Source organism: Ictidomys tridecemlineatus, chromosome 15 (genome assembly GCF_052094955.1).
Source record: "Ictidomys tridecemlineatus isolate mIctTri1 chromosome 15, mIctTri1.hap1, whole genome shotgun sequence".
Lineage (NCBI taxonomy): Eukaryota > Metazoa > Chordata > Mammalia > Rodentia > Sciuridae > Ictidomys > Ictidomys tridecemlineatus.
Window position 1 is genome coordinate 1,352,558 of NC_135491.1, and position 69,629 is coordinate 1,422,186.

Sequence of the window (69,629 nt, forward strand, 5' to 3'; positions counted from 1 at the left end):
AGAGGAACCTGATCTCACTGGGTGGGGCTGTCCCCTCTCACAGCTATAGGATTGTGATGCTGGAGAACTACAGAAACCTGGTGTCACTGGGTGAGGCTCTCCTCTCCCACAGCTACAGGACTGTGATGCTGGAGAACTTCAAGAATTTGGTGTCACTGGGAGAGAATGTTCCCTCTCATAGCTACAAAAGTGTGATGGTGAAAAATAAGAAGAAACTGGTGTCACAGGGTGAGGCTTTTTACTCCCACAGCTACTGGAGTGTGATGCTGGAGAACTATAGGATCCTGGAATCATTGGTTGATTGTGTCCCTTTCCACAGCTGCAGGAGTGTGGTGCTGGAGAACTACAGGAACCTAATGTCACTGGGTGAGGCTTTCCCCTACCACAGGTACAAAAGTGTGATGCCTGAGAACTATAGGAGCCTGATGTCACTGAGTGAGGCTGTCCCCTCCCTCAGATATAGGAATATGATGATAAAGAACTAGAAGAAACAGATGTCACTGAGTGAGGTTGTCCTCTTCCACAGGTAAGGAGGTGTAATGGTGAACAACTATATAAACCTGGTGTCAGTGGGTGATGCTGTTTCCTCCCACAGCTACAGGAGTGTGATGGTGGACACCATAGTAACCTGGTGTCTCTGGGTGAGGCTGTCCCCTCCCACAGGTAAGGAGTGTGATGCTAGAGAACTATAGAAACCTGGTGTCACTGGGTGAGGCTGTCTGCTCTCACAGCTACAGGAGTGTAATAGTGGAAAACCATAGGAACCTGGTGTCACTTGGTGTGCTTTCCCCTCTGACAGCTACAGGGGTGTGATGCTGGAGAACTAGAGCAACCTGGTTTCATTGGTTGAGGCTATCCCCCTCACAGGTACAGAAGAGTGATGGTCGAGAATCATAGGAACCTGGTATCACTGAGTGAGGCTGTCCCCTTCCACAGATATAGGAGTGTGATTCTGGAGAACTACAGGAACCTGATGTCACTGGGTAAGGCTGTCCTGTCCCCCAGGAACAAAAGTGTGATGCTGGAGAACTATAGGAACCTGAAGTCATGTTGTGAGGCTGTACCCTCCATCAACTACAGGAATGTGATGCTAAAGAACTACAGAAACCTGGTGTCACTGGGTGAGGTTGTCCCTTCTCACAGGTACAGGAGCATGACACTGGAGAACTTTAGAAATATGGCGTCACTGGGTGAGGCTTCCCCTCCCACAGCTACAGGAGTGTGATGGTGGAGAATTTCAGGAGTCTGGTGTCACTTGGTGAGGCTCTTTCCTCCCACAACTACAGAAGTCTGATGTGCTGGACAACTACAGGAAACTGGTGACATTGGGAGAGGCTCTTTTCTCCCACAGCTACAGGAGTGTGATACAGAGAACTTTAGAAACCTGGAGACACTGGGTGAGGTTGACCCTCCCTCAGTTACAGAAGTGTGATGGAGAACTACACGAATGTGGTGTCACTGGGTGAGTCTGTTTTGTCCCACAGCTACAGGAGTGTTATGGTGGAGAACTAAAGGAACCTGATGTCATTGGGTGAGGCTGTTCACTCCCACAGCTACCAGAGTGTAATGGCGAAGGACTATAGGAACCTGGTGTCACTGGGTGAGGCTTTCCCCTCATAGAGCTACTGGAGTATGATGGTGGAGACCATAGGAACCTGGTCTCACTTGGTGAGGCTGTTCGCTCCCAAGGGCACAGGAGTATGATGCTGGAGAACTTTAGGTACCTGGTGTCAATAAATGAGGCTGTCCCCTCCCACATTACAAAAGCATGATGCTGAAAAACTATAGGAACCTGATGTCACTGGGTGAGGCTGTTTCTTTTCAGAGCTACAGGAGTGTGATGTTGGAAAACTATATTAACCTGGTTTCATTGTTGAGATTTCCCCCTCCCACAGCTACAGGAGTTTTATAGTTGAAACTATAGAAACCTAGTGTCATTGGGTGAGGCTGTCAACTCCCACAGCTACAGGAGTGTGATGCTGGAGAACTACAAAAACCTGGTGTTACTGGGTGAGGCTGTCCCCTCCACAGCTACAGATGTGTGATGCTGGAGAACTACAGGAATCTGTGTCACTGGGTGAGGCTCTTTTTTGAAGAGCTACAGGAGTATGATGCTGGGGAACTACAGGACCTGATGTCACTGGGTGAGGCTGTACCCTCCACAGCTACAGGTGTGTGATGCTGGAGAACTACAGGAATCTGTGTCACTATGTGAGGCTCTTTCCTTTCAGAGCTACAGGAGTATAATGCTGGAGAACTACAGGACCTGATGTCACTGGGTGAGGCTGTACTCTCCCACAACTACAGGAGTGTGATGCTGTAGAACTATAGGAACCTGTTGTCACTAGGTGAGGCTGTCACCTTTCACAGCTAGAATAGTGTGATGCTGGAGAACTAGAGAAACCTGGTGTCACTGGTTGAGTCTGTCCACCCCCACAGCTACAGGAGTGTGATGTTGGGGAACCACAAAAACCTGGTGTTACTGGGTGAGGCTGTCACCTTTCACCGATATACACGGGTGTGATGCTGAAGATCTAGAGAAACCTGGTGTCACTGGGTGAGGCTATCCACTCCCACAGGTATGGGAGTGTGATGCTGGAGAACTACAGGAACCTGGTGTCATGGATGAGGCTGTCCACTCCCAGAGATATAGGGGTTTGATGGTGGAAAACAATATGAACCTGGTGTCACTGGATGAGGCTGTCCCCTCCACAGCTACAGGTGTGTGATGCTGGAGAACTACAGGAATCTGGTGTCACTGGGTGAGGCTCTTCCCTTCCAGAGCTACAGGAGTATGATGCTGAAGAACTACAGGACCTGATGTCACTGCGTGAGGCTATGCCCTCGCACACCTAACAGAAATGTGATTGTGAAGAACTAGGAACTTGGTGTCACTGGGTGAGGCTGTACCCTCCCACAATTACAGGGGTGTGATGCTGTAGAACTATAGGAACCTGGTGTCACTGGGTGAGTCTGTCCACTCCCACAGCTACAGGAGTGTGATGCTGGGAAACTACAGAAACCTGGTGTCACTTGGTGAGGCTATCTCCTCCCACAGCTACAGTGTGTGATGGTGCAGAAAATTAGGAACCTGATGTCACTGGGTGAGGCTGTTCCCTCCCACAGCTATAGTAGTATGATGCTGTGAATTACAGGAACCTGGTGTCACTGGGTGAGTCTGTCTCCTCCCACAGGTACAGGAATTTATACATGAGAACTATAGAAGCCTGGTGTCACTGTGTGAGGCTTTCTTCTCCCACAGCTACAGGAGTATGATGGTGGAGAACTAGAGGAACCTGGTGTCACTCTGTGAGGATGTTTCCTCCCACAGCTACAGGAGTGGGATTCTAGAGAACTAGAGGAACCTGGTATCACTGGGTGAGGCTGACCACTCCCACAGCTACGGAGTGTGATGGTGGAGAACTATAGGAATCTGGTGTCAATGGGTGAGGCTGTCCTCTCCCATAGGTACCAGAGTGTGATGGTGTAGAACTACAGGAACCTGGTGTCGCTGGGTGAGGCTTTTTCCTCCCACAACTACAGGAGTATAATTCTGGAGAACTAGAGGATCCTGGCTTCTCTGAGTCAGGCTGTCCTCTCCCACCATGATGGGAGTGAGAGGGTGGAGAACCATAGGAACCTGGTGTCAGTCGATGAGGCTGTCCCCTCTTACAGCTACAGGGGTGTGATGGTGGAAAACTACAGGATCCTGGTGTCACATGGTGAGTATGTTTCACTGCAGCTACAGGTGTGTGATGCTGGAGAACTACAGAAACCTGGTATCAGTGGGTGAGGTTGTCCCCACCTACAGCTAACAGAGTGTAATTGTGGAGAACTACAGGAACCTGGTATCACTTGGTTAGGCTGTCCTTTTCCACATCTACAGGCAAGTTATGCTGGAGAACCATAAGAACCTGGTGCCACTTGTTGAGGGTGTCCCCTCTGGTAGCTACATGAGTGTGATGCTGGAGAACTATAGAAGCCTGGTTTCACTGGGTGAGTCTGTCTCCTCCCACAACTACAGGAGTGTGATGGTGGTGAACTGTAGGAACCTGATGTCACTGGGTGAGGCTGTCCCCTCTCAGAGAAACAAGAGTGTGATGCTGATAACTATAGGAACTTGGTGTCACTGGGTGAGGCTCTTTACTTCCACAGCAACAGGCGTGTGATGCTGGAGAAGTACAGAAACCTGGTGTCACTGGGTGAGGCTTTTCTTTCCCACAAGTAACAGGAGTGTGATGCTGGATAACTAGAGGAACCTGGTGTCACTGGGTGAGGCTGTCTCTTCCCATACTGAAGGAGCCTGATGCTGGAGAACTATAGTAACCTGATATCACTGGGTGGGGCTGTTCTGTTCTACGACTAGAGGAGTGTGAAGATGGAGAACTACAGGAATATGTTGTCACTGGGTGAAGCTCTTCCCTCCCAGAGCTACTGGATTGTGATTCTGGAGAACTACAGGAACCTAATGTCACTGGGTGAGACTGTCCCCACTCATAGCTACGGGAGTGTGATTCTGGAGAACTAGAGAAACCTGGTGTCACTGTGTGAGGCTGTCCACCTTCACAGGTATAGGAGTTTGATGGTGGAGAACCATAGGAACCTGGTGTCATTGTTGAGGCTGTCCCCTCCAAATGCTACAGGAATGTGATTGTGGAGAAGTACAAGAAGCTGGTGTCCCTTGGTGAGGCTGTCCCCTCCCACAGGTACAGGAGTGTGATCCTGGAAAATTAGAGATACCTGAAATCACTAGGTGAGTCTTTCTTCTCCCTCAGCAACAGGAGTGTCATTCTGAAAAACTACAGGAACCAGATGTCACTGGGTAAGACTGTCCCCTCCCACAGCAACAGGAGTGTGATGCTGGAAAACTACAGGAACCAGGTGGTACTGGGTGAGGCAATACCCTCCCACAGCTAACAGGACTGTGATGGTGTAGAAGTACAGGAACCTGGTAGCACTGGGTGAGGCTGTCTTCTCCAGCAGCTACAGGAGTGTGATGTTGAATAACTACAGGAACCTGGTGTCACTGGGTGAGGCTATCCACTCCCACAGCTACAGGAGTGTAATGCTAAGGAACTACAGGAACCAAGTGTCACTGGGTGATACTGTCACCTCACACAGGTACAGGAATGTGATTCTGGAGAACTATAGGAACATGGTATCACTTGGTTAGGCTGCCCCTTCCCACTATAGGAGTGTGATGGTGGAGAACGATAGGAACCTAGTGTCATGGGTGAGGCTGTTTCTTCCCACAGCCTCAAGAGTGTGATGCTAAGAACTAGAGGAACCTGGTGACACTGGATTATAATGTTCCCTCTTATAGGTACAGGTTTGTGATGTAGAAAAAGTATAGGAACCTAGTGTCACTGGGTGAGACTCTCCCCTCCCATAGATACAGGAGTGTGATGGTGGAGAACAATAGGAACCTGATATCACCTGATATCATTCCACAGCCAGAGGGTGTGTTTGTGGAGAACTACAGAAACCTCGTGTTATTGGGTGAGGCTGTTCCCTCCCACAGGTACAGGAATGTGATGCTGAAGAACTAGAAGAACATGATGTCACTTGGTGAGGCTGTCCCCTCTTACAGCTACAGGGGTGTGATGCTGGAGAACTAGAGGAACCTGGTGTCACTGGGTGAGGCCGTTCCCTCCCTCAGCTACAGGAGTGTGATGGTGGAGAGCTATAGGAACCAGATGTCACTGGGTTGGGCTGTCCATTCCTACAGCCACAGGAGTGTGATGCTACAGAATGATAGGAACCTGGTATCACTAGGTGAGGCTGTTCACTTTCACAGCTCCTGGAGTGTGATGCTGGAGTACTAGAGTAATGTGGTGTCACTGCGTGAGGCTGTCTTCCCACAGCTACAGGAGTCTAATGCTGGAGATCTATAGGAACCTGGTGTCACTTGGTGAGGCTGTCTCCTCCCAAATCTGCAGGTGTGTGATGCTGGAGAAAACAGGAACCTCATGTTACTGGGTGAGGCTGTCCCCTTCCACAGCTACAGAAGTGTGATGCTGGAGAACCAAATGAACCTAGTGTCCCTGGGTGAGGCTGTCCTCTCACACAATGCAGGACAGTGATGCTAAAGAACTAGAGGCACCTGGTGGTACTCGGTGAGACTGTCCCCTCCCACAGGTACAGGAGTTTGATGCTGAAGAACTACAGGACCCTGGTGTCACTTGGTGAGGCTGTCCACTCCCATGTCTATAGCAGTGTGATGGTGGAGAACTACAGGAAACGGTGTCATGGGTGAAGCTGTCCTCTCTCACTTATACAAGAGTGTGATGCTGGAGAAGTGTATGAACCTGATGTCACTGGGTGAGGCTGTCCTCTCCCACAGCTACAGGAGTGTGATGGTGGAGAAGTATAGGAACTTGATATCAATGGGTGAGGCTGTCCCCTCCCACATTCACAGGAGTGTGATGCTGAAGAACTACAAGAACCTGGTGTCAATGGGTGTGGCTATCTCCTCCCAAAGCCACAGGAGTGTGATGGTGCACAACAACAGAAATGTGATGTCACTAGGTGAGGCTGTCCCCCACAACAGCTACAGGAGTGTGAGGCTGGAGAACTAGAGGAACTGGTGTCACCTGGTAAGTCAGTCCCCTCCCACAACTGCAGGAGTGTGATACTGGAGAAATACAGGAACCTGGTATCACTGAGTGAAGCTGTTTCCTCCCCCGGCAACAGGAGTGTGATGCTGGAGACACATAGAATCCTGGTGTCACTGAGTGAGGCTGTCCTCTCCCACAGCTAAAGGAGTGAGACGCTGGAGAACTAGAGGAACCTGGTGTCACTGGATGAGGCTCTCCACTCCCACAGGCACAGGATTGTGATGCTGGAGAACTATAGTAACCGGGTGTCAGTGGGTGAGCCTGTCCCCTCCCACAGCCACAGGAGTGTGACGGTGGAGAAGTACAAGATTCTCATGTCACTGGGTGTGGCTTTTTCTTCCCACAGCTACAGGAGTGTGATGTTGGAGAAACAGAGGAAACTGGTGTCAAGAGTGAAGGTGTCCCCTCCTACAGCTACAGATTATAATGGTGCAGAACTAGCGTAACATGGTGTCACTGGTAAGGCTGTATCCATTTATAGCTACAGGAGTGTGATGTAGGAGAACTATATTAACCTGGTGTCACTGGGTGAGGCTGTCCCTCCCACAGCTACAGGAGTGTGATGCTGGAGAACTAGAGGAACCTTATGTCATGGGTGAGGCTGTCCACTCCCAGAGCTACAAGAGTGTGATGGTGGAGAACTATTGGAACCTGGTGTCAATGGGTGATGCTATTCTCTCCCACAGCTAAAGAAAAATGATTCTGGAGAACTAGAGTCACCTGATGTCATTGGGTGAGGCTGTCCCCTCCTACAGCTATAGGAGTGTGATGCAGGAGAACTAAAAGTACCTAGTGTCATGAGTGAGACTGCCAACTCCCAGATTACAGGAGTGTGATGGTGGAGAAATATAGAAAAATGGTGTCACTGGGTGAGGCTGTCCTTTCCCACAGCTACAGGAATGTGATGGTAGAGAACTATAGGATCTTGATATCAATGGATGAGGCTGTCCCCTCCCACATTCACAGGAGTGTGATGCTGAAGAACTACAAGAACCTGGTGTCACTGGGTGTGGCTATCTCCTCCCAAAGCCACAGGAGTGTGATGGTGCACAACAACAGAAATGTGATGTCACTGGGTGAGGCTGTCCCCACAACAGCTACAGGAGTGTGATTCTGGAGAACTAGAGAAACTTGAAGTCACTGGGTGAGGCTGTCCCCTCCCATAGCTACAAGAATATGATGCTGGAGAACTACAGGAACCTAGTGTCATGAGTGAGTCTCTCCACTTCTAGAGCTACAGGAGTGATGGTGGAGAACTACAGGAACCTGATGTCACTTAGTGAGGCTGTCCCCTCCCACAGCTATATGGGTGTGATGTTGGAGAATTAGAGGAACCTGTGTCACTGGGGGAGGCTGCCCCTCCCACAGCTACAGGAGTGTGATTCAGGAGAACTAAAAGTACCTAGTGTCATGAGTGAGACTGCCAACTCCAAAGTTACAGGAGTTTAATGCTGGAAAACCATAGGAAACTGGTGTCACTGGATGAGGCTGTCTCCTCCCACAGGTACAGGAGTGTGATGTTGAAGATCTATAGGAACCTGGTGTCACTGTGTGAGGCTGTACCTTCCACAGCTACTGGAGTGTATTTCTGGAGATCTACAGGAACTTTGTGTCACTGGGTGAGGGTCTTTTCTCTCACAGCTACAGGAGTATGATGGTGGAGAAGCATAGGAACCTGGTGTCACTGTGTGACGCTGTCCCCTCCCACAGCTAAAGGAGTGTGATGCTGGAGAACTAGAGGAACCTGGTGTCACTGGATGAGGCTCTCCACTCCCACAGGCACAGGATTGTGATGCTGGAGAACTATAGTAACCGGGTGTCAGTGGGTGAGCCTGTCCCCTCCCACAGCCACAGGAGTGTGACGGTGGAGAAGTACAAGATTCTCATGTCACTGGGTGTGACTTTTTCTTCCCACAGCTACAGGAGTGTGATGTTGGAGAAACAGAGGAAACTGGTGTCAAGAGTGAAGCTGTCCCCTCCCACAGGTACAGAGTGTAATGGTGGAGAACTAGAGTAACATGGTGTCACTCGGTGAGGCTGTTTCTGTTTATAGCTACAGGAGTGTGATGTAGGAGAACTATATTAACCTGGTGTCACTGGTTGAGGCTGTCCTCTCCCACAGCTACAGAAGTGTGATGCTGGAGAACTACAGGACCCTGGTGTCTGTAGGTGAGGCTGATTCCTCCCACAACTACGGGAGTGTGAAGCTTAGAACTATAGGAACCTGGTGTCACTTGTTGAGGCTGTCCCCTCTTATAGCTACAGGGCTGTAATGGTGTAGAACTACAGGAACTAGGTGTCACTGGGTTAGGCTGTACTATCCCCCAGATACAGGAGTATGATGGTGGCGAACTACAGGAACCTGGTGTTTCTGGGTGAGGCTGTTCCTTCACAGCTTCAGAGTGTGATAGTAAAGAACTACAGAAACCTGGTGTTATGGGTGAGGCTGTCCATTCCTACAGATATATGAGTGTCTTGGTGGAGAACTACAGCATCCTGGTGTCCCTTGGTGAGGCTGTCCCCTCCCACAGATACAGGAGTGTGATGGAGAACTACAGCAACCTGGTGTCACTGGTGAGGCTGTTTCCTCCCATGGCTACAGGGGTGTGATGGTAGAAAACTACAGGTACCTGGTGTCACTGGGTGAGGCTGTCTCATCCCACAGCTACAACGGTGTGATGCTGGAGAACTAGAGGAACTTTGACTCCCTATGTTGCTGAGGCTGGCCTCGAACTTGATCCTCCTGTCTCAGCCTCCTGAATCTCTGGGATTATAGGCAGGTGCTATGTGCCCAGCTCCCCAGCCCTTTAGATTTTTTTGTTTTGTTTTTTTTTGAGACAGGATTTTGCTAAGTTACTGAAAGTGGTCTCAAACTTGACATCCTCCTCCTGCCTCAGCCTGTGGGGAAATGGGGTTATAGTTGTGTATCACCATGCCTGGCCTCCATTTGTATTTCCAAATCTAGAATTTCCATTTGGCGCTTTTTTTTTTTTAATTTCTGTTCTCTGCTGAGATTTCCTGTTTGGCATTATCATTACAGTCATGTTTTCCTTTACATTCCTTTTTTTTTTCCACATGGAAGTTTTCTTTTTTTTAATCCTCTTGTGAAAACTTCATGTAAGTCACTGCAAATAAACTTATTGTAGAATCTTCACACCCTTTGCTCTTCAGCTCACTTCCTTTACATTATTGAGCACACAGAGATGCAACTGCTCTTTTAAAATTCTGTCTACTTGTTGGCAATGTGGCTCAGTGGTGAAGCATTTGTCTAGCATGCATGAGGTTCTGGATTCTATCCCCAGTACTGCAAAAACCAAACTCTTTTTGGCTAAGTCCCACATCTGTGTTATTACAGGATTGATCTGCATTGATTACATTTTATTCTTTGTATGATTCTTTTTCCTCTTTCCTTTGTTTAATAATTTGGGTTTATATTATAGACACTATAAATAAAACATTGTAGAGAATGAATTCTGTTCTATTCTTCTGAAGGGTATTGATTGTTTTGTTAAACAAGCAATTAACTGGAGTACACTCCAAATTCTGTCTCTAGGGATCCTTTATAAAAGCACAACATTTTCTAGTGTCTGTATGGTCCATAGTGTCTGATGGTCCATAGTGTCTGATGGTCCATAGTGTCTGATGGTCCATAGGTTCTGGGCTAGATTTCTGCTCCCCAACCCCCAGAGTTTTATTTTTCTAAATCTACTGTTGGCAGTCCTACGGGACTGTTCCAATGTTATGTGGTCTATCTTGTGAATGTGCTTTATCTCTGTATCTAGCCACTCCTGTAATGGCATTGTATCAAAATAAGGAACTGGATTATAGTTGTGGAATAACCCAGAACATGACAGATTTTCATGTGTTCTTGTGTATTCAGGACTTTGCATTTCTAAGCCATATGTAATTTCTGTATTGGAGCTAGGGAAACGGCCTTGGGAGGTGAAGATCAAGATGACGAGAAGCCCCTTCCCAGGTGAGTGTGGGAGCACCAGGTAGGGAAATCCCTTCAGAAAGTGGCTCAGCCATCTGCAGAGGTGGGATCTCCTCACTGGGACTTCTCAGAATTGCTTCTCACACCCCACATGTCTGGGGGAGAGGGAAGCCTGCTGCTGTCAGGTACCCCCAACACAGCCGCTTGCACTTCATTTTCTTCTTATAACTCATTTTGCACAAAACAAAAATAATAAAACCCGTTAAGAACTGGCCTGAGAAGTGGCACACCTAGGTTACTGAAGTAAGAAAACAACTGGAAAAATCCATCATCTGGTTAGGAGAAGATGGCCACAGGATCACCTCTACGTCCCAGAGAAGGTCATAGAGCACCATGTGTGTGGTTGTGAAGGATCTCCACAGATTTTTTTTTAAATGATGTTTTTAGTTGTTGATGGACCTTTATTTTATTTGTTTACTTATATGTGGTGCTGAGAATCGAACCCAGTGCCTCACACATGCCAGGCAGGTGCTACCCTACCAAGCCCCAGCCCCAGCCCCTCTCTAGAGACTCTTGAGCAGCAGTAGTAATAAGACAATATTGATATTTCAACAGAGAAACCTAGTGCATATATGAAAATCAATTGCAAGTGGAAGAGAGTGAGCTTTCTGTAGTCCCCTGGGTCAATGTAGGCATAGAGTGTCATCAGGGCCACTGCAGACTCCTCCTCCAGGATTTCAGGTCTCAAGTCTTAGTCATTTTTTTCCGTATCCTTTTATTTACTCTTGTTCTCTGGAACCTCCTTGCATATTTTCCACTTGAGATGCTGGTATTTAATAGATTTGGGGGCGGGGGTGTTCATGAAATAATTTTGAATTACCTTTCTCGCTGTGTTTCCGTTGCTAATAGCCCGTGATAAAGGAAACCTTTGTTTTGCCCATCTTTCAGAGGTGGAATGTGAGACATAGTGACTGTCTCTGACACAGTCTTTGTGTGATGATGTGTTAGTGGAGAGAACTTCACACTCTGCACTTTGAAAAGGTTGGAAGTGTGAAGACCTTGTTGAGAGGCAGACTCAAGAGACATTTAGCAGGAAAGGATCAGCTCCTCATAAAGAAGCCCACACTGCAGAACCAGGCTACAGATTCACCAGATCTGGGGATCGTGGCCACCTGCCCAATGGAGAAGAAAGCATTTATAATCATAAGTCTGATACAGAAAGCTCCTCCAAACATTCCATGGTATGAAAATACAAGAATGTTCATGCAGAAATGAAAATTTTTAAATGTAATCATGTGAGAAAACTTTCACTCATAGTTCATCTGTGACTGTTCATCAGAGAATTCACACTGGTGGAAAACCCTGTGAATGTGCAGAATGTGGAAAGCCTTCAAGCAGAGTCCCCACCTTGCTCAGCATCACAGAACACACACCCAGGGGAAACTGTTTGAATGTAAGGAATGTAGGAAGGCCTTCAGCCAGAACGCTCACCTTATTATACATCAAAGGATTCACACTGGAGAAAACCTGTACAAGGCTAAGGAATGTAGGAAGGCCTCCAGGCAGCCGTCACACCTGGCTCAGCACCGCAGGATCCACACTGGAGAGAAGCTCTACGCATGTAAGGAATATGGAAAAGCCTTCACAGATAGCTCCTCTTTTGCTCAACATCAGAGATGTCACACTGGCAAACAACCCTACAACTGTATGGAGTGTGGGAAAACCTTCAGGTAAGCATTTCCCTTACTCCGCACTTTAGGCGTTACCATACTGGAGAGAAGCCTTTTGATTGCATGGACTGTGGGAAAGCCTTCAGTGTTCACCTAGGACTTACTCTGCACAGGAGAATCCATACTGGAGAGAAACCCTACAAATGTAATGTGTGTGGGAAACCCTTTTGCAGTGGTTCATCACTGACTGTATATCAGAGAATTCACACAGGAGAGAAGCCTTGTGCATGTGATGTTTGTGGGAAAGCCTTCAGCCATCGCATGGCACTCACTGGACATCAGAGAGTTCATTGTGGAGAGAAACCTCATGAATATAAGAAATGTGGACTTGGACTATAGCTCAAGTGGTAGAGCGCTCGCTTGGCATGCGTGAGGCAATGGGTTCGATCCTCAGCACCATGTTAAAAAAAATAAAATAAAGATATTGTGTCCACCTAAGACTAAAAAATATTTTTTTAAAAAAAGAAATGTGGGAAAGCCTTTAGGCAGAGCATACATCTCGCTGTTCATTTGAGAATTCATGCTGGAGAAAAGCCCTATGAATATCAGGAATGTGGCAAAGCCTCAGCTGCACTGCCCACCTGATCAGGCATAAGGGGGTTCACACTGGAGAGAAGCCCTGTAGATGCACTGAGTGTGGAAAGGCCTTTGGTGATGGCCCAGCCTGTACCAAGCACCAGAGGTACACTGGCCTCACACCGCCAAGGCCCTACAAGGTCTGTGTTCAATGTGGGAAGGCGTTCAGAACAAAGCCATCCGATGACCGTCACCAGATGTCATGTTGGAAAGAAACGTTGAAGGTGTGCCTGTGGCAAAGCCCTCAGCTGTTCTTCAGAGAATTCAGCCTGGAGGGAAAGCAGTGCAGGAAGCGAGGAGCACCTTCAGCCAGACTGGACACCTCCATCTGCGAGGAGGAATCCACCCTGGGGCACTGGTGAACCTAAGGAGTGGGAGCCGTCTCCGACGGAGCGGTGCTGTGCTGTCCTCTGGGGCATGCAGCTCCTCCATGTTCCCCATAGTGTCGAGGCCGCAGACCCATCTGCTGAGCATCTGGGATCATCCACGTCTGGTTCCATTGGCCTGGCCTAGGTGAAGTCCAGTGACTTCGCCTGGACAGATCTGCAGCTGCTGTTGTCCCCTCGGGCCATTCTCCAGGCTGTAGGTAAATGTAAACGTCACCATGTTGCTCTCTTTAAAACCCATTGCTATGGCATTCTAAGTTGTGGTACATGAAGTGCTTGGCATCAGGACTGGCTTTTAATTTAGAATCTTTAAGATGGAGAACACCCTCCAGTGATTAGGAGACGTATTTGAACACAGCACACGTGCAGGCCACAGCCCTGGGGTCACAGAACTTGAGGAGACAGGGACCCATGGGCCAGTGCCCCTGCTGGGCCCAGGGTTATCCCCACAGGGATCCTGTGGGAGTCGTGGTTGTGAGGGTTAAAGCAGGCAGGCATGAGTTCCTAGGTCCAGTTGTGTGAGTGGTCAGGCCTGCACAGTCATCCCAGAGGGGAGCTTCACATTTTCCGGCAGATGCTTGGATGGTCCAGTTGAAGGAAGTGTCTGCCGGACAGAACTGCTCTGAAGTTCCTGCTGGGGCATCAGCTTGAGCCGTTTGAGTGTGTTGCAGAAGCAGGCTGTGCTGGAGGTGACAGACAGTCACCTTTATTGACAATGCCAAGGTGACAAAGTTACAGGTATGCACCACGCTGCTCGTGCTGACCAGCGTTCTTCAGGAAAATCATTTTCGAACAGGAAACTCTGGAAAGCAATGTCAGCACTAGGTGACCATGACAATTTTGAAACTCGAGAGGTCAAAAGAGATCAGGTGCGTTGGCTGGTCTGAGGGTAGGCACGATTTTGAAAGTCTAGATGTCTCCAGATGATGATGATTGGCATGTGTATCAGCTCTGCCATTCACCATGACAACACGGGCTTCGTGGCTCCTCTCAGGCCGCGTTCCCTTACTGATGGACGAGTGCCAGCGCACACAGAACTCGTGTTAGTAAGTGGCTAGAGCTCTGGGTAGGCTGGAACAAGAGAATCAGCATTCTGGGGGAGGAACTTACGCATGAGTATACGTAGTCAGGGCAAAAATTAAACATCACTAATGTTTGGAGAAACACAGAACCTGAGTAGTCCAGCCCTATTTTGAGACCCGAGTTCAACATTCTAACTTCTAGGGAACCACTAAGCTGTTTAGAATATAGAAAAAAGATTGAAAGGTTCCACTTCTTTCATGAGGCTAAGCCAAATCCCGTTACCAAACCAAGGGAAAAAATGAAATATCAGATGAATTTCATGGTAACTTTTTGTCACTGTGGCCAGAACACCTGATACTAACAACTGGAGGACTCAGTCCACGGTCCTCGGGCTCCAAGGCAGAAACCCCAGGGTGGGCAGCTGGGAGGCAGAGAGGGAGGGGCTGGAGGGAGGGGCGAGCTGTCCAGGGCACAGTCCAGCCAGGTCCCACCTCGAGGTATGCATTCAGCTCTGGGTCAACTGTGCCATCAGATCAGTGTCCGGGTCCTCATGGTCTAGTCAGTGCGTGAAAGGCCCGCCTCTGAGCCTTCCTGCTTTGCATCATGGGACGTGTGTAACAGGCATACGCGACACAGACACATATGTACACACACAGCTTAACAGCCCGGAAACAGCCAAGGCGAGCTGCCCAAACACCCACTCGGGTGACCACCTGGTGTTCCACTCCCTGGGGCTGCATTCGCATTAGAGACTAGAAATCCTTTTCCCAAAGTGATGCCTGTCCCCAGCATTCCCAGTGCTCTGTGCTTTGTGAAGGTGCTGGTGTTCCCCACCTCCAAGGTTCACAGAAAGGGGCCTGGCTGTGGGCTCTGGGCGAGGCCACAGAGCGAGAGGAACCCTGGCAGAAAGGAGCAAGGTCAGCATGCCAAGCTCTCCGGGCCCTTCCTGAGTACAGGAAGGTCAAGCGCTGGACTTCACTTAGGATAGGCTGGGCCTCCACAGAGGGACATTCATCTGCACCAATAAGCAGATCACATGTGCACCTCCTGAGGTGCACACTTGTAAATAAGTCCAGCCCAGTTAAAAGCTGTTCCAACCTATGAGGTCAAGTGCTGTTGAACCTACTTGGAGCTGGGAGCCAGGCGCCAAGGCACACGAATGTAATCCTGTGGCTCCAGAGGCTGAGACAGGAGGATTTTTAGTTCAAAGCCAGTCTCAGCCACAGTGAAGCACTGAGCAACTCAGTGAGACCCTGTCTCTAAATAAAATATAAAATAGGGCTAGGGATGTGGTCAGTGGTTGAGTGCCCCTGGGTTCAATCCCCGGTACCCCGCCCCAAAAATAAAAAATCTTTTTGGAGACTATGTCCTGCATTCTGATGTAAGTGTTGCCAGACCTTTGGAGTCTTATCCCTTCCTTCCTGTTTTGTTTTAGTACTAAACAGAGACTGGCCCCAGGAACGCTGTACCACAGAACCACTGAGCTCTGATCTTCCCTAGCCAGCACCCCCCCAGCCCTTTGCTACTGGAGATTCAACCCAGGAGTACTCTACCTCTGAGCACTTAGCTACCCCTTTTAGTTTTATTTCGACAGTCTTGCAGAGGTGGCCAAGCTGGCCTCAAACCTGCAATTCTGTGTCAGCCTCCGAGTCGCTGGGAGTGCAGGCCTGTTCCATGGTGCCGGCTCCTTCCCTAAGGTTTTGTATCAGCCTATTAGAGGACGGGTCCAAGGAGGCAATGGGACCTCAACTTAGCCCTGGGTATGTTTGTGACTTATGCCACTGAAAAAATTGCAGGAAGTGTTGGAAATAAGACATAAGCAAAGATTTAAGGACAGCAAAGCTGTACCCACCGCAGAGGAAGAGCTGCGGGTGCTGGTGATACACCTAAGACAGGCATGCACAGCCTTCCCCTTGGGGAGCCGCCGGAAACCTTCACTGGCTTGTCTGGACTGCTAGTAGGAGAGGTGACTTGCTGTGATTACTAATAACTGTCTGTCAAGGAAGTCAGTAGCTGCTGCTGATATTTCACCTTGTTTAAAAGCACATCAGGTAGGAGGCCTCAGACCAGGTACCTCTGATGGCTCCAGACTGCCTGTCACCCTGCTCTCAGACCTGGGTGTGGGACCAGCACCTGGTACCCCTGAAGAATACCTTCCTTAACACCACTGACCTTTCTAACCAGATCCCCCAAAGAATTGCAGCCAAGTTAAGTGCATACTGAAGGAAGGGAACGGGGTGTAGACTTCTGATGCAGCAACCCAAGGTTGTGTGCACTTTCAGCCCAAGTCTAGAACGTGTGGGCTGCTGTTGGGAAGGTGGAACTGGGCTGTTTCAGTTTCGTGTTGTCCTTGCTTATTTCCTGCCTACTGGAAGGAATTTCATTAAACCTGAATTTTGGGGGGGGGGCGGAAATATTTGTCAGTATGTTGAATCTGACAATTTACAAAGTATTTCCATCTACTTGACTTGTCAGCATTTTAGTCCTCAGCATACACGTTTTGTTTGATTTACACTTAGGTGATACCGGTGTCTATTTTTTGCTTTCAATTGGACCTGGTATTGTATTTTTTATTTTGGTTTCTAAATGTTCATTCCTTGAGGCACTTCCATTTCCCAGTCTTTTTTCATGTGGTTCAGATTGGATAATTTCAACTGATCTCTCTTTAAATTCCCAAAATCGTTTTAAAAAATATTTATGTACTTGTAGATAAAAACACAGTAGCTTTATTTTTGTGTGGTGCTGAGGCTCGAACCCAGTGCCTCACACGTGCAAGGCAAGCGCTTTACCACTGAGCTCCAGCCCCAGCTCCCCCCAGAATCTCCTTTTATGTCCATCCTGCTTTTAGGCCATGTGAATTCACACACACACACACACACACACACGCACTCGCACTGAGGATTGAACCCAAGGGTGCTTAACCGCTGAGCCACAACCCCCAGTCCTTTTTAATTTGAGGCAGGACCTTGTACCTGTGATACTCCTGCCTCAGCTTCCAGAGTCAGTGGGATCAGAGGTGTGCCCCGGCGTGTGGGCAAGCCCAGCGAAATTCTAACATGCTGTATATTCCAGTTTAAACACATTCTTTTGATGAAGTACAATTTGTCACTGTATTGCCTTTCAGGAAAGCTCATAAACGTGTGACCAAAGTGAGACTGATGGGCTGAAGCCTTTTGCCATTCTCCAATTATAGATAGTAGGTGCCGTGTATATCTTTGTTTTTTTCGTATGTGTTTATCTTTGTTTTATTTATTTTATGTGGTGCTGAGGCTCGAACCCAGTTCCTCACCCATGCAAGGCAAGTGCTCAACCACTGAGCTACAACCCCAGCCCCAAAATGCTTTTTCTAGTAGAAGACACAGTCTGTGTTCTGCTGCCCACCTGCAGAAGTGCCCGCGGCGCTGTAATCCCAGTCTGACTTTCCCCTGGCACTCCCTCAGTACATTCTCCTGGTTGTCCGCCTGGTCTCCACTCACCCCTTTGTCTTTCCTAGCAAAGCTCACCTTGTACTGGGGATCTCTTTACCCCCAGATTCACGGGACAGGAGACTGTCATGGGCTTAGTCTTATTCTGAACACTGGTACCGGCCCAGGTGGGGTTGTGCCGTGTTGGCAGAGTGGGCCAAGGAAGGGTTGACATCTCCTGATGAAGTTAAAGTCCACATAAAACGAAATCCCTGCAGAAAGAAGACCCCAACCTGGGAAGTTGTACAAAATCCATATTTTCCTTAGGTTGACTTGAGCGAAATTCATTGGACTAAAAATCACATCCCAAATGAGGGGCACGGCCGCGCCGGGCCTGGGGATTGTCGCAGGCCGCTCAGTGGAAAGGCCCCTGGGTTCCGCTGGGCCGGCGCTGGCCTGGCGGGGAGGTAGGGCACAGCACGCTTGCGGGGGGACACTGGAGCGCGGGGTCGGCGCTGTCCGGGAGGCCCTAGGGCGTGGAGGGGCGCCGACCCTGTCTTCCCGAGCACGCGGACAGACCCCCTCCCGCCCCACCAGGTTGAGATGTTAGTCGCTCTGAGTCCATCCCTGAGGCCACAGGCTGAGGAAACTGGGACCGGCGTCAATTAAAACGAACTTAAAGTCAGCACGAAGGTGCAGGCGAAGCTTCAAGCTGGAGGACCAGCGGGAGGACGGCTCCGCCTCCCGGTGAGGGACAGCTCTGGAGGCTCGGAACTGCCCGCGGGAAGGCGGGAAGGCGGGAAGGCGAGCCCAGCCGGCTGCTCGGCTGCCGCGGTCTTTGAGTTGGGTCCTGGGGAAGGCGCCTGTCTCTGCGCAGGCCCGACACCGTCCACGGTGAGCAGGGCTGGCAGGGGCACACTGCCCTCGCGGGAATGGGAGTAGGAAAGCCGCTGGCACCAGGCTGGGACAAGGCCCCAGGGGCTGTGGCCACTCTGTCCGCTACTGGTTCCCGTGTCCAACCGGGTCGGGCCTGGGGCGGACGGGCGAGCGCAGCCCCACTAGGGACGGGAGCTGCAGGTCCGCGGCTGCACGTGCGAAGGGCGTCCACCTCCGCCCGCGCTGGGCGGACTGCCGGGCTGTCTCCACGCACCTCCATCGGGCCAGGGCCCCGAAGGGATCCAGGACGCGGGCAGCCTCGGGCGGCACGTGGAAGACCAGGAGGAGCCCGAAGGGCGGCCGGGAGCACTATCCCCACGCCGCCGCGCCCGCATCTTTCGGTGGTCAAGGACAGCGCGGGTCCCATCTGTACGTCTAGGGCAGCTCGAGGGTGGAGGGGGCCTGGGAGGCCACGCCCCTCCTGGAGGCTCCGCCCCGAGGAAGCCCCGCCCCCGCGACGTCTGCGCGCTCCCCGCCCGGCGTGGGCCTTCCCTGGGCGAGTCCCGCGAAGGCCGGCCCCAGCGGAACGATGTGCGAAGTAGGCCCGGGGGAACCCGAGCCCGGAGGCCTGAGCTGGGACTACGTCTCCCAGCGGGCGCTGCGTGGCCACGCCCACTTCCGGCTGAGTGCGCGCGAGGGTCGGGCTGCGGGGCAGGGCCGGGGCGGGAGCGCGGGTGTGGCCGGGGGCGTGTCGCGGAGCCGCCCGAGGGCGCGGGTGCGCGCGTCCGGTGACATGCGTGGGGCCGCCGGCGCCCGCGCCCTCCCGAGGCGAGGCGGTCCGCGCACCAAGCCCCGGGCGGGCCGGGGCGGGACGGCGGCGGCGCCAGCGGCCCCGGCCTGCGCCGCGCGGAAAAGGCCGCGATCGCGGGGCCGCCTCGTCCCCGAGGCCCGGCGAGGAGCGGTGTCCTGGGCGCCCGTGCGGGGAGGTGAGCGCGGCGGCGGGCGCACGGTGACAGCGCGTCCTCGGGGGCGAGGGTAGGGTAGGGTGGGGCCGGCGGCGCTGGGGTTTGGGGCGGAGGTCGCCGGCCCGCGCTCCCCGTCCGTGCCCTGCGGGTCGCGGCCCGGTTCGGTGCCCCGCGGTAGCAGGGTCCCCCTGCGCCTTCCAGAGCGCCTCCCCGCTTCTGCGGAAGGGGCACCCCGGGTGGTGGGGAGCGTGCTGCAGGCGCGTCTCTTCTCTTTCTCCTCTGCAGCTCTGCTCTCCGGGGACACCGCGCCGCTCCGGGAGAGGAACCGCAAGCGGGAGGTGGCGGGGCGCGGAGCTGGACAGAGAGCCATGGCGCAGGTGAGTTGGCGGTCCTCTGCCTCCTACTCCCTGAGGTTTCTTTTCCGTGAAGTTCCTGGTTGGGAGATCTGTCCTGGGTGCTGCTGACCGCTGCCCAGCGCCTCCCGCCTGCTTCCTCTGCACCCCGGCCAGTGTTCAGTCTTGGTCAATGAGGGGCTCCGACCCCTCTCCCCTGTGCCGTTTTCTGTACAGGTGGTCTCCAGGAGTGGAAGTGTGCTCCTTGGGGAAACAGGTGGCCCCTTGTGCTGTGCCTGGTTTGTTTGTGCCCATTCAATGCCAGTCCCCTAAATGCCATTTCTTTTTTCTTTCTTTGATTTTTCTGGAGGCGTGAACTCAGGCGATTTGCCACTGAGCAATATCCTCAGCCCCCCCCCCCCATTTTTTTTTTTAATTTTGAGACAGGGTTTCACCCAGGACCTGGTTAAATTGGGGCTGGCCTCGAACTTGGCACACCTCCTGCCTCAGCCTCCCAAGTCACTGGAATTACAGGCCTGTGCCACCTTGTCCAGCTGGCTAAGCCCCATTCCTTCCTCTCAAGGGGCTCACAGCCTGTTGACAGGACGTCAGGGAGGCGAGCAAGGGTCTGGACACCAGGTTCTAACCCCGGCTTTCAGGTTTTTTCTTGGCCCCTATGACCTTCTGTTTCTGCTCATGTTCCCACAGCCCCTCCCCAATGCAGCAGCTGGTAGCCCTTCTCAAACATAGCTCTTGTCATTCTTTGCTTGAAATCCTCCAATGGTTTCCCTGAAGAAGGGCCAAAATCCCTACTATGACTGACAGGCCCCCAACTGGCTTCTTGTTATCCTTGATACCTGCTGCTTTGCCTCATTACCACTCTTTCTGAAAAATCACCTTCTTGTTTTCAGGATCATACCTTCTAACATCTAAGAGCCTCCCACCACAATTCTTCAAATTCCTCTTCCTTGCTTTATTTATTTATTTTAAAATTCAGCACTTTCAACACACTATTTTACTTAATATCTTATTTTCTCCTACCTCATTGCCATACTTCATAAGCAGAGATGCAGAGCAGTTTTGCCCTAGTGCCTGATACAGAAAATACTTGTTAGATAGATGTGTAAATATATTCAGTTCTCTAGAGACCAATGTTTTTCTATTTAGTATAGTGTTTAGAGGCTGACCTTGAGCTTGCAATCCACCTGCTTCAGCCTCCCAAGTTGCTGAGATTACAGGCGTGTGCCACCTTACCTGGCTAGAATAATTATTCTTACACTTGATAATTGTGTCATCTCTTATTATTTTATTAGGAACATTCCTAGAAGTTTTCCTTTCTCTATGGACTAAGGTTTCCCAAACTTAGGTGAAAACATGGTACTTTGAAAATTTTATGTGGAGACAACAGCAGTAGAATGTCAAAAACTAGAATTGATGCTCCAAAAAAGTAACCACCCAGAAAAATAATCACCAAATATTTGTTTCTACATGCTTTTAAAATTTAACTGCATTTAATTGAGCAAAACAATAACACTTTTTGATACTTTTTTCCTATAACATTTTTAATTCACTTTTCTCTGTAAAATTTCAACAGAAAGCATTTTTTCTGTAAGGATAGAGTTGCTGTTTGGGGGGCTAAATTCATGTTTTCACATGTGTACTAAGGAAGAGTTAAATAACTGAATTTGAGTCTGCACCAGGTTCAACTAACATGTCCTCGGTGGTGTGGTGTGGATCGTGAAGCCTGTTTGGATGGAGGTCTGCCTGTGTGTGCTGCAGCACAGGAATAGAACAGGACTTGGACCATTCAGCAGGTGTTTGTACCTGGAATTAAGCAGGTTAATCTAGCTGTCAGAGAAAGTCTGTCTTCCTCTGTGGGAGGACGTGCTGCCTTCTAGTGCGTCTTGTTTCCTGGTCAGGAGAGGAGGAGTGTGTGTTCACTATTTCTGTTGCTGTCAGAGTTGAGGTGTTTTTGTTGTTGTTGTACCAGGGATTGAACCCAGGGCCATTTAATCACTGAGCCACCACATCTCCAGCCCTTTTTATTTTTATATTTTGAGACAGGGTCTCGTTAAGTTGCTAGAGCCTTGCTAAATTGCTGAGGCTGGCTTTGAACTCACGATCCTCCTGCCTCAGCCTCCCAAGTTGCTGGGACTACAGGTGTGCGCCACAGCGCCTGCCAGAGTTAAGCATTTTAATGGAGGCAGAGAAGCATGGCGCTTAAGGCGTGGATTATGGAGCCAGGCTGCCTGGGTCGAGCGTCAGGGCTGACATTCAATCACTGGGTCCCATTTTCTTCCTCTGTCCGTGAGGAAGATGAAAGGCTGCTTCCGTGGTTCTCGTAAGGACTGCCTCTGTTGCCTCATAGTGCCGAGCACATAGGACGAACTTGCTGGTGTCAGCTGGCAGCAGCCTCGTGACATCATGGCAGTTTTAGAAGTTTGCAGGTAAGCCTTGTAGGTGGCATGCTTTTTAAAAGTGAACACAATGTACAAAGAATGTTGGGAACTATGGCCTCTGGCTAGATCTGGCCCGTCACCTCTTTTTATATGGCTCATGAGCTGCAAATAGTTTTTACATATTTCAATTATTGAAAGAAATGAAAGGGAGAACAGTATTTGAGGACATATGGAGGTCACATGCAGTTGGATTTGGTGTCCCTGCGCAAGGTGTCCTGAAGCAGGGCATGCCTGTTCACATCCTGCTGCCTGGGCCACCTGTGCTGCCGAGGCGGAGCCGAATGGTCATGGCAGAGGCCCGGTGGCTCAGAAAGCCTAATTTTGTTTTCTCCGGGTCTTTGCAGAGAAACTCTGCTGGCCTCTGATGTCCAGCATGGGTGATGGCATCAGACTGCCGAGCTGCATCCCAGCTCTCCAGCCAACAGACACGGATCCAGGGCGAGTTTCAGCTCCTTATTTTCTCTTGTGTGAGGAAAGCAGTTGTGGGATAAAATAAGCTAATATATGAGGGTGCAGAATTGTTTCTGGAATGTTAGGAGGGTCCTCAGCTGCTATTGACAGCCACAGGCATTTGCTAACAAAAGTCCTTGACTGAGAAAATGTCTTAGAAGGATGTGCACATGACTAATGTGGGTCCCTCAGAACACAGGTCAGAGAGATGGAGAAGGGGACTTTTTCTTTTCTTCTTCTTTTTTTTTTTTTTGGTTGTTGTTTTGTTCCAGAAATTGAACCCAGGGGGCGCTTAACCACTGAGCTACATCCCCAGCCCTTTTTTTATTTTTTATTTTGAGATAGGGCCCCCCTAAGTTTCTGAGGCTGGCCTCAAACTTGGGATCCTCCTGCTCAGCCTCCCAAGTTGCTGGGCTTATAGGAGTGTACCACTTTCCCTGGCAGGAGACATTTCTTGTTAAGAAACATATCAAAACCAAAAAGATTGTTCCCAGTTTAAGAAAGTACTTGAACTTGTTTACTACTCTTTAGGAGTCACTAGATTCCGGGTTTCTTGACAGTGACAAGGTAGTTAAAAATGATAGAAGAGTGGGCAACATTTTACTTTGGTATTAACAAATTTATAAAAATGTAAAGATTTTTAAAAGATATCATAAAAATAACTTGCTCTACATACAGAGGTGTACTTAAAAATATTTTCATATTTGAAAATATGAAGACAGTCTGTGTGAGACAGAGCAGGCAGGAGTGTACAGCTGGAGTCTTGGGCTGGATCGTGGGAGCCCGTCTCCCTGCCCAGGCGCAGCACTGTTTGAGCGCCTAATTGTGTCTGTCCTGGAACACAGCTCCAGTGCCCCATGTGCACTGGGACGTCTGGGATGCTGAGGTGCTTCAGCATGCCTGTGGGTTCCCACTGCCTGAGTGGCGGCATGTGACATCTGCTGGTGCAAAGTGCAGGTGGTGATAGAGGACACGGTCAACAGGAAACCAGCTGTGCTTCTTCCCATCCAGATGAACCTCTTGCCAGGTGCAGCGTGCATGTCTGTGATCCCTGCAGCTTGGGAGGCTGAGGAAGGAGTTCCAAGCCAGCCTCCTCAAGGGCGAGGCACTGAGCAACTCAGGGAGACCTGTCTCTAAATAAAATACAAAATAGGGTTGGGATTGAGGCTCAGTGGTGAAGTACCTCTGACTTCAATCCCTGGTACCTGCTCCCCCCACAAAAAAATCCATCCTCCCAAAAATCAGTTGGTGTGCTTTCGTGCCCAGATCCTGCAGCCGGCACAGTTGTTGCTGAGGGCCGAGCAGCATGTGTGTAGCTTCGACGGCTCAGGCAGGCGTGTTAGTGTATCCTTGGCCCTCTCTAGGTGTTGCCGGGCACTCCGCCCTAGGTAGGACCCTGGGAGATTTCCCCACAGGGTCCTCCACTCACCTCTGCACTCTTCAGTAAAGTGCCCCCGCGGCTTGGTGGCAGGCTCTGAAGTCATGGTTGGGTCTTGTTCATCCGATGCCAAGCCTCTAAGGACTGTGGTTCCTGGTAGCACTGTGTGACCTTTAGGTTCAGGTGTTCAGTGTTGGATCTCTGTGTGCTTAGGTGTGGTCCGAGCTGGGCAAGTGTGCACAGTGAGGGACCCCAAAACGGGGGTTACTCAGGTCGAGGGTAGCGCCAACAGGGAGCGGGGTAGACAGCACCCAGCACACATGCTCAGCCAGCAGGGGGGAGAGGCAGGCAGGGCCTGTGGGCGCAGCCCCCTCTGGGGTCCAGGTGTAACCTGGGTGGGCTTCCCAGCCGGGGTGGTTTGGCTCATCTGAGAGGAGGGCAAAGCTGGATGGGGACTGGGGTCAGACAGCTTGGAGTGTGGGGCTTATTGACCTAGAGCACCGCAGGAGCCAGTGGGGACTGCCCTGGGAATGCAGGTGACAGGCTGGGGACATCATGGGGTACGAGGCAGCAGCAGGCAGTGAGCCGCGCTCACTGGCACTCACCTGGCCTCTGCCTGGCCTCTGCCTGGCCTCTCAAGTCCAGCACACTGAGGGGCTGGCGGGGCTGGGCGAAGGCAGCCCAGGGCGTCTGTGCAGGTGAGGCGCGGCCGCCTGCCCTTCGAGTCACACAATGCTCGCCAGACTCCAGGGGTCAGAGTTTGAGGGCACACGTTAGAATCTGGTGGCGTGTGTGCCAGCTGTAGGTGAATCCAGGAGGGTGTGGGTCAGAGCAGGCTTTACCTTTATTTATTTATTTTGCGGTCCTGGGGACTGAACCCGGGCCTCACACAGGTTTAGGTGAGTGCTCTACCACTGAGCCACACCCAGGCCCAGAGGTTTTCATCCTTATATGCTCATTTTTAGTTTAGAAAAAAATAGTGTTAAATTTTGTCTTAACGAACATCTAGTAACAAAGTACAGTAGAAATCCTCAGAGCTCCGTTTGGGCCGTAGCCATGCTGATCTCCCGAGGTCTGTCTCCAGGTTTCTCTCCCTGTTCTTTTTTTTCCTGTCAGTGGACTCTTTCCTCACGCTTGTGCTACCCCAGGCCACGTGCATGTCCCCAGTGTGAGAAATGCTCTCCTATCTGTTGTATATGGAACAAGTTAGCCCTATTATGTACTGTTTGGAACTGATGGCAAATATGGGTGCGCCTCCTGCCACCCCACAAAGCTGCAGACTCCAAGGCAGGGGCGTCTCCATGTTTCTTTTTGTCTGTGGAGGCTGAGGTGGGAAGCCGGCTGTCCAGGCCGGGATGTGGCTCTGCGAGGGAGCACATGCTTCCGTGTGCTCCAGGCTTCCCACCCCTGCACCAGGAGAGAAAGCAAGCAAGGAGGCCGCTGTCCAGCAACCACCAGCCCTCAGATCACCAAGCATCGATCTTTTATTTAAAAAAAAAAAAAAGGCTCCACACTACTGTGTAGGTGGAGGACAGACTTCAGTCCTTCCTTGAAGCATCCAGTCTTTCTAGGTGATTAGAAGACGGCACAAAGTGTGTTGAAAGGAGAGGCAGCTGGGCTGGGGCTGCCTCAGTGCTGGGGCCTCCCTGGCATGTGCCAGGCACTGGGCTCGGTTCTCAGCACCACATATAAATAAATGAATGAAGTCAAGGTCCACCAGCAGCTACAACAAGGACAGGCGGACGGCCTGGACACACGGGGCGGTGGGGGAGCGTAAATCCCAGAAGTCTCCTTCCTCACTCTGCAGGCTCAGGCTGTGGGCGCTGGTGCCGGCACTGGCTATCAGACGGTGCCTTCCCGAGCCCTCGCTCCGTCTGTCCCTCTCCCCGTGCTGTCCCTGTGTCTTTTCCTCGTTTTCTGAGGGGCTCCTGGAGCAGGCCTCCACCCCAGGCCTCCGTGACTTCCTCCCTAACAGTCGTGTCTGCACACAGCTGCTCTCCCGCTGCACAGAGCCCGGGACACATCTGGGAACCACCTGGTGAGCACGACTGGGGTTGTGTCCTTTCAGGGCTTGGTGACCTTTGGGGACGTGGCTGTAGCTTTTTCCCCAGAGGAGTGGGAGTGGCTGAGCCCCACGCAGAGGAGCCTGTACAGGAGGGTGATGCTGGAGAACTACCGGAGCCTGGCGTCGCTGGGTAAGGGGTTGTCCGCCTGCCTCCTGCCCCCCTCCCCCTATGTCCTCCCTCCATCCTCCCTCCCCCTCCATCCTCCCTCCCTCTCCGACCTCCCTCCCACTCCGCCCCGCCCACTGTTGCCACTGAGGAGCGCCCAGTCCTGGCCTCGGAGCCCGGGAGCTGCGCCCCTCATCTGGACAGGCCCACGGTGGTGTGACAGGCGTGTTCCTACCCCTCCAGGACTCTGTGCTTCTAAGCCCGACGTGATCTCCTCCCTGGAACAAGGAAGAGGCCCCTGGACGATGAGGAGAAGGGGGACGCGAGGCCCGTGCCCAGGTGAGTGTGGGGCGGGGGACACGAGGCCCGTGCCCAGGTGAGTGTAGGGCGGGAGGGCTGCGGCCTGGCTCGCTGCCTGCACACTGTCCCTCGGGCAGCCCTCGCCCCCACGCGTGGGTCCCGCCTCCCTTCTCCATCAGACAGCCACCCGCTCCAGGGCCGCCTCTCCTATGTCTTCCAGACATGTGGAATCACCTGTGGTTTTGAGAAAAATCTTTTGCTGATCCCTTTTAAAACCCCTTTTGTAGTTACAGGTGGACAGCATGGCTTGATTGTGTTTATTTTTGTGTGCTGCTGAGGACTGGGCCAGGGCCTCACGTGCCAGGCTGATGCTGGCGTGGTCTGTTGTTGGACTTGGTGTTGGTTAGGGTTCGGTCAGCTGGTGCTCTCAGATGCTGGGTGGCACGAGGAGGGCAGACGTGGAAGAGTGACCGGCTCCCGGGGGAGGTGCCTCTGTACACCCCTGAAGGGAGCAGCAGCTGGGGTCCACAGGTGGCAAGGACGGCAGGACTAGGGAGTAAGAGAGCCCCAGGGCTGAGCCGGGGCGGCTTGAGTGACACTGGAGCTCGACAGAGCGTCGGGCAGAGAGAGGGTCGTGGGGATGGGCCTGGGGTCCAGGGGGCTTCTCAGTGCAGATGGGCAGTGCCAGCTAGGTAGCTGGCTCTCAGAAGACACCTGAGTGGCTGGACGGACGTCCCACTGTTGTGGTGACATCAGGCTGTTGGGATTAGGAGGGCCACCGCCGCGTCCTTCCTGCAGCAGCAGTTGGTCAAGTGGACACAGCTTGGGACGTAGATTTCTTTTGGAGGCTCTTCTATAATAGGAAATGGCAATAGTTTTGAATGCAGTGAGACTCTCGTAGATCTCTGCTCAAATCTGACTTCTAAGGCGGAGTTGTGTTGAAGGAAGGCACAGGTCGCTGGCCCTGTACCCGGCGAGGCCCCAGCGGGCCGCCGCCCCCGAGAGCCAGAGGGACATGCCTGTGAGTTCTCCGTCCTGCAGCGTCTCACCAAGTCCCCTGCGTGGACTGTGCAGGAGACAGCTGGTCTTCCTGGCAGGCACCTCTCCTAGTGGAGACCCGCTGGTCCTGAGGCTGGAGCTGCTCTCTTAGGAACCAGCCTTGGGACCAAAGGGAGGCGCAGAGAGTTAGAGGTGGGCTTCCATCAGACTGGAGGAAGCCGCACGGTAGTCTCCTTTCATGGCGTCTGCCTCCTGGTTGTCTGGTTGAGCCACATTCAGACTGGAACCTCCTCTCTCAGTTGTGCCACTGGGTGGAACCGGCCTCAGGCTTGTTGGGCCAGTGCCCTGCTGAGCCATGCCCTGCCGAGGACTCGCAGCTCTCCATTCTCAGCTCCGTTTCCAGTCTTCTATGAAAGACGCAGCGAGCACTATGTCTTCAGCCTGTGGGTGGGAAGGCTCATATTGCACCCTTTTGTACTGTGACGTCACAAAGTTAAGCACATTAAATAATAGTCATTTTTAAAAGTTTCCAAAATGACATGCCTTTTTTTTGTGTGTGGTGCTGGGGATTGAACTCAGGGCCTTGTGCATGCAGGGCAAGCACTCCACCAACTGAGCCACATCCCCAGCCCAACATGCTTTTTAAAAAATGTTTTCAGTCATAGATGGACACAATGTCCTTATTGTTTATTTTTATGTGGTGCTGAGGATCGACCCAGTGCCTCACACGTGCAAGGCCAGCGCTGTGCCACTGAGCCCAGCCCAGCCCATCTCAGGCTCTTTGAGGATCTTAATTCAGCTGTTGGGCTTGGACGCTTTCTTCATGCTAACTTGTAACGGTGGAGAGATTGGTTTTCCATCTTTCAGAAGCGGAGGCTGTGCAGAAGACCCAGGAGTCCCTTCCCGATCGCCCACGTGAGGAAGGACGAGCCCCGGCGGCAGCAGCGGGGCCCACGGGCTGTTGCCTGGAGGACTCTGTTTTAGGGGAGAACTGGGGTTCTGATGCTCTACTTGAGACACAGCCGGTAAGTCAGGAGGTAAACTTCAGGAGCCTTTTATGAGCCGCGCTGGGAGAGGCTTCCATCTGAGGGCAGTATTCCTGTGGACACGCTGTCCCCTCGCTGCACTTCAGAAAAGGGGGTGGCTGGGACGAGGTGAAGCCAGCAGGCTGGGGGTGGCTGGAGAGGACGCGAGACTCTGGGAGCAGCCCTCGGCCTCTCCTGCTCTCACCCAGCACCTCAGCTTAACAAGGCCGTCACGGTGCGACTGAGACGACTCAGCCTCACGCTGAGTGACCAAGGTCACGCTTCTTGGTACAGACCATGGCCACCCCACTGGGGCCACGCAAGCTTGCAGGCGTGTCCTGATCAGGAGCGTGTTCACACCTTTCCAGGGCTTGGTGACCGTCACCAGCATGGCCGTGGACTTCTCCCGGCAGCCAGACCCAGCTCAGAGGACCTTCTGTAAGGACGTGCTGTGGGAGGAGCCGAGTGACCAGGAGTCTGTAGGTAAGGACCTCCCTCTCCAGACCAGGTCTGTCTGCAGAGCCCCACTGCACACACAGGGGAGGGTCTTCTGAGGTGCCGCCCGGGTCTGGCCCTGGCTGCGCCGTGCACCTCTGGCCTCTGTGCAGGGGAAGGTCGGCACGGTCCTTGTGCTCCAGGGGTTGTCTTGATGGCGCCTCCTCCTGACCACTCCCATCCTCACCAGGGAACGAGAGCCTGAGTTTAGAGGGCCACAGTGTGACCACCCCATCTCTTGCCCCTCATGCAGGATGGGGCGTTTCTAAGCCAGACGTGGCCTCTTTCCTGGAGCAAGAGGAGGAGCCCTGGATGGTGCCCAGAGAGCTGGCTGCAGGCCTGTTCTCAGGTGAGTGTGGACATTGGTGTGGGGAAGTCCCTGCAGGTGAGAATGAGCTGTCACCACAGAGCACGGGTCCTCAGCAGGAGCCTGTAGAAGCTTTACCAAGCTCTCCAGATCCGGGAGGGAGTCAGTCCTGGACCAGAAGGATGGCCGCCGCCTTTGCTCCTCCTAACAGCTCATCTCCCACAGTGCCCTCTTCCTCTCGGCCAGTGGCACCTGTGTCGGCCTCTCAGCTTTGAGTGACTTTTCCTGACCTGTACGTGCTCTTGAGCGTCTTTCAGGTTCACTCCTCTATGGCCGAAGGGCCCATTTGTCCATCACACACCCCTTCCTGTGAGAAGCACCATCTGGGGTGTGCCAGTGGGCCCCTCTGCCCAGCGCTGGCAGGCGACTGGAGGGAGGCAGGTGGACGCTCAGGCTGAGGCCTGTGTGAGTGTGTAGGCTGAGGGAAGGGTCACTTCAGCAGGACGACACCGCAGCCCTGGAGAACCGCAGGAGCAGAGCCGGCAGAGCCTGCCTGGGCCTGAGAGGCCCCTGTGTCTCAGGACGGCTGGCAGAAGTCGTGTGCCAGAAGGCAGGGGCAGCAGGTGAAGCGCAAGAAATCCCTGTCAAGCTGACGGTTTATAGAACACGTGACCATGTTGCCTACTGGAGAAGGAGTGGCACCCGTGACCCTAGACCTCTCACATGGTGGTTGCGCTCCTTTTCACACAGTGGTGGGTACCCTAGGTTCACCGTGGACGTGGACGCCCACTGCTCGCGTTAGGTTTCTCAGTTATTAAAGGGATGCTACAACGGTTTCTTTGTGCACAGCCGGCGATTGCTGTACCCCTGGACAGGACTGCCTGCTAGGCGCTCAGTGTTTTGTTTTGGTGAAGTTGGCAGGGACTGGGAGTGTGGATTTAATTGCATCCTGAAGCCAGATGTGGTAATCTTGCACACGCCTGTCATCCCAGCAATTCGAGGCTGGGGCAGGAGGGTCACAAGTTCAAGGCCAGTCTCAAAATAAAAAATAAAAAAGTCTGTAATGTAGCTCAGTGGTAGAGCTCCCCTGGGCTTAGTCCCCAGTTCAGGAAAAAAAGAAGCATCCTCAAAATCTTGGCTATTTATTTGCCAACTGTTGCTTATTATTTGGTGAAAGATTATATAGCTTAAAATTATCTTATCATGAAAGATTTGGTGCTGCCCCTAAGTTTTGTTTCCCTCTTCCTCTGTTTTCTTTTCCATGTTTACCCACACTTTGCTGTTTGCCTGAGATGTTTTCTTCACAGTCCTGGTATTTTTTATGTATAAACATGCAAATTCATGGTCATATTGTCTCAAACTATTTTTGACAAATGGTAATAAGAATTTTAATTTTGGGCTGAGGCTGTAGTTCAGTGGCAGAGCGTTTGCCTAGCACCTAGGAAGCACTGGGTTCTATCCTTAGCACCACATAAAAATGAAATTAACAAAATAAATACATGCTGTCCATCTACAACTGCAAAATTTTTTTTAAAAAAAGTCTTAATTTTAATAAATCTTTTTCAGTTAGAACATATAAAATATTTGAATTTTCATGTGCATTTTTTTAATTTAAATTTTTTTTTAGCTGTAGATGGACACAATACCTTTATTTATTTATTTATTTATTTAATGTGGTGCTGAGGATCAAACCAGTGTCTCACACATGCTAAGCAAGTGCTCTACCACTGATCCCCAACCATAGCCCTGAATTTTTATGTTTTCTATTATGATTTCTCTGTTTCTGTCTTTATAAACTTATACACATAGTTGTGCTTCATTTTTCAATGGTTGTTTAGAAAAAAAAAAAATAAGGTTAAAAAACAAACAACCTTTGGGCCGAGATGGAACTCATCAGCAAAGCCCTTGCCTTGCTTCAGTTCCAAAGAGAAAAGACAACAAAAAAGAACCCCATCAAAGATAAGAAGTAAGACAAAGGCTAGGCTGGCTCAGTGTAGAGCCCTTGCCTGGCCTGTGCGAGGCCTGGGTCCAGTTCTCAGCACCACATATAAATCAGTAAAATAAGGGCCCGTTGACAGCTAAATGTATATACATATATATATGAGCTAATGGTTGTCCAGTAGTACAGCCCATGGACATCCACTACCCTTGCACTTACTGTGGAAGACGTCTGACCGTTTAGGTCTGTTCCACTTTCTACCTGCAGTGAAGAGGCTCAGTTTGCACATTCTCTTTGCTTATATGTCAGAATACCTCTTTAAGGTCCACGGGCCTCACAGACACTGCTGGACACAGAAGAGTGCCCCTTTCTGGAGATCATCACAGGCAGGGTCTGTCTGTTGCAGGCTGTTTCTTTTTGCGTCTCCTGCCCTTAGAGCTCTTCTCTGTACGCAGTGCAGGGACGTCCTGTGCTCAGGAGCAGGCAGCTCTGGCAGGCAGGCTGTGTGGCCTGTCCCCACCGTCAGGCTTCCCTGCTGGGACGCCTGCCCACCCTCTGCTTCCTGCCCCTCCTTCTCCCTGCCCACCATTCTTTGTCCTCTCTTTTGCCGTGTGGGCTGCTGTTCTGTTTTATTTACCTGTTTTTATCACGGAAAGTACACAAGACTATGTAGCTATCCTAGCGCACACAATGGGTGGCCTTATGTACATTCACAGTATTTTACAACAAAACCAGTGTCTAATTCCAGAGGTTTTAGAGAATTTTTTTTTAATATTTATTTTTTAGTTATCGGCGGACACTGTATGTGGTGCTGGGGATCGAACCCAGGCCGCACGCACGCATGCCAGGCGAGCTCGCTACCGCTTGAGCCACATCCCCAGCCCTAATTCCAGAGGTTTTAAAGATTGCTCTAGAAGAAAACCTCCTGTTCACTAGGTGGTCATTACCATTCCTCCTTCCCCAGTCCGTGGTGACCACTGTCTGTCTGTCCAGGGGTTCTCTGTTCTGAGTACTTCACATGCAGGAACCTGTACCATGCAGCCTCTGTCGGGGGGCTTTCCTGGGGTGCAGCATGTGCCAAGCAGCATTCGTTTACGGCTGAACAACACTGTACCTTGTGGCTCTGCCACATCTGTCGGTCAGCTCACTGCTGGGCACTGGGGCTATGTCTACCTTTTGGCTGCTATGACTAGTGGTGATTTGGACATTTGGACATTATGTTTGTATTTAAGCACCTGCTTTCAATTCTTTTTTGTTTTAAATGTTGGTTATTTAACCCATGATGCTCTATTACTGAGCTATGGCCCCAGCCTTTTTTTTTTTTTTTTTTTTTTTTTTAACAATTTAGGATTGAATGCAGGGACACTTGATCACACTTGATCACTGAGCCACATCCCCACCTTTTTTTTTTTTTTGTAATTTATTTGGAGACAGGGTCTCCATGAGTTGCTTAGGGCCTCACTAAGTTGCTGAGGCAGGCTTTGAACTTGTGCTCCTCCTGCCTCAGCCTCCTGAGCTGCTGGGATTACAGGTGTGTGCCTTGGTCCTTGCAACCCGATCCCTTTTCATTTTTTGTTTTAAGACAGGGTCTTTCTAAATCATTTAAAGTCTCACTACATTACTAAGGCTGGCCTTGAACTTGCAATCCTCCTGCCTCAGCCTCCTGAATCTCTGGGATTATAGGCATGTAATACCATGCCCAACTAGACCTTTATGATACCTATGAGTTAAAAATATTTTTTCCTATTTTGTGGAATATTTTTTGTACTTCTTTTCTCTCTCTTGGTACTGGAGATTGAACCCAGAGGTGCTTAACCACTGAGCCACATTCCTAGCCCTTTTTGTGTTTTGAGACGGGTCTTGCTAAGTGGCTTAGGGTGACTTTGAACTTGTGATCCTCCTGCCTCAGCCTCCTGAGCTGCTGGGATTATAGGCATGCACCATTATATATGGCTCTCTTTCACTCTTGATAGTGTTGTTGTTGTTGTTAATAGAGATTGAACTCAGAGGTGCTCTACCAGTGAGCTACATCCCGGCCACCCCCCCCCCCTCACATTTCAAATTTTTATTTTGAGACAGAGTTTCACTTTAGTTGCTGAGACTAGATTTGAACTTGTAGTCCTCCTTTCTCAGCCTCCCAGTGTGCAGGAATTATAGGTATGTGCCACTGCACTAGCATCTTATAGTTTGTTTGTTTGTTTGTTTGTTTGTTTGTGTGTGTGTGCGGGCGCTGGTGGCTGGGGATTGAGCCCGGGGCCTCGTTCATGCCAGGCAGACACTCACCACCGAGCCACATCCCCAGCCCTTGGTACTATGTTTGATGTATAGAAGTTTCTAATATTGTTAAGGTCCAGTTTACTCATTCTTTTGTTGCTTATTTTGATGCTACATAAGAAACCATCGCCAGTCATGGGTCCTAGAGATCTTGTACGATCTGTGTGGTTTGACCATTAGAGTAGGATTTGGCCCGTGTTGCGTCAGTATTTGTATTTGGTGTGAGGTAAAGATCTTTGGTCCTGTTCCCACTCCTCTTCTCCATTTCCCTCCCTCCCTTTCTTCCATGCTGGAGCCTGAACTCCGGGCAAGTGCTGTACCGCCGAGCCACAGCCCAGCCCTCAACTCGTTCTTCCCCAGTGGTGGGTCTCAGGACCCTTGAAAATCAGTTGACTCCAGAGAAAGCGTGAAGTGTACGGCAAGTACATGAAAAGTGCTCACAGTCCCTCAGGGAGACGCTGACCAGGACCAGGCCGTATCAAGACACGGATGTTGGGCTGTTAGGTAAAGAGATGGTGGGACCCTGAACGCTCTGGTGGGGCTGCAGGATGGTGTAGTGGGGAACTGTGTGGAGATTCCTCGTGATATCAAAAACAGGAGTACGTCGGACTCAGCCAGCTGACTTCTGGGTGTCAGTCCAAAAGGACTGAAGTCAGGATCTCAAAGAGACAGTAGTCCTCTTACATGCGTTCACACTGCAGCACCATTCATATACCAACATGTGGAAAACACGCACGTGTCCATCCGGAGAGGAACAAGGAAATGTGGTGAATGCTCACAATGAGACACACTCTGTTTCCACAGAAAGGAAACCCTGCAGTAGTGACAACACGGCTGGGAGTGCTTGCTCAGAGGCATGGCATTTAAATTGTCCAGTGAACAAAATCCGACAGTAGAATGGAAATTGGAGGTGGCTGGGGGCAGGCAGAAATGAGGAGTTAGAATGAATGGGCGTCAGGATTCAATTGGAGCATAAAGAAGCAAGATGAATATAGGTACTAGAGATCTGCTTCATACAGCATTTCACTTACAGTGACCACGAGTATCCTGCACACTTGAAATTTTTCTCAGAAGGTCAATTTTAAGTGTTCTTTCCATGATAAAATGGAATAAAGAAAAATAGTTAGAATAATAATCATAATTTTATTAGGAAACCAGTTGGCTTGGTTGTATGGGTGTACTTCTGAGGTCTCAGTTCTGTTCCGTGGATCTGTGTCTGTCGTTGGTTTCCAGTACCTCACTGGCTTGGATACCTCGCTCTGCATCAGGTGCTGGTGGTGGTGGTTGTCAAGGCTGTAAGCGGACTCAGTACCTTTACGTATTTACATGGTGCGAAGGGTTGAACCCAGTGCCCCACGCATGCAAGGAACGCTCTGTACCACTGAGTCACAGCCCACCCTGTGGTAGGCTCTGAGGTCAGGAATTGTACTCCTTCACTCTGTTCTCTTCCAAGGTTGATTTTGGCTATTAAGGGCCCTTGCAACTCTACTTGAATTTTAGGGTTAGCTTTCCCACATGTGTACAAAGAGGACTGGCATTTTGCTAGGGATTGCACTGGATCTTTCGATTACTTTAGGGACTGTTACATTTAACTTTGATGATCTTCTTACCATGAATGTGTGATATCTATTTAGGTTTTCTTTGATTTCATCCAGCAACATTTTGTAGTTTTCAACATGTAATTTTACACTTCCTTAGCTAAATTTACTTCTCAGTATTTGATTTTTTAAATACCATTTTTCATGAAATTGTTTTTATAATTTCCTTTTTAAATTCTTGAGTATTTAGAAATAGAACCGATTTTTGTGTATTTATCTTTTTTTCTGAATTCACTCTTCTGCAGTTTCCCCAGATTCATTAGCTGAATGCTTCTTCATGGATTCCTTAGGATCCTGTACACATGGGGCTGGGGACAGAAGTGTTCCACTTCTTCTTTCTCACTCGATGCCTTCTTTTTCTTGCCCATCTGACTGCAACACCCAGGGCAGCGCTCAGTGGAGTGGGGAGGGCAGACTCTGTTCTGTCCTGATCTGAGGCAGAACCTGCAGTCATTCAACACGAGGAAGAAGTCTTTTTCCAAACATCTGGTGCTCTGCATCAGTTCCTTCAAGACAATTTCATCTATATTTGGGGGGGGGGAATAATTATGCTTTCCCAAAATTCTTGTACATGCTGGGTGACTTAGTGAAAAGATGTCAGGCACACTCTCTCTTCCCCATGAGTCAGAATGGGCTTGTTCAATAGTGTATATGAGTGTAATTAAATATAATATTAGTATTTGGTATTACTATAAAACAGTCTTCAAAAAAGAAATTAATATCTCAATAGATGCAAAAAAAGCATTTGAAAAAAATCAATATTCTTTCATAAAAACTCTCAACAAATGAGTTCTGCCTCAACAAAAGCAAAGCTGTTGTGACAACCCACAATTTACACTGTCGTCAGTGCAGGAGTGGGACACTTGTCCCTGAAGGCCAGGAACAAGACTAGGCTGCCCACTCTCACTTCACACGGCACTGGACGTCCAACCAGACTGTTAGTCAAGAAAAGGAGTACATGGCTGTGAGTTTAAAGAAGTTCGTGTCTCCATTGCAGATGACATGCCCCTATACGTAGGAAACTCTAAGATCCCTGCACACGACAGAAGCTGGCCAGACCCTAGGTGAGCAAAAGAAGCAAGATATACAACCGACGTGGAAAATAGTGACAGTCCTATAGACAGACAGTGAACGCTCTGAAGAAGAATTCGAGAGAACACCACTTACAACAGTGACCAAAAAAGGGAGTGGAGCACTTGGGGACAAAGTCAGGCCAAGAGGTGAAAGGTGTGTACACTGAAAACTGAACCACCAGTAAGGAGGCTTGACGGATGGGGTTGCCCAGTGTCCCGTGTTCAAGGTGCTCTTTGACTCAAGTGTGGCCTAATCCAAACTCCAAAGGCATTTTACTAAAAATAGGAAAAGCAACTGAAAATTCATATGGAACCCCCAAAGACCCCAAGTCGCTAAAAGATAAGGCTGAAGGCATCCTATTTCCTGATTTTAAATTCTGTTACAAAGCTATGATAGTCAAAATGGCATAGTTTTGGAATTAAACCATATAAGGCACATAGACCAAAGGAGCAAAGAGAGACCCCAGAAATAGACCCATGCCTATAAGGTCAACCAGCCTTTGACAGAGGCCAAGAATATACAGAAGCCAAAGTATAATGTTTCCAATATATAGTTTTTGGAAAACTGAATGTCACATGCAAGAAGAGAAATAGATGAAAGAGTCAGGTGCAGGGCATGCCCATGATCCCAGTGACCCAGGAGCCTGAGGGGGTTACAGATTTGAGGCCAGCCTCGTCAACTTAGGAAGACCCTGTCTCCAGGTAAAAAGGGCTGGGGATGTAGCTCACTGGTCACACCCCTGGGTCCAGTCACCAGTGTCCAGAAGTTATGAATAAAACAAGGGGCTGGAGACGGTGCCTCTTGGTCGAATGTCCTTTGGTTCAAGCAGTACTGAGAGGAGGAGAAAGAGATCTGGTCCTGACACCAGGTGTAGAAATCAGTTCCAACATGAGATCCACGCGCCAGCTAGAACAGGCAAAAGGCACCTGACATCGGTCTTGGCATGACTCTCTGGAGGTGACACTGAAGTGCAGGTGACAGAAGCAGGAATAAGTGGGGTCTCATGAGACTGACACTGCAGCACAGAAAGAATCGAGGAACCAAGAGGAAGGACTGTGTTCAAAATGGGAGGAGGGTTCAGACTCAGGAGAGGAGCTGAGAGTGACCGACTGCCAAGGACGGGGCCGGGGAAGCGGGAGGTGTTCGTCCGGGTGTGCAGACTGCAGTGCACTGGGAGCCATCCCAGAGGCCGGCGGACGTGCTGGTGGTGACTGTGATGAATGACGACGGATGTGGGAGAGTCACCAGGAAGACGGTCTGGAGCCTTCGCGCGCACACAGTAAGTGTGTGAGGTGACGCGTGCTCTTTGACTGCTGTGGCTGTCATGCCACAGTGTACGGGTGTGTCAGAACACACCACATGTCTTACGTATGTACATTTGTCACTACACCTCAACAAATCTGGAAAAAAGTTTCTTATAAAAAAGTGGCATTGCAAGCACCATTAAGAAACGACCAGGGACTCCTGGCTTGTAGACAGCACAAAAGTGTGCAGTGACGGCTGAGTTTGAGCAATCCATTGCAAATGTGTCTGTGTCCAAATGCACTGAATAAAATAAGACACATTTTCTACTTATAGAGAAATAACCGGACTTCCAAATAACCCTAATGATCGCCGTAGAATAAGGGTCTTTTGTGTGCTTTTGATGCTCCTTTGGACACATTAGTGATGTGGTAGTGTGACGCTGGATGACCACTACGTGGCGTCCAAAGCAGGTAGACAGTTGTGGCTGAGAGGGAGATCAAGGCAGGAACATCACAGCCTCTCACGGCCTCTTCTCTGCCGTGCGACTGGCTCGGGCGTACTTAACTGTTCTGAACTTTCTCTGGTCCTATGTGACTTCAGTCTGGAGTGTCACGTGTTTGCAGACTGCATGTCTAAACGTAATGGCTTTAGAGCCGCAGAATTTGTGTTTCATTCGCCATTACTGAATTAGTTCACCAATTTTCCTTTTACCTGAGTTCTCTTTTCTTGCACTTGAGAAAGAATAATTGTTTTCTTGATTTATTTCAGGCCAGCAATCTGTTCATGAGACCCAAGAATTATTTCCAAAACAGGACTTATGTGCTGATGGAGTAATAGACAAAACTTCGAGTGCCAAACTTGAGGATTCCACTTTCAGAGAAAATTGGGCTTCTGAGTGTGTGTGTGAAGGGAAGCTGGCACATCACGAGACAGTCACTCAGGACCAAGCCCCCCCAAAGGAGAGAGAGCATTTGTATAACAAACCTAGAAGATGGTTCCACTTGAATAGTTCAGAAGAGAGAGTCCATAGTTGTGATTCAGGTAAAGGTTTTCAGAAAACTTCAGTGGTAATAAAACAAGCAGGAATCTATGCAGGAAAAAAACTGTTCAAATGTAATGAATGTAAGAAAACTTTTACTCAGAGCTCATCCCTCACTGTTCATCAGAGAATTCATACTGGAGAGAAGCCCTATAAGTGTAGCGAGTGTGGGAAGGCCTTCAGTGACGGTTCCTCCTTTGCACGGCACCAGCGGTGTCACACGGGCAGGAGGCCCTATGAGTGCACCGAGTGTGGGAAGGCCTTCATACAGAACACGTCCCTCATCCGCCACTGGAGGTACTACCACACCGGGGAGAAGCCCTTCGACTGTGCCGACTGCGGGAAGGCCTTCAGTGATCACATAGGGCTGAACCAGCACAGGAGGATCCACACCGGAGAGAAGCCCTACACGTGTGACGTGTGTCACAAGTCCTTCAGGTACGGCTCTTCCCTCACTGTGCACCAGAGGATCCACACTGGAGAAAAGCCGTACGAGTGTGACGTCTGCAGAAAAGCCTTCAGCCACCACGCGTCCCTCACGCAGCATCAGAGAGTGCATTCTGGGGAGAAACCTTTCAAGTGCAAGGAATGTGGGAAAGCCTTTAGGCAGAACATCCACCTGGCCAGTCACCTGCGGATCCACACTGGAGAGAAGCCCTTCGAATGTGGCGAGTGCGGGAAGTCCTTCAGCATCAGCTCCCAGCTCGCCACTCACCAGAGGATCCACACGGGGGAGAAGCCCTACGAGTGCCAGGTGTGCGGCAAGGCCTTCACCCAGAAGGCCCACCTGGCGCAGCACCAGAAGACCCACACCGGGGAGCGGCCCTACGAGTGCAAGGAGTGCGGCAAGGCCTTCAGCCAGACCACCCACCTGGCGCAGCACCAGCGCGTGCACACGGGGGAGAAGCCCTACAAGTGTGTGGAGTGCGGGAAGGCCTTTGGGGACAACTCCTCCTGCACCCAGCACCAGAGGCTCCACACTGGCCAGAGGCCTTACGAGTGCCTGGAGTGTGGCAAGGCCTTCAAGACCAAGTCCTCCCTCATCTGTCACCGCAGAAGTCACACCGGGGAGAAGCCTTACGAGTGCAGTGCGTGCGGCAAGGCTTTCAGCCACCGGCAGTCCCTCAGCGTCCATCAGAGGATTCACTCTGGGAAGAAACCCTACGAGTGCAAGGAGTGCAGGAAAACCTTCATCCAAATCGGGCACTTGAACCAGCACAAGAGAGTTCACTCTGGAGAGAGGCCCTACGGCTGCAGGAAGGGCAGGAGAGGCTTCAGGCCCACGGCACACTGTGCCCACCCTCCACGGGGCCACTCTGCAGAGTCCTCCACGCGCCCTGCCCTCTCCTCCACGTCCAGTTCTGTGGACCTCTTCCCCAGATTCCTCTGGAGTCCGTCCTCACTGCCATCGCCGTAGTCTCAGGATACCATTTCAGCTGCATCACTTCACTTAAAAACTCATCTGTCTGCCCTTTGTTTTTGTCCCTTGTAAGTTCATTCTTCACAGTCAGACTGGTTTTTTTAAGTGAAAATGTAATGAATTCATTTGTATAAACTTGTTTGTGATCCTCTCAATGATTAATGCATAAGATGTGCCGCACAGTGCTGGTCCATACCAAGCATTCAGTAAACTTGCTCCTTTTCTTTTCTTGTGGTAAAGAAGATTGAACCCAGGGTGCTTTACCACTGAGCGCATCTACAACCCTTCTTAGTGTTTGGGTAGGATTGCACTAAGTTGTTGAGGGTGGCCCTGGACATTGAAATGTGACTGTAGGGGCTGGGGATGTAGCTCAGTGGTCGAGTCCTTCCCTAGCAGGCGTGAGGCCTTGGGTTTGATCCCTAGCACCAGAGGGAGGGAAAAAAGAAGAGGAAAAAGTTATGGTAGTCATCTCGTAAAAATGATGCAGTGGGATGAAGGGAGAAGCCGATTGTGGGTCAGGAGTGGAGCTCTGCAGGTAGCTAATGAAATTTGCCTGTGTTCCTTTAAAATTTGATTCCATGATGCTGAGAAGTATTGTGACATTCCCTTTGATCTACACAAATGTAAGGTGATCTGAGCTTTTTGGTGACAAAATCCAAGTTTATGTTTGACAACAGTCTTTGATAGTGTAGAGAACATGAATTAATAGGCCATTTGGAATAAATGAATTAAATAGATAATGCAGGATTGATATGCAGAGTTAAAACTATTAATGCAGTACTCAAGTATAAGAAAGTCGGCAGGATTTCATCTATTTAAAGTCACTTGGTTTGTGAATTAACTCTGTTAAACATTTAAGGTACCATTAACTCTGGATAAACCAATCTAGTAGCAAGAGTCAGCAATCCATGACTTGTGCCCAAGGTCTCGCTGGTGATTTTTATATTGCCCATGATCTAAAATTTTAAAACATATTCATAAGTGGTTCAAAAATGAAAATGTTTTCAACATGATCATTATGTTAAATTTCAGTGTCTGTAAATAAAGTCGTGTTTGCACATAACCACCCTTGTTCATTCACACGTTGTTACAACAGCATAGTTGAGTAGCCCAAACAAAGACCATCTGGTTTGCAGACCCTAAGAAATCTGCTGCATGAACCTTTGCAGAAAAATTTAGTGATCCCTGCTGTAGAGATTGCCGAGGAATCTTTGGCTCATGGGCAAAATCCTGTCTGCAGCCTGTGTAAATAGTCCTACTGAACAGTGACCACACTCATTTGTTCACCTGCTTTCTCTGGCTGCTTTTACAACAGAGGCAGACGTTGAGTAGCTGCAACACTGATGATAGTTACTGGGGTTTTTTTGTTTGTTGTTGTTGTTGTGGTTGGGAGGATTGAACCCAGGGCACTTTAGCAATGAGCTGCCTCCCCAGTCTTTTTGAGACAGGGCCTTGATAAGTTGCCCAGGCTGGCCTCAAACCTGTGATCCTTCTGTCATAGCCTCCCAAGTTGCTGGGATCACAGACATGCAGCACCACGCCCACCACATTACCATTCTTTTATAGAACGTTTACTGCCCACTGCTCTGGAGTGGAGGAAAATTTACAAAACTATCAAATTTTCTAAGGTAATATAACTCTTACATCAGAAATTTAAAGACTGACTATAAAACAATTTATGAAGAGATGAATTACTAAATGATAATGAAAAGTAGAACATGTCAATAAAAAGGAAAAATAGATGAAATATTCGATTCTATTTAAATGATTGTAAATTATATATCCCAAATGGAATTCCAGTAGATATGTTTACTATAATGATTGTTGATGGTTGTCCGGAAAAAACACAAGGAAGTACAACTAGGCAAGAAAAACCAAGATATACTTGAAAGAGTTTCCTTTGTGAATGAAATTTAGTATGTGATACTGGTATGTTGATATTGGCTGAAATAGTTGTCTTTACATATGAGATTTGGTAGGTGATGCTGCCATAAAACGCTGTGTCAGAAGCATACATGAAAGGGTACTTTCAGTATATAGGACATACAGTCTTTAAGATAAATGTGAAAGAGTTATAGTTAGATCTCTGTAAGATCTCTGTCACAGGGACACAGAAGATGCCTTCCCCAAGAAGGCATACTCCTTAAGATAAATGTGAGGCATTTCACATCTCTCATATGAAATCATATGAAGGAGGAACCAGAAAGAAATGCACACCTTCACCAAGTAGGGCATATAGATCTAGAAGGCACACAGGAAGAGGACCCTTCACCATGTAGGACACGCAGTCCTGGAAGACACAGGAAGAGGACCCTTCACCATGTAGGACACACAGTCCTGGAAGACACAGGAAGAGGACCCTTCACTATGTAGAACAGTCCTGGAAGACACAGGAAGAGGACCTTCACCAAGTAGGACACACAGTCCTGGAAGACACAGGAAGAGGACCCTTCACTATGTAGAACAGTCCTGGAAGACACAGGAAGAGGACCTTCACCAAGTAGGACACACAGTCCTGGAAGACACAGGAAGAGAACGCCTTCACCATGTAGGACACACAGTCCTGGAAGACACAGGAAGAGGACCTTCACCAAGTAGGACACACAGTCCTGGAAGACACAGGAAGAGAACGCCTTCACTATGTAGAACAGTCCTGGAAGACAGGAAGAAGATATCTTCACAGGTCATCCTAGAAGCTTTAAAGGAAAAGAATAGTTGACTTGTGCAATGATTTAGAACTCCATCATGGTGAAAGTCACCAGAAACATGTAAAAAACAAAAGGCAGAAAATGTACACAATTCATTTAAAAATATGCCACTTAGGAAAAATACCATTAAATATGAAAAGTCATAGGGGATCTTTATGGCACATACCAGAATGTATGTCACAGCTGCTACATTCAAGTGAATTAAGAAACTTTGTGATGCTCTTACCTCATTGAACAGACAAGAACTAATGAAAATAATTTTTCTTGACTCTTGGATTAAAATCTAAAGTTTGAATGACATCCCATCCTGGTGTCCGTGTGTGAAAACAGGTCCTGTTTGTCACTAGCAGTGTAAATCTGTATCCTGCCTTTTAGACGGCAACGTGGCATGACCTATCCACATTGTAAGTGTGTGCTTCTTTTGAGAGTCATGCCAGGTCTAGGAACTTGGTCTCATTGGAATACATGTAATGTTTATTGCAGAATCTTAGAAATCAGGACAATAGGATTTCTGTGTCCTGGCGGGGCATGTTGATTAAGTTGATATTTAATGTAATACTGAAGTTTACAGTTGGTAGGAAGGGTTTAAGCTCCACGTACACTTCTGTAAAGACCTGTCCCCAGTGCAGAACCTCACGTATGTACTGATCTTATAGTCGGAGCCTACAGGGATATCGAGCACATAGATACATGTGAGCGTGTATGTGTGCACATACCCACGTTCAGTTACATGCTGGTCTGTTTTTTCTTCAACACATTTTTTCCTAGCTTTTTTCCTTTTTGGTACTGGAAATTTCATCCATGGAAGCTTTCGCACTGAACTATGATGTTTCTAGCCCTTTTGTTTTGAGACAAGGTCTCCCTAAGTTGTTGAGGCTGGCCTGGAACTTGGGTCCTCGGCCTCCGCGCCAGGCTTTTCCGAGCCCTCCTCCTCTTCAGTGTTCCTGTTCTGGTGAGCGGCAGTCACACACACCTGCGGCCAAGCCAACCAGACGTCTCATTGTTTCACTGGAGAAGGGACGGAGCGGGCCAGCATGACTCCTCATGAACTGCCGGTCCACAGGAGTGCCTGCCATCAGCCAGGAGTCACAGCCACGGGCTCGGACGCCCACTGTGCCAGCTCTTACTGCGTAGGTGTCACTCCTGGGCTTCAAGGGCTTGGACTCAGGCACCCGTTGGCAGCACCTGAAGGTCCCTGCATTTGTCACTGGGGCCCTGCCTTCTCACACCCTGGTTTTTACTTCTTTAAATCTTTAAGCCATTTGTATTCTTCTAATATTTAATTTCTAACTTTACATTAAATTCAGGTTCTATTGTTCTCAAAGCAAGACAGCTAATACAGAAGCTATACTAGAAAATGATTATCAGGCTATAAAGAAGCAGAGTGTAGATCAAGAGACAGAAATTGGTCCTGAACTTGTGATCCTCCTGTCTCAGCCCTGAGTAGCTAGGAATACAGGTGCATGCCATTGTGCCCAGCTGCATCCCCAGGCCTTTGTGTTTTGAGACAGGGTCTTGCTAAGTCACTGAGGCTCTCACTAAGTTTCCCAGCTGGTCTTGAACTTGCAATCCTTCAGTCTCTGTCTCCTTAGTCCCCGGGAGTCATGCATATGCTACCATTCGTGAGTGGGAAAGGATATTTCTTACATAGCAGGATCATAAGTTCATTGTGCATTAGGGACTGAAAGGCACCTACCCAAAACTGAAAGTGATGTGAGGGATGCTACTTCCAAAATCGTTGTGATAACTTGTTTTATAATGAAATCATATAATTAAAAGTCACAGCTCAAGGCTGATTGAAATTCTGACCATAAGAAACTGAAGCCAGACCTTTATGTCTATGCTGGGAAACGTCTCTGTTTCCAACCATGGCTTCCCTCTGAAAACCAGAGCCGTCAGCAGGTGCCTTTGGCTGCTGAGCTATGATGATGGATTCCCAGTGCCATCTCCATTATGTCATGCAATAAGGCTATCAAGAAGGACTTAAGGGGTTGAGGTGTAGCTCAGTGGCAGAGTGCTCACCTAGCATGTGTGGGGTCCTGGGTTCCATCCTCAGCACCACACAAAGATAGGTAAATAAAGGTATTATGTCCATCTACAACTAAAAGGTATTAACAAAAATGACTCCAGGATCTTAGAAAACTTTGACCCTCCCCATCCTTAAGAAACCTACTAGTTAATTCTTATCTTTTCCCGTTTTGACTGAAAACTTAATTGTTCCTCAACAATATTGCTGGGATGGTACCCAAAACCAGAATTCAATATGACCTGTAATGTGGAATACAGAAAAAAATTAATATTCAGATATATTTACTATCCTTACTCACTATCCTTTACAGTCATACCATCAGAAATGTAGGATCATTTCTCAAAGTGTATTTAAAGTTATAAATTACTCTGCAAAATATTAAGGCCCTGAGGGACTTGAAGGCTTTACCAGGCTGGAGGGGCCATGTCAGTCCTGAATGTCAGTTGCAGCGAGGCCAGCAGCCTCCCCGTTCATCCTGGGGCTGAGGAGCACCAGCATGTGAGGCCCGGTCTCCTCCGGACATGGAGCCTTCCCTTCCTGTGAGACGCTGCTTTTGTGTCAGCAGCTGGATTACAGGGAGGCAGGTAACTGCAAGAAGATGGTGGAGTGGTCATGATCAATCTTGAACTCCAAACGGTTCTGATTTCTGGTATTTGCCCTGCATTGAGCATGTGTGAGGCACTGGGTTCCAACCCAGCAGAACACCGGCTACTTCACCGCAGGACACTTGGTCTCACCTGTGCTCAGGAGTTACTGGCGGGGGCGGGCTTGGCACTTGGGGAGGGTTTGTGGAGGAGTCCTTACTGGAGGGTACTTTACATCAGATGCATGGAGGTCCCCAGGTCACAGGTGGGTTTGGCTAAGGGTATCTATGATGTGACTAGAGGATCACAAGTCTATGCTTCCTTTTCTGTTGTCCGGAGTTGGCTCCGGGTTGTGACTGCCTGGCATATCCTGTTCCCTGCCCACACTTGCTTCTAGTTGTGGCTATAAACTTTCTTTCCTGGGAATAAAAGTGACATGTTAGTTGGAACCTGGTTACTGAAAACAGGATGTTCTGTCCCACTGGGAGAACAGTCTATCTTATACAATGACAAAGCTGAAACATGGGAGACCTCCGTGTCTCTAAACCAAAATTTGGAGGAGAGCAGTTGCTCACCTAAGACCACCAGCAATGGATTATTATGAGAAAAAAACTTATATTGTGGTAAGGTATTGATATTTGGGCTTCAATTGTAATAGCAGTTACTGTGATTCTAATCAATATGGTGTTTGACAACTGACTTTCTATTTTAATTCACCAAGTCATAGAAGAAGAGCTGTGATGGTGTTATCTACTGTTCCTAAAAGAGATGACCCCTGAGTGGCTCAGAGAGACAGCTGTTGACCATCCCAATTCTCCCCCTAGGGAATCCAGGCAGAGCTGAGCTGAGAACCTCTAGTCCAGGGTCTTTTCCAAAGCCGAAGTTATGCTGTCGGCCAGGGACGCAGTTATCTGAAGGCTTCATTAGAGGAGAATCCAAACTCCCTAACTGTTGGCGGGCCTCAGTTCCCTCTGGCTTTGGGTTGGACGGTTCCTTTCCATGTGCGACCCTTTACAGGGCCGCTCCTAACATGGTAAATGGTGTCCTTGCAAGAGATGGGCAGGAGAGATGGGCAGGAGGAGGGGCCCCGATGTAAGCTGGGGTCTTTCTGTACTCTGCATCTGCCTGACTGGATGGAAAGGAATGCCCAGTGCAGCCCACTCTCAGGGGGAGGGCTGCCCAGCGGTGTGACCGGTGTGGCCATCGGGCGGCAGCGATGGTTGGGAACCCAGGGCGCGCAGCCCGGCGCGTCCTGCGGGCCGGAGCTACCCTCGCGCGGCCTCAGGTCAGGCTGAGGGCGGTGTCCTCGGGTCGACCTCTTGGCCAGCTCGGCCGAGCCGTGGCCAGGCAGAGGCGGGGGACGCCTGCAGGGGTCTCGGCCGGCGGTGCGGCTCCCAGGCCTCCGCCGCAGGGCGCTCAACACCCGTCCCTCGGGGGCGCTCGCTGGGAGGCCGGGCAGTGCCGGGTCGTCCTCCGCCCGCGGACCGCGTCCGAGCACAGGGCTGGTGGGCAGGAAATCAAACGCCCACCAGGAAATCTCAGTGCTAGCGGGCGCCCGGAAGTCAGGCGCGCAGCCCAGGAGTCCAGCTCCCCGCCCCGTCGGGAGGAGAGCCCGCCGCCCGGGGCCTCGCGTGTCCCGCGAGTGCCTGTGTCCTGGCCCCGGCCCGAGAAGCGCAGCCCCTCCATCCGGCCCACCCGGAGCGGAGCACACAGGCGCCCGGCTTCCCCACTTCCGGCCGCCGCCTCCGAGACCACACTTCCCAGGGCACCAAGCGGCAGGACACACGCACTTCCGGCCGCGACTGGAAGTCTCGGGTCCGGGGGCTGAGCGAGTCTGGCGCGGTGGCCGGTCCGGGCCATGGGGAGGGGTCGAACGGGAGGTGGGAGCTGTCGGCGGGGCTCCGGGAGGGGTCGCCCCGGGTGCCCTGCGTCGTCCCTGTGGGCCGGAGCCTGGGGCCCTGGAAGGCGTCGCGAGGGGTGGCGGCCGCGGCCTTTCCGGCTTTTCGGGCTCGCCCGCCTGACGGAGGGGCGGCGCAGGACGCGTCCCCACGCCGCGGAGCCTGGGAACTCGCCGGAGCTGAGAGACGGTGGGTTGGGTGCGCCCCAAAGAGTGGAAATGGAGGCCTGGGTGCTGTCCTTTGGGGTCCGAGTACTGGAGGAGGCTGTCCCTGGCCTCCAGGGCTGGTGGATGCCGGAGTCCGCGGGGTTGGTGGCTCACCTTGGTCCAGAGCGTGGAGCGAGTTCCCAAGGGGTCCGTGACTCGCAGCGTCGCCTCACCAGGTGTGCCCCCCAGTTCAGGTCGTGGGCGCCAACACGAGAATGCTCCCCGTTACCGGCGTCCTCCGGGTCCTCGGCTGCTCTAGCGCGACCCTGTCAGCGTTTAGGATTTTCCTTCTGGGGTCCTTGTCCCGTCCACCAGGGAATTGGTCTGCAGACGGACCCAGGGTTCGCACTTCACCTCGAAATGCGGAGCGATTCCGTCTCGTCCATGGCGTAGTCACCTGCGAGTCAGTGCCAGAGACCATTCCCATCCTTCAGACTTCCTCTGTCACTGTCTCCAGGTCGTTAAAGAGAGGGGGACAAATTGCTGCTCCTAGCCACCTAGCCCTTGTTCTTTGCTTGCTCTCCACCGTGGGGTTAGAATGGCTAACCTTTGATGAGTGCCACTGTGCCAGACCTTGTTGAAGACCTCTGGGAGTGTTAACAGCAAAGGCACGACTTTATAAAGTGGGGACCACCTGTCCTTACAGATGAGGATGAGAAGATAAGTGATCACTAATAAGTTGAAGAACCAGGATTCAGATCCAGGACAGGCTGACTCCAGAGCCCCTTCTAGGATTTTTTTTTCTTTCCTCCCGGTGCTGGGGTTTGAACCCAGGGCCTTGCATATGCTAGCACAGGCTCCTCCACTGAGCTCCACCCCCAGCCCTCCAGAGCCCCTTCTGTACTGTCCCTCAGTAATTGTCTGCAGTGGGTATTCCCAGCCACTTTTGACAATTGCAGAAACACCTGAGACTGGAAATAATTTTTAAGAGTTCAGATCTTCAAACTTCCACTAAGTGAGTTTGGAGATTTATTAAACTTTATGGTTCTAAGTAAGAGTTCATTCTTATTATCATCATTATAGTATCCTTTTAGAAGGCAATGGAATTTTGGGGAAAGAAGCCAGAATTCATTTAGATACTGTCCTCTTCCTGATTAAAAGAATGGCTAAGGTTATCGAGGAACTTCATCAAAGCTGCAGTTTGCCTCAAAAGCAAAAAACGAGAACTTAGGTCTCATGACAGTTTTGTTGGAACAGTTTTCTGCACTCAAGGATGTTTTGTCACATCAAAGGTAAGGCCTCTCTCTGGGAACAGTGGCATTCTCCAACGAATTCATCATGTAGAATCTGGACAAATCCTGGTTTCTTGCAAGAGGGCATATTTTCTGGTGTCAAGCAATTAATTTGTATAGTAGAGTCAGGAAGACTTAGGTTGTTGACTGATTCTTACTATTATGAGCTGTGTAACTACATAAAAGCTCTCACTTGCCCAGAGACTTGCTTTGTAAAATGGTGACAATATCCTCTACTTTGATGATTGTGGAGATTAAAAGAGATAATTAATATATGTAGCATACCTCATAAATCTCTGTTAATGAATAGGTGGCTGAGAGAGAGAGGCATGAAGAGGGACTGGCTGTGTTCAACCTGAAAACCCAGAGCAGAGGGGAACCCTAGTTGTAGGCTACAAATTCCCCTGTGGGTATCTGGTCTGTGGAGATGGAGTGGGGATGGGGGCAAAAGCAAATGCCGCTGAAGGTCAGGGAGGGTTTTTAAGCTGTGATTCCTAGTGCTGCCTGGTCTCTCACAACTCTCTCCTTTTTCAGCTCTGCTTGAGGCAAGGCGCTTTTCCAAATAAAGAGCCAGCAAGAAGTGGAGGTGATAAGAACTGAACTTGTTAAAGCCATGTGCCCGGTGAGTTAGTGATCCCTTTCTCCCCACTAAAGTCTCACTTTTCCTGATTTTGTTCAGTTTGTTTTTTTCTGAAACTTGTCTATTTAAGAGTTCCAGGCAGGCATGGTGGTGCATACCTATAATCCCAGCAACTAGGAGGCTGAGGCAGGAGGAATGCAAGTTCAAGAGCAGCTTGAGCAACTTAGTGAGGCCCTGTCTCAAAAAACAAAACAAAAACAGTTCCACCTTGGGGCCTGTTTCCCATTTCTTGCATTTCTGGTGAATGCTGAGACTTCAGGGATAGACTCAAAGGGTCCAGTGGACTCTCAGAGGTTCTTCCTCTTCTTCCTCCTTGGTGTTTATGTTTTCCATTCAAGAAATGACCAAGTGTAAGCCCTTTCTTTGTACTTAGTCTTTCTTTAGTCATCCGACGAAGCAGAAGAACAGTTCTAAGGAAATTTTTAATAGCCACTATATCTGGACCCCGCTGGGGCTGGACCCCGGCACAGGTTCTCAGAAGACTGTCAACCCAGAATCTCAGGTCCCGAGAGTAGCCCCCAGGACTAAGCGTGGAATACTTTCTCATATGAAGGAAATCTAAGAGAATCTATTATTAGAATTCTAAAAGAACTGTTCAGACAGATCCTCTACCAGAGGGACTTTGGAACCTGAGGAGTGAGGATGTGCAGTGGAAGGAGTCTAAGCGGAAACCCGTCATCTGTTCTCCTGAGCCCTGTGAGGTGCTTCAGTGGTCAGAAACACAACTAATAGGCGAGGCTTCCTCCACAGGACTTGGGGCTGTCTTGTGTCGCTCCATCCTGGACCTGGGTGGCCTGGCCTTGGGGCTGTCTTGTGTCGCTCCATCCTGGACCTGGGTGGCCTGGCCTCGGGGCTGTCTTGTGTCATTCCATCCTGGACCTGGGTGGCCTGGACTTGGGGCTGTCTTGTGTTGCTCCATCCTGGACCTGGGTGGCCTGGACTTGGGGCCGTCTTGTGTCGCTCCATCCTGGACCTGGGTGGCCTGGACTTGGGGCCGTCTTGTGTCGCTCCATCCTGGACCTGGGTGGCCTGGACTTGGGGCCGACTTGTGTCGCTCCATCCTGGACCTGGGTGGCCTGGACTTGGGGCCGTCTTGTGTCGCTCCATCCTGGACCTGGGTGGCCTGGACTTGGGGCTGTCTTGTGATGCTCCATCCTGGACCTGGGTGGCCTGGACTCGGGGCTGTCTTGTGTCGCTCCATCCTGGACCTGGGTGGTCTGGACTCAGGGCTGTCTTGTGTCGCTCCATCCTAGACCTGGGTGGCCTGGCCTTGGGGCTATCTTGCTGTCCCTCCATCCTGGACCTGGGTGGCCTGGCCTTGGGGCTATCTTGCTGTCCCTCCATCCTGGACCTGGGTGGCCTGGACTTGGGGCTGTCTTGCTGTCTCTCCATCCTGGACCTGGGTGGCCTGGCCTTGGGGCTATCTTGCTGTCTCTCCATCCTGGACCTGGGTGGCCTGGACTTGGGGCTGTCTTGTGTCGCTCCATCCTGGACCTGGGTGGTCTGGACTCAGGGCTGTCTTGTGTCGCTCCATCCTGGACCTGGGTGGTCTGGACTCAGGGCTGTCTTGTGTCGCTCCATCCTGGACCTGGGTGGCCTGGACTTGGTGCTGTCTTGCTGTCTCTCCATCCTGGACCTGGGTGGTTTGGACTCAGGGCTGTCTTGCTGTCTCTCCATCCTGGACCTGGGTGGTTTGGACTCAGGGCTGTCTTGACTGTTGCTTCATGCAGCTGGATAAAGTCCCAGAGTCTCAGAACTATTTACTGAGGGTCAAGCCAGAAACTGTGCCTATTCTTCTTGGCCTCCTTTCCCCCTCCCTCCTCTTTTCACCATGATCATAGGTAACAATGTTTGAATGATTATCTTGTGCCAGGCACTTGATACCTGTTCCTCCTTTTAATTTCACAAGGCCGCCATGAGGTAAATACTAAATTAATTGTCATTTTTTTCAGATGGGAAAATGGAGGCTCAGGGGAGTTAATGTACTTGGCCAAGATCACCCAGCTAGTCAGTGCCAGAGTCTGAATTCTTTGGAGTCTGAATTCTGGTTGCACTCAAAAGTGGTTTTTATTTAAAACTCTTACTTATATGTTGATACAAGCAAAATCATAGAAGAAAAGGCAAACCTTGGGCAACCACGTGGTGGATGCCTGTGGTGGCCAGTGCAGTCTGTGACCAAACAGGCTGTCCAGCGTGGCTTAGCCACCTGGTCTCCCGATGCCTTTCAGCAGAGTATAGAAAGACAGCTTCCCAGATATGTTCCTCTCTCCTAATGCAAGTATATTCTTATCTCAAGAATCTTGCTAGGCGGTTTTTCCTTTCATTGTTTAGGCACACCTCTTAACATCTCAAGATCACTAAGATTTCTTAGAAACATTGTGGAGATGGAAACCATGTTCGGCAGTCAGTCCCCTTTCTTGGAACTCCCTCACAGTCCCAGAGCTCTTTAGTTTCTCCCTGTGGAGATTCAACCTGCTCCTAATGTGAGTGACATTCTTTAGCACTTGGTTGTCTCCTGTTGTGAGTGTGATCAACGCTGTTATGGGAGAGTGGACTCTTACTGCCATAGAGTTATAAGTGAAGAATGGAGAACAGCTCGTCCTTCCCCAGCAGGTACAATATGAGTAGGCGGAAAAATCATCCAGTAACTTCCTGACGGGGTCATTTAGAATCTGGGCACAGTGACTTACCCCCCGTGGGAACAGGACGCCCGTTTCCCAGAGAACACATGGTGTGGTGAGCACTGACTGAGCAGGACCATGTTTGTGTCATTTTAGAGCTTAGTGACTTTCTCAGACGTGGCCATAGACTTCTCCCAGGAGGAGTGGGAGTGGCTGAGCCCTGCTCAGAGGAGGCTGTACAGGAAGGTGATGCTGGAGACCTACCGGAGCCTGGTCTCCGTGGGTGAGTACCGTGCTCTCCCACTCCCTGCCCAGCAGCCGGGCCTGCCTCTGTCGCCTTTCCCTCAGTGTCCCTCTTCTTCAGGGCCATTGGTCCAGGGTCGTACTCTCGACTCTCCACAGCTTAGCAGATTTCGTGTCTCATATGCAGGTCTCTGCATTTCTAAACCAGATGTAGTCCACTTACTGGAGCAGGAGAAGGAGCCCTGGACGATGCCAGGAGAAGTAGTCAGGGGCCTGTGCCCAGGTGAGTGCTGGGTGGTGAGAGGCTGAGTCTGTCTTCGCCAGTGTGTGTTGGAAAATCCCCTCATTCCCTCTCAAGTTGACACTTCTAGTGCCACTTGTGTGTGTGTGTGTGTGTGTGTGTGTGTGTGTGTTGGGAATTGAACCCAGGGCCTTGTGCATTCGAGGCAGGCACCCTACCAACTGAGCCACATCCCCAGCCTCTGATCCCATGTTTTAAGAGCTCTTCTCTTCCCCACTGATGCTCTGTATGCACCAGGGTCTCTTTCTGGACTTACGTTTATTGATGATTTCCTAGTCGTGCTCATGTTGTTATACTCACCCCTGCCCTTAAACATTTCTGAATTCTTTGACAAATTCATGGTTTTTTTTTTTAATTTTTAAAATATTTTCTTTTCTTTAAAAGATGATTTATGATGTTAACATGTATAATAGCTATAGTCTTTCTTCTGCCTGTAATTATTTTTCTCTTTGATGTTTTTTTTATTATTCTTATGTTGTTTATTATGTTTGTTTGGTTTTTTTTTTTTCTTATTTGGCTTCATCCCACACTACCTCTTGATTGGAAATATTTTTAGTTCTATAAGTTGTTACCTCTTTGTCTATATATTTTTTATCTGTATTTTAAACTTTATCCACCTGAAATTCAGAATATTTCCCTTGTTACTCCTAAGGAAGATGGAGAAATTAGTTCACGAGTGTTAACTCTTCCCCTGTGTCCCATCCTTTCCCCCTTGTACTGACTGGCATTTGGGGCTGTTTTCTTCAGAAAACTTTTTATTTCCTCACTTTGTGTTAGAGCGGTTTTTCTGGTTTAGAAACTTAGATAAAAGACACAAAGACATGGGGCTCAGCGGTAGTACACTTGCCTGGCATGTGTGAGGCACTGGGTTCAGTTCTCAGCACTGCGTATAAATAAAGCAAATAAAGGTATATCAACAACTATATATATATATATGAATGAATGAAGTGGTGTTTGCCCATAACCCCAGCAACTTGGGAGGCTGAGGCAGGAGGATTGCAATTCAAAACTACCCTCAGCAACTTAGCAAGGCCCTAAGTAATTTAGTGAGACCCTGTCTCAAAATAAAAATCATAAAGGGCTGGGGATGTGGCTCAGTGGTTAAGCGCCCCAGGGTTCAATCCCTGGAACAAAAACAAAAGAACTATTGGAGGGGAATGAGACTCATCTGAGAGGGTCAAAGTTTATTCTGTGGCCTGTTGTGTGACCTCTTCCTCCTTTCAGTTCTCAGAGTTTCAAGAAGAGGATTATTAGTAAGTCACATGTGGCCATAACTATGCACATTAATTGACAAGTAATTAAATAAGATCAAGGTAGTAGAACAAGAACAAAGTGAATTTAATGAAAACCAAAATAACTCACATATAGTGACTTCTGCTTCTAAAGATAAAAGTGGGAATAAATGATTATAAAACAGATCTGATGCAAATAAATCAAATATGTGCCTCTTTAGAAAACCAGTAAAATATAAAAATCGTCAGGACAAATGATTGAAAACATAAAAACCCACAAATATATAAGGGAAAAAACAATCATATGCATCTGCTTTCCTCAACCCTCTAATTAATGTGAAAACCTGGATGAAGGAGAATCTAAAGTGGTACAGCTGACACCATGAGAGAGAGCATCTGAACAGACCATTTCTGCCAGCAAAATGCAGGAAATCGTCTGTGGATGCCTCTCCCAAGAAAAGAGGTCGCAGCCTGAAACAGTTTTGTGAGTCTATCTAAGAGACCCTTAGAGAAAATATAACCATCATCTGAAACATTAGTTTACAAAATAAAAAGAAGAGCTTGAAAAATGATTGATGAACACAGCATAATGTTTGATGCTGAAATCTACCAAAAGCACCAGAAAAAGGAAACCACAGACAAATTCTGATTGTGAGTGTTGGTGTGAAATCTTGACTAGAAGGTGCTGCAGTAAGTACCCCGGCCACACAGGGTCTGTCCCGGAGTGCTGGTGTGGCTGTGTCATCTCAGCTGGCTTCACGAACAGCAGACGCAGGTGCTTCCTGTGGGCATCATGGTTGATTCGCATGCTTTCATTTTGAAGGTTTCCATTCTTCTAGCACTCAATAAAGGACACATTTGTTTTCTTACTACCTTTCAGACCTGGAGTGTGTGGGGGTGACCAAGGAATCATCTCCAAATTGGGACATGGAGGAGGAAAAATTATCCCAGGCTGCAGTGATGGAAAGACTGACAAGCCGTGACCCTGAGTGTTGTGCACATTCTGGGGAAGACTGGAAGTGTGGACCCTTGCTGGACAGGGAGCTGGCAGGTCAGGAGACAGTCACTCATGTAGATCCCCATGTTGAGAAAAGAGACCGTTCTACCAAATCCAGAACCCGTTGTCATCAGAATACAGAGTCTTATATAACACAGATTGTTCCCATGGGGCAGAGAAGGTGTGATTTTGATACAGATAAGAAAACACATTCAGTTCCCCAAAAACCCAAGCAAGTCTATGGAGAAAAGAAACTTTTGAAATGTAACGACTGTGAGAAAATGTTTAGCAAAGTTTCGACCCTTACTCTTCATCAGAGAATTCACACTGGAGAGAGACCCTATGAGTGTGCCGAGTGTGGGAAGGCCTTCAGCCAGAACGCCCACCTCGCGCAGCACCGACGGGTCCACACCGGGGAGAGGACGTTCCGCTGCCCGCAGTGCGCCAAGGCCTTCGGCGACCGCTCCTCACTGGCCCACCACCGCAGGGTCCACTCTGGAAAGAGGCCCTTCGGGTGCACGGACTGCGAGAAGACCTTCAGGCAGAAGGCCTCCCTGGTGCGGCACCAGCGGTACTACCACAATGGGGAGAAGCCCTTCCACTGCGCGGACTGCGGGAAGGCCTTCACGGACCACGCAGGGCTCCTCCAGCATGAGAGGGTCCACACCGGGGAGAGGCCCTACAGGTGCGGCCAGTGTGGGAGGGCCTTCAGCCACAGCTCGTCCCTGACCGTGCACCAGCGGGTCCACACGGGGGAGAAGCCTTACCCATGCGCCGCCTGCGGAAAGGCCTTCAGCCACGGCTTGCTCACGCTGCACCAGCGGATCCACACGGGCGAGAAGCCCTACGCGTGCCAGGACTGCGGGAAGGCCTTCCGCCAGAGCACCCACCTTGCCCACCACCGGAGGGTGCACACGGGCAAGAAGCCGTTCGCGTGCCAGGACTGCAGCAAGGCCTTCAGCCAGAACTCACACCTGGCGCAGCATCGGAAGGTGCACACCGGGGAGAGGCCATACGCGTGCCAGGCCTGCGGCAAGGCCTTCAGCCAGATGGCACACCTCGTGCAGCACCAGCGGGTGCACACTGGCAGAAGGCCCCACGAGTGTCTTGAGTGTGGGAAGACCTTCGGACAGAGGGCATCCCTGGTCTGTCATGGATGCCTTCACACCGGCCAGCAGCCTTTCGAGTGTGGCGTTTGTGGGAAAGCCTTTAGCCATCCTAAGTCCCTGGCTCTGCATCAGAGAGTCCATGCAAGAGAGTCCGCATGAGTGTAAGGACCGCAGCAAGACCTTCAGCCAGGTGGCCCCTCTAACACGGTGTCAGAGGACCCACACTGGGAAAGGCCCTACGGTGCGCAGCCTGTGGGAAGCCTTCAGGCAGAGTGCGCATCCTGCCCACTGTCAGCGCGCGTTCTGCAGCCGCCTCCCCAACCCTTCCCTGCTCCCTGCGCCCGGCCACCAGGTCCTCGGGAGCCTCCTCCACGTGCCTCTAGACTGCCGTTTCCAGTCCGCTACCCAATTTCATTTGGACTTCTACAATATGACACAATTCCAGCTCAATCTTTTAAAATAAAAATACATGTTCCTGTTTCTTTTCCACTTAAAACACTTTAAAAAACAGGAGGTCATCTTTATAAGGGTTTGCACACAGTCCTGACATACAATTGGCACTACATAAATGCTAGTCATTTAGGTAAAAGTTTTCTTACAAAAATTTTCAAAAAAGAGAACCATAGGTCAAGGTAAGAAACCTGCAGCTTTAGAGCAGAATGGAACCTCCACTCTCCCTGAGTCATGAGTACTCTCAGAATGAAAGGTTCCCATGCATAAGGTAACATGTGGCTCCCCTCTTCTGTAAGCATGTAAGTGCAAGCAGCAGCCCAGGTGTTTCTTCCTCACCTGCGACTTAGAATAAGCCAGTTAGAACAGAAGCTTCTGGAAGTACACTGGACTAGCCAGTGGGTAGTGTTAGCAAAACTGAGAAGGAAGCTTCGATAGGTTAGTAGTCATGAAAGAAAACACACACACAGTAGCACAGACAAGTTCTGAAGTATATTAATGGCTGTAGAAATTGAAATACTATAATAATACCAAGGTGTATGCCTTTAATCCCAGCGGATTAGGATGCTGAGGAAGGCGGATTGCAAGTTTTAGGCCAACCTCAGCAACTTAGTGAGACCCCAAGAAACTTAGCAAGACCCTGTCTCAAAAACTAAAAAGGGCTGGGGATGAGTCCAACAAATCCGCCAAGATTTGTGGTTATAGAGAGGAATGTGGTTTGGGTTAGAAATTAGCAATCATTCAGTTGATGTTAACTGAGCACTTACTAATGTGCCAGGCACAGTTTTAGGTAGTGGAGATGTTCTGGAGTCGGAGATAGACAAAAACTACCTCACAGACTGGTGGAAGAGAACAAAAGCTTAAATACTATTTGACAAACACAGGTGCCACAGAGAGCCACCATCTAAGGAAGGTGCTAGGGAGTGCTGGGTGTGAGTGCCTGCTCCTCAGACACAGGGGCTGTGGAGTGAGGTGTCAGAGTCCCTCGTGTTGAAGGGAGAACTGGGACACAGTGATGGAGAGGCTGTGGGGGAATTTCCTCTTGGTAGCAGCCCTGTTGAGGAATTATTCACATGCCATGCAATTTTGGATAAGACCTCCGTGCCACCATCAGCAGAAGTAAAGAGGAAGCCTCCAGGCATCACTGGAACTAACAATGCATGGCTCTCAGTGTATTAAGAGTTGTGTCACTGTCACCACAATTTTAGAATCTTGTCACTCCCAAGTGAAGTCCTGTGCGCTCTAGCAGTTAACCTATCCCTGTAGGGGTATTTTTTTCTGAAGCCCCAAAGCTCTTGGGTCTTCTCTTGGATGCTGCCTCTGACAGTATAGAGGTCCCTGTGAAGGAAGCTCTTAACCAGAGCACCTGGCTGCTAGGGAAATGGAGATTTCCAGCGCTCTCTTCCTTCTTTCTTTTTTTTTCCTGTATTTATTTAGTGCTTGGGACTGAACCCAGGGATGCTCTACCACTGAGCCACATCCCCAGCCCCTTTTTAATGTTTTGAGACAGGGCCTCAGTTGCTTAGTGCCTCCCCGAGCTGCTGAGGCTGGCCCTTGTACTTGGGATCCTCCTGCCAATCTCCTGAGCTGCTGGGGTGACAGATGTGTGTGCCACTGTTCCTGGCTCAAGCTCCTCTTCACATCTGATCCAGGGTACAGACTACAGGATGAGCAGCCTCATGCAGAGCATATATAGCCTTCAGATTTCCTGTGGATATGAAAAATGATTGTTCGTTGCAGTGTAGAAGAGATGGATTGATTAAATGGTATTGATATCCTAGCTCACTGGAAAAACTTGACCTGTACTTTGTACACTAATGGCAACCTAAAAGATTAAGGTTTTGAGTGTAATATGTTAAGTACAAGAAAGATGTAGAATAATATTTCTATACCCTTGGTTTGAGTCAGATCTTAAGCATTACACATAACCCAGAAGCTGACATTAGGCTGTACAAAATTTACGAGGTGAGAGAACTAATGTTTGCCATGTATGTAACAAAGGGTCATTCCCTGACTCAAAGCACCAGTACAAATTGGTAATGGCAACATCTGCAACTTAGGACCATGAGAAGCTAATTCAAGTAATGTATGTGCTTTCCCCCAACAGACCAATTTTAAATAATAGAAGACTGATAATTCCGGGATAGGTGCGTGCATGGGAAGTAGGAAGTCCACTGTTCGTTATGCGTACATACTACGCGAATCCGTATTTCTCAGAAACAAAAGTGTACACGCAGAGGAAAACATACAATGGCCAAAAAAATCAATGGTAAACTATTAGAACGCCTGAGTGCCCATCACTTAGAGTGTGAAATTTCATGGTGTATTCATTCAGCAGGATCTATGCAGCTGTTGGGAAAATAGATGTAAATGCACATATAGACATGAAAGAGAGCTACGTGAAAACGACACGGAGGGGACATTGCGCGCTACAGTACGAACTCGGCATCGGAAACACGATGCGGCTCTGGAGGCGCCTTCTCCATGCAGTGTCCCTGGCCTCCGTCCGCATCTACCGCGTGGTTCCGAGGGACCTGGCCAATCACATTCTTGCTGGAGCTGGAAAGGCAGTTGGCACTGCTCTCTCCTTTTCAATCTTTGGTACTGGGAATTTTGAATCCAGGGGTGCTGCACCACTGAGCTGCGCTTTCTTCTATTTGGGGGCAGTGCCTAAGTTGCTGAGGCTGGCCTGGAATTTGAGATCCTCTGGCCTCAGCCTCCCGAGTTGTCACCGTACGTGGCTCTCTTCTGGTATCTCAGGAAGGCAAAACTGCACCAAGTTGATTCAAGAGCTAATCTGTTTTCATTTTCTATTTGAGAATGGGGCTGAGGCGAGGAGTGGGTCGGGCTTACACGAGGAAAGGGCGGGGACAGCAGACCCCAGTGGGCCAGGGTCCGGTCACTTTCTCCGTGAAGGGCAAAGCTCAGGGCACGTCCCCGGACTGCCGGCCCGGCCCGCGCCGGCGGCCTCCGGGAGAGCTCTTCAGCGGCCCGCCCTCCTTCCCCACCTCCCTCCCGCCAGCCCTGCCCCTCACGTCCCGGTCCCTGCGCCCACCGCGCCCCGCCCGCTCGTCACGGGACCCGCGGAGGCCTCTGGGAGAGGGGGGAGCGCCCTGCGGCCTCCGCTCCGCTCAGGTTCGCCCGGCCGCGCGCGGGCTTCTGGGAGGTGTAGTCCGGCCTTGTCCGCGCAGGCGCACCGCGGCCTGGAGGGCCTAGCGGGTGGGTCATTGTCCTGGCACGTTTCGCAGGTGAGTCCGCCCTCTACGCGGCCGAAGCGATCCGGCCCCCGGAGGGGACAGACCTGCGGGGAGAGGGACGCGTATGCAGGAGAGGGCGTGCACCCGGGGAGAGGGACGCGTATGCCGGAGAGGGCGTGCACCCGGGGAGAGGGACGCGTATGCCGGAGAGGGCGTGCACACGGCGAGGAGCTGCTTGCGGGGAGAGGGCGTGCACCCGGGGAGAGGGACGCGTACGCCGGAGAGGGCGTGCACGCGGGGAGAGGGACGAATATTCAGGAGAGGGCGTGCAGCACACGGCGAGGAGCTGCTTGCGGGGAGAGGGCGTGCACGCGGCGAGGGGGCGTGTATGCGGCCAGCGGCTACTTGCGGCGAGGGGCGTGTACGCGGCGAGGGGGCGTGCACGCGGCCGGGGGCGGGGGACGGGGGGGGCGAGTGTAGGGACTGGGGAGGGAGTAGAGACAGGTGAGAGCGTATTTGTTCAAGGTTCTGCAGTGTCTCAGTGCAGGTCTGCTTAGGGGACTGGGTGGCCCGGCCTTTGTGTGTGCGCCAAGGTCCTTCATACACAGACGCTTCATCAGAGTCCTCTCTGTGTGAGGACGTTTCCGCTGGTACCCTGGGCCCGAGTCTCTGGTGTGATCTCTGTCCATGGTTTCTCTGCGCTGCCCTCTGGGTGTCCACCTATGTCTAAATTTTCCTTCTGTGTCTGGGGGAGCGGGAGTGTCACCTGAGTGTTTCTGGGTGTGAGTGCCTGTCTGGGTGGGTGCATACGGGCAGGTGTGTGTGCTCCTTCCAAGGTGTGTGTGCCAGCCCGTGGGCGCCTGAGCCGGGGGCCTAGAGAACCACTGCCTCCGGCCCACACTTCTCCTAGTCCGCCTCCCAGCCTCCCCCTACTGCCCCTGGCCTGGCGAGGAGGGGCTGGAGGGGCGGGTCCTGGGCGTGCAGGGGGTGTGTGAAGGACCGGCGGGGCTGCAGCTTCTCCCTCTGCCTCCCAGGGCGTGCATGAAGGGCCACTCGCTCTTTTCCCACAGGAGTCCTCTCTCCGGAGTGTGTCCAGCTGGTGTCGGACTGGGCACTTTTCCAGGGCTCCTGAGATTGTCTTACACACGGGAACCGAGGCTCCGACGTTAAGGGGGCCACCCAAGGCTGCGCCCAGGCGTCCAGGTTTCAGGGCCCCCTTTCCCTTTCTGCTCAGCTGAGACAGGTTACAGGGAGGCTCCCTTTGAAACTGGACGTGAAAGAAAGGAAGGAAATACCGGGGAGCTCAGGGGAAGAAGGGGAAGGAGAAGCCGCTGGGTTTGCAGCCACACTGAGTGCCACCTCACCCGCTGCGCTCCTGGCCACGTTGCTTCTAGGGCTGCTTTAGGACTTCTGGGACTCTTTTCTATTCATGGGCAGCTTACACCATTAAAAAAAATCAAGTTATATTTGTGATTTCATGAATATACAGTTCAGGTTGCCATAGATTAACCTTTTTTTCTTATGATTTTAAAATAAATCAGACTTTTCCCAGGCCCTGCAGGTATTATGGGGCCCTGCTGTGTGTGGACAGGTTAAGTAGTCCAGCCAAAGGAACCAGTGTGACCTCAGTGCCAGGGTGAGTGCTAGAGATCATTGACCAGAAGAGATACAGGTTAAAAATTAAATTCTGTTAAAAAATTCACGATGAGACTCTAAGGTTGCTGCACCCAGGGGCACAACTCAGAGGAATAGAAAGAAAAAAATAATTAGCAGCCCCCGTCCCCCACTTCCATTCCATACCTCGAGGTACCAGCCTGGCCTTGCCCGGCACTTCTGGAAAACTGGGCACCACTTAGTAAAACCATGAACACATGGATAGGAGCGAGACTGACTTCTGCTCTCCAGAAGTGACCTAAAGTGACCTGTTCTCCTTGTCAGAGGCCCCTCCATTTATGTGACCTGTTCCTTTGGTCACGGGGTTTATTGGTTTCCAGTCCCCCACCTGCTCCCAGTGCAGGATGGAGCCCAGGGCTTCACACGATAGGCAGGGCTCCCCCGCCCCTTACTTTATTTCCAGTCTCTAGTTGCCCAGACTGGCTGGAGCTTCAGATCCTCCTGCCTCAGCCTCCTAGGAAGCTGGGATCACAGGCCTGTGCCTCTGACTGCGCAGCTACTTTCTGCTTCCTGCTTGGCTTTCAGGATAGCGCCCTTCTAGGCGCACTACCTGTCCCCCTAGTCACTCATCAGGCTCGCCCGCTCTGGCCCTCGCTCGCTCTCTCTCTCTCTCTCTCTCTCTCTCTCTCTCTCTCTCTGTGCTTTACCTCTGAGGCACACCCCAGCCCTTTTTAATTTTTTTTAAAGATGGACACAGTATCTTTTCTTCATTCATCTTTATGTGGTGCTGAGGTTGGAGCCAGTGCCTCACGTGTGTGAGGCAAACGCTTTGCCGCTGAGCTATAACCCCAGCCCCTCCTTTTTAATTTTTTGAGACAGGTCTCCCTAAGTTTCTGAGGCCGTCCTCACACTTGCTATCTTCCAGCGTCACCTCCTAAGGACCTGAGATTAAGGCGTGTGCCACTGGCCCAGCACGTCCAGGGTTTCTGTTGGTTGAGGTGGTTTTACGTTTTGTTTTGTTCCTGGCTCTGGGAGCAGTGCTGCAGTGAACTTGGTGTATTCCGTGGGTGACTTCTCATAGCTGTGGCAGATCCCAGGGTTGTGTCCTGCCCATCACCTTCTAGAAGGAGGGTGAGGACCCCCCCCTTCAGCAGCCTGTGGGGAGTCCCACTTCCTGGTCCCTTGCCCCGTAAGAGGGGCTCTGTTCTTGAGTCAGCGCTGTGTTTGGGCATCTCCTATGTGACAGATGTCCTAGATTTCTGAGATACCATCCAAAACTGCCAATCCTCTGCTCCCCCGGGGACTTGTGTCTGGGGGGAAGACAGGTGACCCCTGAAGGCGGCACTGATGGTGTCATGAAGTGTGCTGGAGAAGACCCGAGTGGGCTGTGGCTGAAGGGCTCAGGGCCTGGAGCGGCTTCTCCAGGTGACTCTGAGCTGACCCGAGGAGCTGGGTGGGAAGAGAGCCCTGCAGAGGCAGAGGCCACCCCACACTCCCAGGCCTGGCGTGGTGCTGTGGCTCCTCTTGTCTCACTTTCTTGCCCTGGAAGCTGGTTGGGAGGCTCTTCTGAGCAGAGCACTGGCCTGGCATGTGTGAGGCCCTGGTCCAAGCCCAGAACCCCCGACAGGGTTAATGCTGCTTCTAGCCCCCAAGTGGCACCGTTCAGCTCCAGGCTGGCCAGGAGTCCATGCTGAGTGATGACATCTTGATAGGCTCCCAGTAATTTTGGTGTTTGGGAGATGGCAGTTGCTGAAGGTCCATCTGGAGGGGGACTGGGCTTTCCCAGGTGATCTCCAGGTTGTAGGTGTTCAGGGCAGCCCGGCTCAGCCAGGGGCACACGGAGCACTGATTCTGCCAGAGGTGACACAGGTGCTGAGTGCCCCATCTCCAGGGGCCGCTGGTCCTGGCAGGCGAGTGTGGAAGGACTGTCTGGCCTCCAGGTGTTACCCTGACCTGTGCCAGCTGTCCTGGGCCTCCAGGTGTTACCCTGACCTGTGCCAGCTGTCCTGAGCCTCCAGGTGTTGCCCTGACCTGTGCCAGCTGTCCTGGGCCTCCAGGTGTTGCCCTGACCTGTGCCAGCTGTCCTGGGCCTCCAGGTGTTACCCTGACCTGTGCCAGCTGTCCTGGGCCTCCAGGTGTTGCCCTGACCTGTGCCAGCTGTCCTGGGCCTCCAGGTGTTGCCCTGACCTGTGCCAGCTGTCCTGGGCCTCCAGGTGTTGCCCTGACCTGTGCCAGCTGTCCTGGGCCTCTGGGTGTTGCCCTGACCTGTGCCAGCTGTCCTGGGCCTGTTGGTGTTACCCTGACCTGTGCCAGCTGTCCTGGGCCTGTTGGTGTTACCCTGACCTGTGCCAGCTGTCCTGGGCCTGTTGGTGTTACCCTGACCTGTGCCAGCTGCCCTGGACCTCCGGGTGTTGCCCTGACCTGTGCCAGCTGTCCTGGGCCTCCAGGTGTTACCCTGACCTGTGCCAGCTGTCCTGGGCCTCCAGGTGTTGCCCTGACCTGTGCCAGCTGTCCTGGGCCTCCAGGTGTTGCCCTGACCTGTGCCAGCTGTCCTGGGCCTCCGGGTGTTGCCCTGACCTGTGCCAGCTGTCCTGGGCCTGTTGGTGTTGCCCTGACCTGTGCCAGCTGTCCTGGGCCTGTTGGTGTTACCCTGACCTGTGCCAGCTGTCCTGGGCCTGTTGGTGTTACCCTGACCTGTGCCAGCTGTCCTGGGCCTGTTGGTGTTGCCCTGACCTGTGCCAGCTGTCCTGGGCCTGTTGGTGTTGCCCTGACCTGTGCCAGCTGTCCTGGGTCTGTTGGTGTTGCCCTGACCTGTGCCAGCTGTCCTGGGCCTGCGGGTGTTGCCCTGACCTGTGCCAGCTGTCCTGGGCCTGCGGGTGTTGCCCTGACCTGTGCCAGCTGTCCTGGGCCTGCGGGTGTTGCCCTGACCTGTGCCAGCTGTCCTGGGCCTCCGGGTGTTGCCCTGACCTGTGCCAGCTGTCCTGGGCCTCCGGGTGTTGCCCTGACCTGTGCCAGCTGTCCTGGGCCTCCGGGTTTTGCCCTGACCTGTGCCAGCTGTCCTGGGCCTCCGGGTGTTGCCCTGACCTGTGCCAGCTGTCCTGGGCCTGTTGGTGTTGCCCTGACCTGTGCCAGCTGCCCTGGGCCTCTGGGTGTTGCCCTGACCTGTGCCAGCTGTCCTGGGCCTGTTGGTGTTGCCCTGACCTGTGCCAGCTGTCCTGGGCCTGTTGGTGTTGCCCTGACCTGTGCCAGCTGTCCTGGGCCTGTTGGTGTTGCCCTGACCTGTGCCAGCTGTCCTGGGCCTGTTGGTGTTGCCCTGACCTGTGCCAGCTGTCCTGGGCCTGTTGGTGTTGCCCTGACCTGTGCCAGCTGTCCTGGGCCTGTTGGTGTTGCCCTGACCTGTGCCAGCTGTCCTGGGCCTGTTGGTGTTGCCCTGACCTGTGCCAGCTGTCCTGGGCCTGTTGGTGTTGCCCTGACCTGTGCCAGCTGTCCTGGGCCTCCGGGTGCTGCCCTGACCTGTGCCAGCTGTCCTGGGCCTGTTGGTGTTGCCCTGACCTGTGCCAGCTGTCCTGGGCCTGTTGGTGTTGCCCTGACCTGTGCCAGCTGTCCTGGGCCTGTTGGTGTTGCCCTGACCTGTGCCAGCTGTCCTGGGCCTGTTGGTGTTGCCCTGACCTGTGCCAGCTGTCCTGAGCCTGCGGGTGTTACCCTGACCTGTGCCAGCTGTCCTGGGCCTGTTGGTGTTGCCCTGACCTGTGCCAGCTGTCCTGGGCCTGTTGGTGTTGCCCTGACCTGTGCCAGCTGTCCTGGGCCTGTTGGTGTTGCCCTGACCTGTGCCAGCTGTCCTGGGCCTGTTGGTGTTGCCCTGACCTGTGCCAGCTGTCCTGGGCCTGTTGGTGTTGCCCTGACCTGTGCCAGCTGTCCTGGGCCTCCGGGTGCTGCCCTGACCTGTGCCAGCTGTCCTGGGCCTGTTGGTGTTGCCCTGACCTGTGCCAGCTGCCCTGGGCCTCCGGGTGTTGCCCTGACCTGTGCCAGCTGTCCTGGGCCTGTTGGTGTTGCCCTGACCTGTGCCAGCTGCCCTGGGCCTCCGGGTGTTGCCCTGACCTGTGCCAGCTGTCCTGGGCCTGCGGGTGTTGCCCTGACCTGTGCCAGCTGTCCTGGGCCTCCGGGTGTTGCCCTGACCTGTGCCAGCTGTCCTGGGCCTCCGGGTTTTGCCCTGACCTGTGCCAGCTGTCCTGGGCCTCCGGGTGTTGCCCTGACCTGTGCCAGCTGTCCTGGGCCTCCGGGTGTTGCCCTGACCTGTGCCAGCTGTCCTGGTCCTCCGGGTGTTGCCCTGACCTGTGCCAGCTGTCCTGGGCCTCCGGGTGTTGCCCTGACCTGTGCCAGCTGTCCTATTTCTTCAGCTTCATTTAAATCAGTCCCTGATTGTTCTTCCTCCATCAACAGTTTTCAGTGGCCCCCTGGACTGGTGTGAGCAGAAGCTGAGTGTGCTGTGAACAGGGAGGCGCAGACCAAAAGGCCGGCCAGGTGACTGAGTAGGTGGAAAGTCCTGCCTGGGTCGGGGTCGGGGTTGGGCTGGGGCCTGGGCCCTGCTTTCCTTTTGTCCTAAGGGAGCTCAGGGAAGGAGAGGTGATGACCCGGGCTGTGGCACTGGCCTTTTCTGAGCATGTGGAACCCGCCTGTGAGGGCCTGGACAGCCACATGAGGTCTGCCCCTGGGAACAAACATGGCTCATGCCCATAGTAAGGACAGCAGCATAAGGTCTGGGAGCACCCGAGGGGCTGGGGCTGGGCAGGGCAGTCGGAGGCAGTGGGAGAAGGCTGCGTGGTAGAGCAGCCCTGTGACTTGCATCTGGGAGGCCATGGAGACCCCGACGTACTCCGCCCACTCCAGTCCTGGCTCCCATCTGGGGCAGTGGCTTGGCTCTCTTGGCTCAGTTCCCCCCATGTGAAGTGGGTGGGTAGGTTGCCCACTCTAGGCAGACAGGGCTTCTGTGAGATCATGTGTGGAGTGCTTTGCGTGCAGTAAGCCCCCTCAACACAGGCCCTGTGTGTGTCCACCTGTGTGTGTGTCCTCCTGTGTGTCCTTGTGAGGGCCAGGCCTGACCTCTCACCTGGTCTGTCCCCCACATCCACAGCTCTGTTGGTCCCTCAGGACCGTCCTCTTCCCCTGATGATCGTGTCCCGGTGGAGAGATGGCTGCTCAGCTGCCGACTGACGTACCGCTGGTGAGTCACGTCACCCCTGCCCTCCTCTCAGAAGACTCGGGCCCAGGGCACGGGCTCTTGCTTCCCCATGAGCCTCCACCCACACAGACCCCTCCAGGGCCCTCGTCCCCAGCTGTCTCCTGGGGGCTCTGTGTGCCTTGGTGAGGAGGGCATGTCCTTGTCCGGCACCCTCCAGGGCTGGGGGCCAGCCATGCAGGACAGGGCAGTGCCGAAGTGGGCCCCTGGTGAGGGGTGGCTTAAACACGTTATGCTGATAACCCGGGCCTGGTGAGGTGCTGCTGGGCGTGTGGCCCTTAGAAGTGGACACGCAGCACTAAATGTCCATTGTGGGCGTCCACCTGTGCTGTGACAGGACACACACCTGTGGAAGCAGGCACACCCCATCTAGGAGGTGGGGGACCTCCAGTGAGAGGGAGGAGGATATGGGGGGCCACGTGGGGTCTTCAGTCCCAGCCACGATGCTTTATCTTTAGCTGGGCGGGGGGTGTGGCTGTTGGATTTTTGTCCCATGAACTTACTTTTAGACCAGAAATAGTTTGTAATAAAAGTAGATGGCATGTAAGTACTCAGCCTGGAGCACTGTGCATCAGGACACGGGTGCTGAGGCCACACGGTCCACCACAGGCCTCTGTCCGGGAGGAGCCCGTGGGCGCTGGAGTTCAGTTGAGATCTTTCTTCCTGGAGGAGCGTCGTAAAGGGCGAGCGCGTGTTGGCTCTGCTGCTTCAATCTCGAGGGCTTTTTTGATCCAATTTTATGCCTCGAGGATTCCCTGGCCTTTGAAGCTGTGCTGACGCCTTGTTTGCCGCAGCACCCGTGTGCGCCGGTGCGCCTGGCCCTCCTCTTTCCCATCGTGCATGGGTGTGCTCTGGTTGTGTGCAGCAGTGGGGCTCGTTGTTACATAAAACTCACACACGCACACGGTGTGACGGGGAACCTGCCAGCAGCATCCCCAGGGTTTCCGGTCCGCCCTCCTCCCTCCCCCAGCTCCTTTGCTCTGCTCTGCTGATCACCCTTCATCTTTCGTAAGATCCTCCCCACTTTCCTTTCCGTTTTCCTCTCTAGCTGACATGTATGAGAGAAAACATGTGACCTTTGACCTGAGTTTATTTCACTCAACATGATGGTCTCTAGTTTCATCCATTTTTCCTGCAAATGACATAATTTCATTCTTCTTTATGGCTGAGTAAAACTCCATTGTGTGTCGGCGCTAGGGTTGTGGCTCAGTGGTAGAGCGCTTGTCTCGCATGCGTGAGGCCCTGGGTTCCATCCTCAGCACCACATAAGAATAAATAAATAAAAATAAACATATTGTGTCTCTCCACAACTAAAAAAGAAGAACACTCCATTGTGTATAAATCCCTCATTTTCTTTATCCATTCACCTGTTGATGGACACCTAGGCTGGTCCATATTTTGGCTGCTGTGGATTGTGCTGCATAAACATGGTGTGCGTATTTGCTGTAGTAAGAGTGGTGTAGCTGGTCATATGGTGGCTCCACGTCTAGTCTTTTGAGGAGCCTCCATACTATTTCCATAGTCATCGTGCTAATTTATAACTCAGCTTTGTAAAAGTGTTCCTTTTTTCCACACCCTCTCCAGCATTTACCACTGCTTCTATTCTTGACGACTGCCATTCTACCTGGAGTCAGATGAATTTCATTGTAGTTTTGATTTGTATTTTCTTAATTGATAATGATGTTGAACTTTATATATATATATATATATTTCTTGGCCATTTGTATTTCTTCTTTTGATATGTAGGTCTTTCTTCGAATTCTTAATTGTTCCCTTTGTTGTGCAGAAGTTTTTAAATTTGATGCCATTCCATTTATTAACTCTTGGCATTATTTCCTGAGCTTTAAGTCCTATGGAGAAAGTCATTGCCTGTTGGAGTTCTGACCCTATTTTTTTTTCCAAAAATTTCATGGTTTCTGGTCTAATTTCTAGGTCTTCAATCCATTTTGAGTTGATTTTTGTGCAGGCTGAGTGATAAGACTTATCTCATTCTTTTACCTATGGATAGCCACTTTTCCCAGCACCATTTGTTAAAAAGGGTCTCTCTTCTCCAATGTGTGTTTCTGGCATCTTCATCAAGGATCAGATGGCTGTGTCTGTCTCGGGGTCTTCTGTCTGTTCCTCTGGTGTGTGCATCTGTTTTTATACCACTGTGATGCAGTTTTTGTTACTGTCGCTCTGTTGTGATGACTAGTATTACTGGGTTTTTGCTTGTTTGTTTATAATTGCTTTATTCTGGATCTTTCGTTCTTCCAAATTAATTTTTCTAGTTCTCTGAAGAATGTTGCTGGTACTCTGGTGGAATTGTGTTGATCTGTGTGTTGCTCTTGGTAGTATGGCCACTTTAACAATATTAATCCCGCCTGTCCATGAACATGGGAGGGCTTTCTCCATCTTCAAGGTCTTCTATTTCATTCTTCAGTCTTCTATAATTTTCATTGTCGAGATCTTCCACCTCCTTAGGTAGATTGATTCCTAGCTATTTTTTTTTTTGAGGCTATTGTGAATGGAATTGTTTTCCTGATTTCTTTATCAGCAGTCTCTTTATTAGTGTATTCATTATTGATGATTCTATTGATTTTGCAACCAGCTACTTAGCTGAATTTGTTTATTAGCTCCAGCAGTCTTCTGGTAGAGTTTTTTTTAGATCTTCTGAGTACAGGATCATCTTGTCTGCAGTGATAGTTTGACTTATTCCTTCCCTATTTTTACCCTTTTTATTTCCTTCTCTTGCCTAATTGCTCTGGCTAGCATTTCTAATGCTATGTGGAACAGGAATGGTGAATAGACAGCTTGTCTTGTTCCAGGTTCTAAAGGGGATACTTTTAAGTTTTTACCCATTCACTATTATGTTGGCCTTTATGATATTGAGATAGGTTCCTTTTATGCCTCGTTTTTTTAGTTTTTTTTTTTTTTATCATGAATGAGTACTGAATTTTGTCAGAGGCTTTCACTGCATCTGTTGAGATGATTAAGTGATTTTTATCCTGCTATTTATGTGACGAATCACATTTACTTACTTGTATGTTTTTTTGAAATATGTTTTTAGTTGTAGATGGACACAATATCTTTATTTTATTTATTTTTATGTGGTGTTGAGAAGGGGACCCAAGGCCTCACATGTGCGAGGTGAGTGTTCAACACTAAGCCCCGGCCCCAGCCCTTGATTTGCACAGTCAGCCACCCTGTATCCCTGGGAAAAGTCCACCTTGGTCATGATGCACGTCTTCTTCATAAGTTGTTGAACACAATTTGCCAAGTTTTATTAAGGATTTTTGATCTAATTTCATCAGGGATTTTTGATCTGTAGTCTTCT

At 50.9% G+C, this 69,629-nt stretch overlaps 3 protein-coding genes and 1 pseudogene across 4 annotated transcripts in view; all 4 read left to right on the forward strand.

Annotated features, from left to right (window-relative positions):
- The first annotated feature begins 11,483 nt into the window (after nucleotides 1-11,483).
- On the forward strand, nucleotides 11,484-13,219 carry LOC144371083 (uncharacterized; annotated as a pseudogene).
- Nucleotides 13,220-19,108: 5,889 nt separating this feature from the next.
- Zfp28 (ZFP28 zinc finger protein) lies at nucleotides 19,109-41,079 on the forward strand. Of its 2 annotated transcripts, none has more exons than XM_078032927.1 (8): nucleotides 19,109-19,232; nucleotides 19,797-19,888; nucleotides 26,199-26,325; nucleotides 26,545-26,640; nucleotides 28,468-28,625; nucleotides 28,994-29,108; nucleotides 29,374-29,469; nucleotides 38,326-41,079. In XM_078032927.1, the coding sequence occupies exons 1-8, from the start codon at nucleotides 19,136-19,138 to the stop codon at nucleotides 40,011-40,013; spliced, it is 2,469 nt and encodes an 822-aa protein (XP_077889053.1). In that variant the 5' UTR covers nucleotides 19,109-19,135; the 3' UTR covers nucleotides 40,014-41,079. The 2 variants fall into 2 exon arrangements, with proteins under 2 accessions (XP_077889053.1, XP_077889052.1); XM_078032926.1 differs by lacking the exon at nucleotides 19,109-19,232 and adding an exon at nucleotides 19,269-19,532.
- Nucleotides 41,080-47,284: 6,205 nt separating this feature from the next.
- On the forward strand, nucleotides 47,285-55,993 carry Znf470 (zinc finger protein 470). Its single transcript, XM_078032969.1, has 5 exons — nucleotides 47,285-47,424; nucleotides 49,208-49,295; nucleotides 52,091-52,217; nucleotides 52,365-52,460; nucleotides 54,591-55,993. Exons 2-5 carry the CDS (start codon nucleotides 49,287-49,289, stop codon nucleotides 55,973-55,975), a joined length of 1,617 nt encoding a protein of 538 aa, XP_077889095.1. The 5' UTR covers nucleotides 47,285-47,424; nucleotides 49,208-49,286; the 3' UTR covers nucleotides 55,976-55,993.
- A 9,567-nt stretch (nucleotides 55,994-65,560) lies between these two features.
- Nucleotides 65,561-69,629, forward strand: part of Znf71 (zinc finger protein 71) — a 16,039-nt gene continuing 11,970 nt past the window's right edge. The window contains 2 exon segments of the mRNA XM_078032970.1: nucleotides 65,561-65,606; nucleotides 66,209-66,298. Of these exon segments, the coding sequence (XP_077889096.1) occupies nucleotides 66,266-66,298 (33 nt within the window). The 5' untranslated portion in view covers nucleotides 65,561-65,606; nucleotides 66,209-66,265.

Bases quoted from the DNA above. Each gene is read 5' to 3' on its own strand.
- Zfp28 (XM_078032926.1), top strand. From the start codon at position 19,340: ATGCGTGGGGCCGCCGGCGCCCGCGCCCTCCCGAGGCGAGGCGGTCCG. The intron at 29,109-29,373 runs GTAAGGACCTCC...CCCCTCATGCAG, and splicing joins GAGTGACCAGGAGTCTGTAG to GATGGGGCGTTTCTAAGCCA. The intron at 29,470-38,325 runs GTGAGTGTGGAC...GATTTATTTCAG, and splicing joins GGCTGCAGGCCTGTTCTCAG to GCCAGCAATCTGTTCATGAG.
- Znf470 (XM_078032969.1), top strand. The intron at 52,218-52,364 runs GTGAGTACCGTG...TCTCATATGCAG, and splicing joins CCGGAGCCTGGTCTCCGTGG to GTCTCTGCATTTCTAAACCA. The intron at 52,461-54,590 runs GTGAGTGCTGGG...ACTACCTTTCAG, and splicing joins AGTCAGGGGCCTGTGCCCAG to ACCTGGAGTGTGTGGGGGTG.